This window comes from Canis lupus, chromosome 29 (genome assembly GCF_048164855.1).
Source record: "Canis lupus baileyi chromosome 29, mCanLup2.hap1, whole genome shotgun sequence".
NCBI lineage: Eukaryota > Metazoa > Chordata > Mammalia > Carnivora > Canidae > Canis > Canis lupus.
This window is the reverse complement of record NC_132866.1, coordinates 11,095,157-11,167,245: the sequence shown is the minus strand read 5'-3', so window position 1 is coordinate 11,167,245 and position 72,089 is coordinate 11,095,157. Positions and strand designations below refer to the sequence as shown.

Genomic DNA, 72,089 nt, shown 5'->3' with positions numbered 1-72,089 from the left:
TAAGAAATAGGATTCCATGGGCCAAGAACAACTGTTTAAATTTTTTTTTAAAAAGTGTTGGCAATGATTAATAACCATTACATAGGTCACCAGCAAGAATTTACCTTCTTGATAATTCATATATGTGTCCAACAGACATTTATCAAATTCCCAAGACCAGCCATGTGGAGTTCTGACACAGGGGGCCGTAGTCCCTGTTATGTCCTCAAGGAGCTCAAGGGGCTCACAGTGTAACTGTGCAGAACACAGTGAGAGCACAAAGGTGGAGCACCTAACCCAACAGACCCCAGAGTTTTCCTGGGGTAGGGGACTCATGATCTGAAGGCTGAAGAAATGAAGCAGATTAATGAGCCATGTGGGGTTGGAGAGGGCACTATCCTTCTGAATAGTGAACAGTGGATTCTCTGTCTGCTGAAGGGGGCTCAAGCAATTTTTGTTAAGCTGCAGCCCCAAGTGTGTTAATTAGAAGAGATGTTTAAGTAGGCAAAGTTGATTGTTAGAGGAATTTTAAGTGAAAAGAACAGTGACTATCCCCCACAGCCCCCACAAAGCAAGAAAACCAAATGTGGGAGATGGGCTGGATGCTGACCATAGGGAAAGAGGTGGGACCATGGTGGTGAGCTGGAGAACCTTAAGCGTTTGGTGTTGCGGTGCATAGACTGGAAGGTCAGGGTGGTGACAGGGCAAGTAGGCAAAGTAGAAAGGGCCACACAGGCTTTGGACTCCTTCCATAGGTGACAGGAAGTCACAGAAAGTCTTTACACATAGGAACTTTGGAGTCAGATTTCTGGGCAGTGTTAAGTTTTTGTTTTAATTTTAGAAAATTTGGCTCTCTTTGGGGCGCCTGGGTGGAGTAGTAGGTTAGGCATCTGACTCTTGGTTTTGGCTCAGGTCATGATTTCAGACTCCTGGGATTGAGCCTCATGTTGGGCTCCGTGCTGAGTGTGGAGTCTTCTTGAGGATTCTTTCTCTCCCTCTCCCTCTGCCCCTCACTCCACTCATGCTCTCTCTCTCAAATAAATAAATAAATCTTAAAAAAGGGAAGAAAATTGCTTCTCTTTCATTAGTTTCCTCCTCTCTCTTTTTGTCTTCTACATGGTCAATAAGATAATTGGGTGATGAAAATTAAGTGGTGCTTTCTTTCCCTTGCACTGGAGGAGTGATTACTACTTTGCAAAACATCTTCCCATCTGTCACTTCCTGGGCTCCTCTCAGGAAAAGTGTTTTTAGCTGTGAGGTATTTGGAAACAGGTTTCTGAACTGTAAGTGTGGGAGGCCATCTCTGGGACTGGATTTGTGTGACCACTGGCTGATGGGTAGGCACAAGGTCAATTGTCATTTATTTGATTCTTTGCTTTCCTGGAAGCAGGCCACTTATTATAAGTCTATCGATTCCTTCTCAAGCTTCAATTTTAAAAATTGGCCCCTTTCTGCATATTCCCAAGACATTTGTCAGTGCTGGTTTTCTTTCTCAAAATAACTGCTCCTTTCTGTCGCCTTGACATGATTAGCTTTTGGGGAGACTTCTGCATCCATGGTCCCTCCTCTGTCACCCTCCAGCAACCTCTCCTCCCTTGCAAACACAGATCATACTTAATTGACTGATTAATTGTTTAATGATCCTTTGCTCTTCTCATTTCACATTCCTCTAACAATCCTCTTTGGCTCATTAGACATCATTTTAAATTACTACTCTTTTGGCTGCAAGTAACAAAATCCATTTGAGCTAGTTTCTGCAAACAGAATTCCTTGGGAGAGTGTTGGGGTCTATGACAGAACCCACAAACAGGGACATGACGGAGCCTCAGCATAGATGAGAGCCAGGAACCCAGTCTCTAGAAAATTACTGCCAACAGCTCCTGCAATTTATAACTCCCCCACACCCACTCTGGTAAGGGTGCCCTGCCTTTCTTAGTCTTCATTCCAAATTCCTGGAGTAGAGGCTTTGGGTTTGGGGTCAGGGGATGGGAGAGAGGTCATTCTGCATGAAGGCTTATGGCTACCCAAGGGGCAATTCCTCAAATTGATATTAGGCAGAAACCAGTTAGATGTTGAATTCGACTATATGAAATTACAGCTTGGCTCTGTTTTTAAATGGTGGTTAGAAACTTTTTTCTTTTTTTCGGTTGGCATTTGAGGAGAACCTACTGCCCTTTCTAAGTCTTGTAAAAGTCATTCAATTTATTATATTTATTCTTCTCTTCATTTTCTTTGCATGGATCTCCTTCGTCTTGACCCTTCCAATCAAAACATTTTACAATTCTTTCCTTTGGTGGTTCTTCATCACTTTAAACTTAGGAATATATGCATTTGTGTGTGTGTGTTTGTGTGTGTGCAAACCTGGTGTTTAGGTGTGTCTGTGCATGTGTGACAAAGGGTGGGCAGAGGGCTATTGATTAGAGGGGAGAGAGGAGAGATTTTTGCATTAGAGCTCAAAGAAAGCCTGGATTGAGGAGGAAGGCAAGGCTCATGCCTTGCATATCTGCCTCCATTTCAGGTTCCAAGACTTGGCATCAGCCCTGTAGAGAAAAGCCTGGATTGAGGAGGAAGGCAAGGCTCATGCCTTGCATATCTGCCTCCATTTCAGGTTCCAAGACTTGGCATCAGCTCTGTAGAGAACGTGGCTGCTAGCAGACGTTGTAGGAACTGGTGAGGTTCAGGGGTTGGAGGTTGCACTTCAATGTGTGGTACAGTGAGGGGGGCATTCTTCCCTCTTCTGCATGGAACAATGTTTCTCGGATATTGTGTAGACACCAGGGATCTTTAGCCGACTTGGCTCCTGGAAGGAGCTGAGAGCACCAGACAGATGCTCATTTATGGCCTGGATCATCTTAGTTGATGTAATTCCAGAGAGTGGGAAAGCACACTTATTCAGGAAGCATCTTGTCAGCATTGAGTGCACACTTGATGTTTGCGGCCATAAAAATTTGAAGCAAGTCCAGTCATTCCAGCCACATGAGTCTTTCCAGAAGTGTTCTGTTATATGCTTGCTTTAAACGGGATTGGGGTTTTGCTAGGTGAGTACAGTGGGAGGAAAGAGTAACTAAGGAGTTAAGGGTATTTGGAAGAGAGTGTTTCTGATACTGGACTGTGGGATATAGATAGATCAGAAAGTGAGGGTAGGATGAGTTCTGGACAATGAAAACATGGTGGGCTCAATGACTGTATGGGATCTTTACTGGAGACAGAGTGCTAGAGAAGGTGAAGAGAAACATGAAAGGGAATGGTGAAACAGTCAAAGACAATATGACTTTGAAATTTTTGATATGGCACTGTTACTGGTGATGATTCCAGTTGTGAAGCTGTGGTGTGGTAGAGGAAAAAGATGATCGAAACCAAGATTATGAAACCAAGGGATGGTCAGAGTGTGGAGTGGGGCATCCAAGTGAACGTTGAAATCACTGGGAATAATTGTAACAGTGGCAGGAAGGGGAAGGCAGCAAGACAGATGCCAAAAGTCATCAGTGCGTGGGCAGGAGTGACCAGTGAGCGAAAAACCATAAGGAATGGTAAAGTCTGTTGATGGGTGCTCTTTTCCCAAGAACTTCAGCACCTCCAGGCTGTGTGGAATGTGAAGTGCAGAAGCAAAAGCTGCAGCTAAGGCTGTCTCCTTACGGTCATATTGAATGATCATTGTACAGCATCATCATCTGTACTAATGGCACCCTCTGAACTTTCTCAAATGGTGGCCTTGACTTCAGGAAAGGGATATGATTAGAGGCTATCTGACTCCCAGAGAAACAGGCAGGAAATGTTCTGAGAAGAGGTTGAGGGTTTTGGGGGTGTGTGTTGGTAATGGACTTGAGTAGAAGGGGCTCTGGAGGGCAGTGAGGTGAGAAATGGGGGTGTAGGGCCAATGGATGGAATAGAGTATTGAAGCTCACCTGGAGCACAGTAGAAACAGACCTCCCCGTAGAGAAGCTGCTCTATTACAAACCAACAGCTGCAACTCATAGATCCAACCTAATGGGTTTGACTTGGTGTTCAAGTTGGAGGCCACTATATGTCTTCTTTGCTCCTGGCATCATAGGACAGCTCTTCCAACACATTATCCTGGGGACTTCTCTCTTGGGTTGAGTCTCAGTAGTCCTCGGGGGTGACCTTAAGAACCTCAAAAATAAACCATGGGAATGCTCCCAAATCTGTATTTTAGGTCAGGCCTCCCAAATGCACCCCATATCACTGTTTTGTGTAACGTGGTAGCAAACTGCCAAAATATTAATTTTATTTGTGTAGATTCCCTATCTGGTTCCAGAGAAGATATTAAACCCTCTATAGTAATATATTTATTTTAGCAAGATACAAAAAAAAAAAAAAAAGAATGAGTAAGGAAATTGGGGTCAAAAGAAAATAAGAATATGGAAAATCCGATAAAGCCCTAAGTAAGGTTAGCACATAAAGTGCCCGAGGTATGATCCCAAATGTGTGGCTATGAGCTTCTTAGACTCCAAAGCACAGAAATAAACAAAATTCATAGCATGAAAGAGATTCAGAACTAACCAGTGGTTCAGAGAAGTACAGCTATCTTGCTACTGAGAGCTGAGAAATTTCTCCTGTGGGTCTTCAATAGGAAGCCCAGTGTGATGTAGCAAATAATATCCTCAAAACCATTCAGAGAGAATATATAATAATATATAGTAATGAGCTTCCTAGGTTGTTTCTCATAGCACCTTTCAACGTAGGTCAACAGTGTGGTGAAAAATTATAGCTTAGTAAAAACTTTTGTATGGGAAGCAAAAATGGTTCAGTTATTCTTTCTAAGGGTCTAGCTGACTCAAAAGGTTGCATTTAAAATTAAAGAAGAGAATGGACAGCATGTTCTCCAGGCAGTCCTCCATCAAGACTATTTCTTGCAGCTAAGTGAGTGCTGCTAAGTATAGGCTGGCAGTGAGTTTGATGTTATCCTCTGACAAAGAGCAGGGTGGGGGAAGGGTGGGCATCCTTTAAAGCAAACTGGTGAGTCTGTGCCTGAACTAGGGGCTGGCCTGCCTGCCCATGGAGGGGAGTTGTAGGAGTATACATGAGAAGGGCCAAAATTTTCCTCAGAAAGCGATTCTAGGTCTTTTCTAGTAACACGGATAATGGGTAATCAAAGCTCCAAAGTTTTATGCCAGTCTTGGCTGGGAAAACATTGAAAGTAGGTTCATTCATTGGGTGCGTTGTCGAGATCCTTCATTGTACTGGTACTGAGCGAGAGACAAACTTCATGCCTTCATGGGGCTTACTTTCTGGTGGGCCGAAGATGGAGAGTAAGCATGTAAATGAATAAATAAAAGGATACTGCAAGTTGTGCTAAGGGCTAGTATCCGGGACGAAGAGGAGATAACACAAGGCGGGAGGTCTCTACACTAAAGGAGGCGAGGAGGGGACATTTAGGCTATGACTCCTTGCCAATGTCCAGGAGGAGATTTCAGGAAGCAATGGGAGAAGTTCTGAGATGAGGCTGGGAGGTACAGGGGCCTGCTTGGGGAGACCTCCATGGGCTTCAACACAATCTTAGTTGTCACTAACTTTAAGCATTGCATCTTGTTTTTAATCTCCTTGAAAATGTCTTGGTTGCAAAGTACACCTTTGGGGAACTCAATGGCTGACTTCACGTTCAAGCTGGTTAGCATAACAGTTGTAGTTAGAGGTTAGAGGCAGCATAGTGAAGTTTATGGCATGTGAATTCTATCTTTTTTTTTTTAAAGATTTTATTTATTTATTCATGAGAAACACACAGAGAGAGGCAGAGACACAGGCAGAGAGAGAAGCAGGCTCCACGCAGGGAGCCCGATGTGGGACTCCATCCTAGGATCCTGGGATCACGCCCTGAGCCAAAGGCAGACGCTCAACCACTAAGCCATCCAGGCGTCCCTGAACTGTATCTTAATCAAAAGAAATTATAGGTCAAAGGCCAAATCTTAGTGATCAAAGTGGCATATATCCAGTTGGTGCTCAGTACATTATTTTTTTTTAAATTTATTTATTTATGATAGTCACAGAGAGAGGGAGAGAGAGAGAGAGACACAGGCAGAGGAAGAAGCAGGCTCCATGCTGGGAGCCTGATGTAGGATTCGATCCCGGGTCTCCAGGATCCCGCCCTGGGCCAAAGGCAGGCACCAAACCGCTGCACCACCCAGGGATCCCCTCAGTACATTATTTTGATGATTATAAAGAAATGGTTGAAAAAAGCCTATGAAAAAATGATAGTTCTGACTTTATAAGAGTCGTCAATATTCAGGTTTTCCAGTAATTCTTCCCTAGCTCAGCCAGTTGGCTAGCTCAGCTCTTCCCTGTTGGTGAGGTGTCCTGTGCATGTAGGGAATGCTGTCTTTTGGTTCATTAATGGGAGTTGTTCTGAGGGTTTTCGGCCTTCCACATGATGTGTCGAGTCATTAAGAGGAAAAAACTCGAAAAAAGAGAAAAAGGATGGAAGGGAGCAGAACCCGCTCCTGTATTACCCTCCTGGAAAGTTCTATTTTGTTGAAGGGAAATTCTTGCCAATCCTGATTGTTGAGGTTGTGAGAAAGTAACTGATACAGCATCAAGTTGTAATAATCCAAAGCTGTCATTATTTTACAAGGGGTTACCTGACAGGAGCATGCTCTAGGGCAGGAAAGGTTATTTCCCTTCTACCCTTCAGAGCTCTTGGCTGAGACCCAAGATGTGCAGGTAAAAAAACCCACCAAATTTAATTATGCACATATAGGACCATATAGGAGCCCCCCCCCCCCCCCCCCCCCCCCCCGCGGCAAAGAGAGGAGACTCCACAGGCTGCCATACAGTTGAGGCTGGGCTCTGGAAAGGGATGGGGGGTGGGGCTTCAAGGCAGCGGGAAGTCAAGTCACAGGAAAGTGAGAGAAGGAAATGGTAAACAAAGTTTGCAGGTAAATCTCTTAGGTGAGCAAGTCATCTCTAGGAGTAGCTCTCTGGTACAGGCCACCCCTTTCTTATGTCAATTTTCCTCACAAAAGGGTAACTTCTATTCCGTTTTCAGAGCTTCTCCTGTGTCTGCAGTTTCTTCAAATAATCAACTGAAAATAATCCTTATGCCAGAGGGATATTTTGGGGTGGTGTAATCTGCTGCCCTTTGAGGCTAAAGGAAGCAGGAAGGAGAAGAGAGACTTTCTTTTAAGGTTTCTATAGAGTAGACTCAGTCCTTCCAGGGCAGGTTTTCCTGGGTGGGGCACCCTTCCCCTCCACCTCCCTAGCCTCTTCACTCCCATCCCTGATTTGCAAGAGGAAGGGAGTGATTGTAATATTTTTCTCTTAGAGGGACCCCTACTCTTTGTATGCAGTTGGTTTCAGGAGTCCCTCCAGTTTCTCCAAACCAGATTAAAACAAGTTCTCTCTTTCCTTGTTGGTAGTATTGTTTTATTTAGCAAACACATCCTTCCCTATAATACACAGGGAAGCTTTAGCCCAAAGTGGTTCATGATCACGGAAGCCCCAGGAGAGTGTGTTCATGATAATGATGGGCTGGGTGGCCGGGTCTCTTTGGCCTGCGCCTTCTCTACTATGTTCAATCTCCTCCTTGTGGGACAGATAAAACCCCATTGTTCACCAAACAGCTGATATGTAAAGTGATATTCTTCAATTTCAGGTATTTCCCTCATATCTTTCCTTTTAACTTACTTTATTTTAAATTCTAGAACAGAAGACAAAAGTGGTTTAGCTAGTGTTGTCCCTTCCAGATGGACAAAAGGATGTTCTTTGACTTTTTTTTGGAAAAAGTAACTTTAAATATTATATAAATAGTACATGTTTTGTTGTAAAATATTCTATCAATACTTAAGTTGATATAGTTATAGAGTAAATTGTTTTCCTTTCTCCCCAAATTCCATTCCTTTCCCAGGGCTAAGGAATGTCAACAGTCCATGGCTGTGCTTTTTATTCCCTTTTCATTTATAGTCACTCATATCCATATGATACATACACACATATAGAATTTTATTGTTTTTTTTGTCTTCTAATTTTTTATTATTCTGCACTTTTATTTATACATTTTTATTTTGAAACAATCACAGATTTATAGGAAGTTGCAGAGACAGTGCAGAAAGATCCTGAAACCATTAACTCAGTTTCCCCTGAAAGGAAATAGGGTATGCCACCCCAAAGTATTGACATATTGATTATTGCAAATTAAAGTTACTTGAGAAACCGCTGGTGCAAGGTCACTCGGATCCTCCTTTGTCTCCCTGAAATCAGGAGATAAATCTCTCCTGTGAAAGGGACCTTCCCTGTGCCAGGAGAGTTAGAAGGCATCCTTATCACCAGAGACAGAGAATTTAGGGCTGAGAAGTGTGTATAAACACACTCTTATTTCTTCACTAATTTACTATTCCAAGCCCAAACCCCTTTGTCTTACTGATTCTTCACAAATTTATGGTTTCTTTTTCTAAAACATATAAAAACTTCCTGCTTTGGCCACTTCTTTGAGTCTTATATTTTTATAGGGCTTCCATACATATGCAGATTTCCCCCCAGGAATCTGTCTTATATCAATTTAATTATTAGACCAGCCAAAGTACCCAGAAGGGAAGAAGGAACATTTTTTCTGCTCCTCCACCCCCAATGTCAACACCAGGCAACCGACATTAGTACAATGTACTTCTATGCCATTTGATGACACGTGTAGTTTTGTGTGACCACCACCACCGCAGTCAAGATACAGAACTGCTCCTTTTGCCCCAAAGATCTCCCTTGTGCTATGCTTTTATAGTCATGCCTCCTCCTCTCCCCCTCCCCCTCCCAGCCTCAACCTTGCTACTGTTTTTTAAAAACATGAATTGGTATAAACTACACTTAGTGAAGTATAGTTTGCTTCCTCCCCTCCACCAACAGTGAGGCCAGGAAAGTTTTCCACATTAGCGTGGAGATTGGCTGGGAATGCCTACCCTGCGCATATTGCTCTGGGTGGGGTGATCATAATCACTGAAGGACCTGAAGTTTCCTTTTTTTCTTCCTCCTATGTTTTGGCTGTTATCGACAAAGGCTGAATTAAATATCTTTGTGCATGGATCTTTGTGCACTTAATGCCAGTATGTGGATGGGATCAAGTCCTAGGAGCGAAAATTCTATGCCAAAGGAAGTGTGCATTTTATTGATAGATACTGTCAAACCGCACTCCAAAAAAGCTGTATCAGGGCACACTCCCAGCAATGCTTCCTGAGGGGGAAGTCCTGCTTTATGGAGTTAATTAAAGGTTGGTGGCAAGTTTTATTTCCTATTTTTATTAATTTTCTCTTTTAGAGTAGAGCGGGATTTCAGACAGTGTAGATTCACTGTGCAGTAACCTAGCTTTTCCACAAATGCATTAGTTTTCTGTGGCTGCCACAACCTAGTGCTATGAACTTGTGGCTTAGAACAACAGAACTCTATCGAATCGCAGACCAGAAGCCTGGCACTAGGATGACGGTGGGGCCGGCCCCCTCTGAAGGCTCTAAGGAAGGTCTGGTCCAAGCCTCTCTCCTAACTTCCCGTAGTTCCTTGGCTTGTGACAGCAGAGCTGCTGTCCTCACATGGCTTTCCCTCCGTGTGGGCCCGTGTCCAAATTTTTCTTTTTAGCAAGGACATCAGTCATGTTGCAGTAGGGGCCCCCTCCACAACTGGTGTGACCTCACCAGTACTAATTACATCTGCAAAGACCCTATTTCCAAACAAGGTCATGTTCTCAGGTCCTGGGGACCAGGATTTCCACCTACCCATATTTGGAGTGCGGATGCAGTTCCATCCATAACAGCACCGGGCACACATGAGAACACGTCACTCTCAAACACACAACAGAACATTTTGTTTGCTCCCTCCGGCCGGGAGACCCGTCTCACTCCCTGTGTCTAATTGTGGGTCCCACTCTTGACTCAGCCGCCCAGGGACAGACCTATGCTTTCACTTCCTAGATGCTACAGTGACACCTAGCACATCTAGAAAGAATCCGATCAAACTGAGATGACTGCAAGAGGCCTGTGCTCAGACTGGGCACAACCAGGTCAGGAATCCCCTGACTGGATTTTACCTGCCCAGGAGGGCCCATCTGGTCCAAGTGTGCAAACACAACTCAGAAGCGTGCTTTGGCTGAGGTCTTTGTGACAGCGCCTAAAGTCTAAGCTGAGACTAACAAACCCTGAAATAGCAATAGTTTGAAATAGCAATGTTAACAAAGCACTATTATGCGCTAGGCATTGACCCAAGGCACAAACTCACTGAATCCTCACCATATACCTACAAAATAGGTTTTATTAATGACTCCAATAGACAAGGAACACTGGGGAGGAAAAAAAAATCTTTTTCCTTTCTCCATCTTAGGTTCCACGGGGTCCTTGTAAATTAGACTAATAGATTGACAAGAGAAAAACAGTTTATTAATGCATGTAGCACACATCAAGAGGGAGAAAGCTCAGTGATGAACAACTCGAAAGGGATCATTAGGACTTGGGCTGATACAGCATCTTAGCAAAGAAAAAATACGTAGAGAAGTAACAAGACAAAGGAAAAGCCTTGTAGGCTTCTGAGGGCAGCAAACTGTGGAAGGTAAATAGTTGGAGGAAACAAATAGAAGATGAGGTTATTTGTGCAGGTCAATCTTGGCACCAAGTTTCTGTCTTTTTCATGGCCATAAAACTTCCCTGAGAGATGGAGATTTATGACAGTCTTCATTGCTCAGAAGTTTCTGGCTTTAGTCAGATAAGGGAAGCTCTGGAAAGGCTTCTTTCTGTAGCTGCTATTTCTCATTTCCCTGTAGCTCAAAAGAATCCTTATGCCAAAGTGGCATATTTCAGGGTGGTGTGTTCTGTGCTCGCACAGCTTCTCTGCTTGGTCCCAACTTGGAAGCTGGTGGCCGTTGGCCAAGTCCTGACCCATCTGGGAAGGCTGCTGTGGGGGTTGTGGGTCAGAGTTCTCCCAGACATGGCCTGGTCCTCCTATATTCCATTCGTATATTCTGTCTCTGTAGTGCTATCAAGAGTGGGGTCTGATGGTATGTTAGTTGTTCTCCCTGCTGCGGAGTTAAGGCAACAACCCTTAGCTTGTGTGGGTAAGGAAATAATTTGAGTCTAATTCAGAGTCTCACTGAACATAGTTCCATCTGTTGGCATTTGCTTTGCCTCAGGGCCCTGATCACTATGGAGTGGTTGAAGCTCGGATCCCTTGCTCTCTGTAGCAGGTGTGGCTCCCTTCCAGTCCTCTCTGTAAGAGAATCTTTTCCGTGGCTGTGTGATGCTGGAGCTCTCTGTCTCTCCCATCTAAGTACTCTGGGGCTACAGGTAGCCTCCTTCTTTCCATGAAGGAAAACGTTCTCCCAGATGTTGTACTGGAAGGGCAGCTTTTGGACCCTTTGGGAGGTTCTCCTGCTGTTTTAATGACATTCACGGTTGCCTAAACTCTGGGGTCTATGCAGGGGCTTTGCTGTTATATCACACCATGCTGACCGTTGTATGGTCTTTATTTGAACTTCTTTTTTTTCTTTTTTTAAAGATTTTATTTATTTATTCATGAGAGAGAGAGAGAGAGAGAGAGAGAGAGAGGCAGAGACACAGGCAGAGGGAGAAGCAGGCCCCATGCAGGGAGCCTGACGTGGGAGTCCATCACGGGACTCCAGGATCACGCCCTGAGCCGAAGGCAGGTGCTAAACTGCTGAGCCACCCAGGGATCCCCTTTATTTGAACTTCTGTTGGAGATTTTTGTTTTTCTTCTGCCTTTGCCCCTTGGTGTGATATAAAGTAAGTCTCCCCAGTGTTATGTTGACCCCCGGTGTATTGGATAAGCACAGGGCCAGGTGTGGGAGCGGAAGACCAGGAGCATAAACAGGCCCTCTGGTTGTTGTCTCCTCTCAGGATGTAAGACATGAACACAGCTGATAGATTTGAGGTTTTCAGAGCTGGAAACTATTTAAAAATGATTCTGCTTGATGAATGAATGGTAAGTATATATCAAAGAATGTTTTAATTCGGCATTTATTGAAGGCTCCCTGGCTCTGGGGTAAGAGTGGTGGGTATGGAGCTGGCAAGATAGGACAGGAGCCTGCAGGACCTTAGCCTTTGCTTCAGGAAAGAGACCAAAACACCAGGTCTGTCTGGTCTCAGGTCTGCTGTGAGGAAGAGGGCCAACGTTCTGAAAGGCAGTTTGCTGAAAAACTGTTAGGGTGGCCAATTAACTTCAGTCCAGTTGCCTCAAGAAAACATGGTGGGGCAGGGTTGGGGAGGTTCTCAGACACCAGTAACAATGTAGAGTTTTATTTGAGCCCTCTGCTTCTGAAAAGTAGTGCTGATTGAGAAATCTTCTAGTCTTTTGCATTCTGACAAAGGGCTAACTGTAGATGATCACTCCACTCTCAAGGTAAGAACCCCTTCCACCCTTCCTCATGCCTCCCATAAGAATGGAAGGTGATTCCCTTGCCTACTCGCCTCTAGAAAATGCCAGGCCTCCTTTCTTTTCTTTGAGAAATTCCTCATTAACAGACAGCTTCCTTATAACAATAGCTTGAATAAAATCATTGCCGTAAGTGTTATGGGAAATCTGTCTTTCACACTAGATGGACATCAGCAGGGCCTGACCGGGAAGTCAGATGGTCATCAAGGAGCCTCAGGCAGCACATCATCTGGAACATCTGTGAGCAGGTGCCCTGTGCAATTGAAGAACTTGGCCAGAGGATGACAGGCATCCAGACCAGAGAAGGATATTAACTGGTAGGACTTTTGCTTTTCAAGACCAGGCAGTGCTCCCAGAAAAACCAAGAGCTGAGCTTTTATTTATTTAATTATTTTTATTTTTAAAGATTTATTTATTTATTTATTCATGATAGACATAGAGAGAGAGAGAGAGGGAGAGAGAGAGAGAGAGAGAAAGGCAGAGACACAGGCAGAGGGAGAAGCAGGCTCCATGCAGGGAGCCCGACATGGGACTTGATCCCAGGTCTCCAAGACCACACCCTGGGCCAAAGGCAGGTGCTAAACTGCTGAGCCACCCAGGGATCCCCTATTTATTTATTTATATTGGAGTTCAATTTGCCAACATATAGCATAACACCCAGTGAAGAGCTGAGCTTTCTAATGCGCAGTACCCACAGGCATGGATAAGCCAAGCATCTGGCTAGAAAGTGATTATAAGCAGGTTGGTTTGAAGTTAGATGTAGATAGACCATTGACATGACTCATTGAATATAACGTTCAGCTTTGTACCTGGTGCCAAGTAGAGACAGATTTAACAACTTACTAATTGCTTTTTAGTTGGGAGAAAACATGAGCAGAGATACATATTTTTTTCTTCTAGCAAGCACAGAGTTCTCCAGACAATAGAGATGATTTTATTCAGGCTATTGCAATAGGGAGAATGCCCAATGAACAGGGGAATATCTTAAAGAAAAGAGAGAAAAATTGGGGTTTTATAAAATAAAGGAATCATTGAAGGAGGATGGAGGTGGACCAATAGCTTGGAATATCCTAGAGAAAGGTTGTCCTTTTCCCTTAGTCCTTTCTCAGAGCACAAAGGACAAAGGGCAGGGAATTTCTCAACCATCACTCCTTCCTGGAAACACAGGGTTCAGGTAAGGTTTGATGTTATCACTTCTAATGTACATTCTTTGAAATGAAAAACTGATTACTGTCTCCTTTTCTGGTACTTCCAATTCCAAGTGTCTGGGCATCCTTCAGAATGGTGTAAACATTTCTACAGGGCTGCTGTAATGTATTTTTTAAAAAGTAGAATTATGTTGTTCCCTAGAAACTGTTCCGGCATCTGCATTATCTGCCCACAAATGAATCCTTTGTCTCCAAATACGTGGTGATTAAACCTTTCCCCCACATATAATGATTCCCTTATAAAAACTACCTTCATAATTAGCATTTCTTGAGAATGGAATGAAAGTAATTATGGCTAAATTGACAAATCTTTTCTCCATAATGTTTTTAACTAGAGTTTACATCTCTAAATTCTTAGGTACACAAATCCAAATGCCTTTCTAATTAAGGGCATTTAAATTCTCCTTGTCTCCTTAGATGAGTCACCATCTATTCAGTTTGAACCTCTGGGGCATTCACAAAGAAGTCAAATTAGCAAAGGTATAGGATGACAATGACTAACACAGCAAGGCCTGGGAGTCAGCTCAGAAAGCTCTAGTCTACCTCTCTTTGATGGGGATGATTTTAGCTTGGATAATTTAGCATTTTGTTCACGTCCATGCTGGGAATCACTGTGTCCTCATATGGCACTGATAAGACAGCTGAACGTCCATAGGTCCACCTTTCTGAAATTGAGGAATAGGCTCACTGCCTCTTATAATTGAAAAGAGGCACGAGGCCAGAAGACAATGTCCACAGGGATTTGGATCTCGTAAATGTCTTTGCTTCACATTTCTCAGATAGGCATGTGGGGATTGGACTGAGCTCACTGGCCATAATGTCCCAAGGCCTTGACTCTCCTTCAGACCTCTACTCTTGTGACTAAAGAAGGAAATGAGAATGAATAATGCATGATGTAGCAAAGCTTGGAACTCAGGAGAGAGAGAGTCCAGAGAATGAAATCCTGTTTATATTTAAAACAGAGCAACTGTTTAATGAATGGTTTAATGTGTTCAGCTGCTCTCGGTCAGATGCTTAAGATGAAGAAATGCAAGTTCTGGCCCTAACATTTTTGTGCTGTGCTGACTACGGGTCAGGCACTATGCCAAGTACTTTATATCTAGTAGCTTTTTTCCATTTTTGTGTCAACACTATGGAGTGGATAACTATTATCAATCCCATGTTCATACGAGGACACCAAGGCTCAGAGAGATTAAGCCACTTGTCCAAGGCCATGCAGTGAGTAAGGGCATAGCTGGGATTGGAACCTAGGTCCCTCCTACACTAAATTCCATGGTGAATGGCCTGCTGACCAGTATCTACTGTTGGGCTGGGAAGTTAAGACACAGTAATATGAACAAGTAATTAATAGTTCACAGAATACATGACAAATGCTCCAGAAATGGAGACATGGTCTTGGCCAAAGTAGTGGTAGCAGAAAACATTCTATAGAGGAGTATCTGTACTAGGCTTAATAATAGGAGCAGAGGCAATTGTCCTCTTGGAAGGCAGGAGATGGGAGAAGGATACTCTAAGCCAGTGGTTTTCATACTTAAACATGCTCGGAATCACCTGTGTTATCAAAACACAGATTGCTGGACCCCAATGCCAGAGATTCCGATCCAGTAAGTCTTGGAGAAGGACTTCGAATTTGCATTTCTGATCAGTTCTTAGGTGATGCTGATGCTCCTGGTTCCAGGGACCACACTTTGAGAACCACTGCTCTAAGCAAAGACAAGACGGTATAGAATTATAGAGTACATTTGGAAACCAATGATTTGGCCAATTGGGTTGCAGTGGAAGGTTTGTGCAAGCCAGGGAATTAATGGAGATGAGGCTGAAAAGTAGTTGAGAGCCACAAACATTCCTGTCACTTTTTAAATGAAGAGTTTCATAATTGAAAAAAAAAATCAAGATACCTTGTATAATCATATGGGGGAAATTTTGTTAGTATGCATTATGGGAAAAACTTGTTCTTCCCTGGGGTAGATTGTGTGATTGATCCCCAACTCTCGCCCCACCCAGTATTCACACTCTCTGTCATGTGACCCTGGATTTCTTCCATAAAGATAGAACACGTATACCTGTCCCTTGATTTTGAGTTTAGCTATGTGCTTTGGTTTGGCCATTAGAATGAGACAGAAGTGACAGTGCCAGGTCTGAGCCTTGGCCAGGTGATATTGTGGTTTTCCATTTGACCTTAAGCCTTGGCCATCACCATGAGAAGACCGTGGGCCATTAGTTCAAGGAACACGAGAGACATGTGGAGCAGAGCTATCCCAGCTGAGTGCTGACTGTAATAGTCATCTCCCCACCCCACTGATGCATGAACAAGCAATAACTAATTTTTATTTAAGCCACTGAGTTTTGGGATAGTTTGTTTACTCAGCAATAATTTACTGATACTTCTTTAAAACATGTATATGATTTTGAATGTATGTTTTTTTAGGCAACCTAATCAAAGCACCAAATGCATTTTTCATTTTTCTTTTTTTTTTTATTTTTCATTTTTCTTTGTATTAAACAACCCTAAGGGAAACTTGTTATACTTGCAAAGTTGGTGATCATTTTCTGCAAAATGCCATGTACATCACATGGACAGTTCCTTTATTAAGAGGATCTGCTGCAACTTCTGGGCTTTTTTCACATCTTCCTCTGTGGTTTCCTTGATTTTCAGGCTCAGGCTGAGCCTCCTCACTTGGCTGAAACTTATTATTCTTGAAGGGTCTAATGAACAGTCCATTATGTTGTCAGCTCATTGATTAAGAGTGTCTTCAGTGTGAGAGAAGATCATTGTTATGGAAATTTCCCTGCTCCTGTCTATTTTTCCTAATAAACTTGATACAAATGAGAACCTGAGCTTGAGGAGAGAGAAGAGTGGGCGGTTCAACCAAATAGTGGTTCAGGCCTAAGAGTGGTTTAGCATTTATAAAACATTGCGTTTTATTTTTTGATAAATATTATTAAGTGGGTTTATCACTTACATTCTCGATTTGTATCCTATTGCTACTTTCAGAGATCAGAGAGTTAGATCTGGTAGGAGTTCAGTCTGTTCCCTACTAGAGACAGCACATGGCTCTTTGGGGCTACTGGGCAACACTTTCATTTTCAAATAGAGACCTTGATCCATTCTCTGTTCTTGCTACCAAGTTTCTAAAATCTGATTTTTTAAAAAAGATTTTATTTATTCATGAGAGACATAGAGGGAGGAAGGGAGAGAGAGAGAGAGAGAGAGAGAGAGAGATAGGCAGAAGTAGGCTCCATGCAGGAAACCTGATGTGGGACTTGATCCTGGGACTCCTGGATCACGCCCTTAGCCAAAGGCAGACAGACGCTCAACCGCTGAGCCACCCAGGCGTCCCAAATCTGATCTTTCATGAGAGCATAAAGTTCCTGACTAGCATCTTGGTTAATTATGTGGGCTCTGAGTACCTCAGTGAAGCTGAACCTATACAGCTGTGAAACCCATGGACTTCTCATTACTTTAATGAGTGCCATGTCCAAGTGTCCAACCATACAATCATCTCCTTTGTGGATTCTTCTCAGACTTTCTTCAATCCTGTTTCAAAAAGGTGTACACGTCTCCCTCCTATAGAGGATGTCAGGAACACATAACTATTTTCTGCATGGGTACTTCTCAAATTTCAGTGGCAGGCACTGAGGGGGCACTTGACGGGATGAGCACTGGGTGTTATTCTGTAAGATGGCAAATTGAACACCAATAAAAAATAAATTTATTATAAAAAATAAGAATCACCTAGAGAGCTTGGTCAATCACAAATTCCTGGCTTTACCCGACAGATTCTGATTCAGTTGGTTGGCATGGGCCTAACAATTTGTATTTCTTTTTTTTTATTTTTTTATTATTTTTAAAAAATTTTTTATTTATTTATGATAAAAATAAGTCACAGAGAGAGAGAGAGAGAGAGGCAGAGACACAGGCAGAGGGAGAAGCAGGCTCCATGCACCGGGAGCCCGATGTGGGATTCAATCCCAGGTCTCCAGGATCGCACCCTGGGCCAAAGGCAGGCGCCAAACTGCTGCGCTACCCAGGGATCCCAACAATTTGTATTTCTAATGAGCTTCCAGGTGTTGCTAATGCTGCTGGTCTGCAGACCTCATTTGACCTGCCTTTTGAATTCTTATCCCAGATTCCTTCTCACTCCATTCTTCAAGATGTTTCCTTCCCATTTCACAGGATTTGTCATCATCAAATCCATTTCTGATGGAGGAAGCTCTAACTTGGGCAGCCCGGGTGGCTCAGCGGTTTAGCGCTGCCTTTGGCTCAGGGTGTGATCCCGGACACCTGGGATCGAGTCCCACGTTGGGCTCCCTTTACGGAGCCTGCTTCTCCCTCTGCCTGTGTCTCTGCCTCTGTCTCTCTGTGTGTCTCTCATGAATAAATAAATAATTAAAAAAAAAAAAAAAGGAAGCTCTAACTCCACTGGCTTTTAAACTCCAACAGACTCTTACTCCATTCTCTCTAAGCAAGCATCTATGGGACAAGGACCTCAATGATTAGCATTTTTTTCTCTGTACAAGGCACATGCCAAATAATAGAAATATTGTGAAATTTATGATATTTCTGCTCTCATGGGTTTGAAAATCTAAATGTTCAGTAATACAATTGTTCAGTAAGGGATTAACCTTCCCCAAAGAAAAGTTTGGCTCTTGCCTGGTACCTGGGAGGTAATCTCTAAACTGTTGGAATATCTAGCCTGGTAAGGAGGTCTCTGTTGACTTGGGGACCTTGGGTCATACTGGATAGTCTATTCTAACAATATGATTTGTGGGAGGAAGATGGGGCTTGGGCCGCATGGTATATGCTTGACATTTGGAGGAGCTGGAGTCTAAGGTCAGCCACACAGGTGGTTAGCTGTGCCAACATGACAAAACCCCGATAAAAACTTGGACACTAAGACTAGGGTGAGCTTCCCTTGTTGCCAACACTTTGTGTTGCCATGCATTGTTGCTGGGAGAAGTAAGTGCTGCCCACATTAGTTCATTGGGAGAGGACAATTGAAAGCTCATGTGGTGTTTCTCCTGGACTCTCTCCTGAGTCTTTTTTATTGGCTGATTTTGATCTGAATCCTTTTACTGTAATAAATTGTAACTGTAAATATAATGGCTTTTCTGACTTCTGTGAATACTTCTAATGAAATATTAAACATGTGGGTGGTCTTGGGAACCTCCCAAACTGTGATAATAAATATATGTAAAATGAATAACCAAAGATAACACATGCCAATTGTTGACGAGTAGAGGAAGTGATAAGTTTCACAGGTCCTCAGTGGAGGAAGCAAACCTTTGGTGGAAAAGACCAAGGGAGGCTCCTGGAGGGAACTAGAGTTAGCTCTTGAAGGATGGGTGACATTGAAAAAATAGAAAACCCCTAAAGCATTTATTTTCTTAAAAATGTTTTGATATGGGGGATCCCTGGGTGGCTCAGTGGTTTAGTGCCTGCCTTTGGCCCATGGCATGATCCTGGAGTCCTGGGATCGAGTTCCACATCAGGCTCCCTGCATGGAGCCTGTTTCTCCCTCTGCCTATGTCTCTGCCTCTCTCTCTCTCTGTGTCTCTCATGAATAAATGGATAAAATCTTAAAAAAAAATAAAAAAAAGTTTTGATAATATAGAAAAGCATGGAGAAAATAATAGAAATCTCCAATAACTCTAATTCTAAAAACCATCAGCAACTTAATATGTTATTGAATTTTCTTTTGGTCTTCTTTCTATGTGTATGTTCTAAAATTTTTAATATGAAAATTCTCAAATGTATAAAAAAATAACGGGAAGAGCATCATGAGCCCCTTATATCTATTACCCAATTATAGTGGCCAATCTCATTTCCTTTATATCCACTTTCATTATACCTATCCCCTAAATGATTTGGAAACAAGCCAAAGACATTATATAATTTCATTGGTATACATGTATGAATCTCTCAGAGATAAGGATTCTCCTTTTTATTTTTTATTTTTTTATTTTTTTAAAGATTTTATTTGTTTATTCATGAGAGACAGAGAGAGAGATAGAGAGAGAGAGAGAGAGAGAGGCAGAGACACAGGCAGAAGGAGAAGCAGGCTCCTTGCAGGGAGTCTGACGTGGGACTCAATCCTGGGTCTCCAGGATCACGCCCTAGGCTGAAGGTGGCGCTAAATAGCTGGACCACCCAGGCTGCCCAGGATTCCCCTTTTTAAATGTACCACAATACCATCATGCCCACGCCCCAAACCAACAATAATGCCTAAACATCACAAAATACCCAGATAATGTTAATATTTTCCACCTTGTTCTATAAATTCTTTTCTTCTTAAATTGTTTGAATCAGAATCCAAAGAGCCACGCCTTTCAAGTTACTGTGTCTCTTAAATCTCTTTTAACAAATGAACTTTCCTAGGTGAGAGACTGAATATCTGCATAGACAATGGCTTAATGATATACATATATTGTTATAAAAAATTTATATAACTTTAACCCACAGCATACAGTAACCTGTCCAGGAAGCTATCAGACTTGTAGGAAGCTAGCCTCCTAGCTCTAATGACAATCCAGTAAGTGAAACAACAAAAGCACCCATTTTAAGTGTACAGTCTGTTTAGCCATGTTAACTACCATCCCAATCAAGATAGAGAACATTTTCATCACTCTTGAAAGTTCCCTTGTGCCTTTTTGAAATCAAATCTACCCTCTCTCAACAGCTCTAGGCGAGCATTGATTATTAGCCTTCTGTCACTATGGATCTAAATGCAGTTCTTTAATAAATCTCCCCGATCATGGCTCCTGGCCAATTCCTGCACTTAGTTTTGCTCTTTTTCCATTCTGGAATTCTTTAGGGCTTTTGGGATGAGCCTGACCTGACTCAGAGCCCTTAGGGTGGAATAGTCTCAGTTCTGGTTTTTCTACAACTTGAATGCCATCTTCTATCACCCTGGGATTAAAAAAAAATATATATATAGCCCTTTGATGGCCTTTCTTGTTTTCCTGTGCTATCATGGTTTTTTTTAAGATTTAAAAAAATTATTTATTTATTCATGAGAGAGAGAGAGAGGCAGAGACACAGACTCCATGCCAGGAGCCCGAGACGCAGGACTCGATCCCAGGACCCCAGGACCACGCCCTGGACCAAAGGCAGGCGCCAAACCACTGAGCCACTCAGGGATCCCCATAAGATTTTATTTTTATTTATTCATGAAAGACAGAGAAAGAGAGGCAGAGACATGGGAAGAGGTAGAAGCAGGCTCCCTCAAGGAGCCTGATATGGAACTCAATCCCAGACCCTGGGATCATACCCTGAGCTGAAGGCAGTCACTCAACCGCTGAGCCACCCAGGTGTCCCACTATCATGGTTTTTGCTGTTAAAATTAAAAAAAAAAAACCTATAACCAGTGGAGATATTAATAAGAAATAGATTTTATTTCTTTCAGTCATTACCTCTAGCCATACCTTGTCTATTTCTTCTTTCCTTTCCTGTAATAAAATCTTAGGCAAATTCCTTAACTACTTTCACCTTAGTCTTGTTCCAACTAGAACTTTATAGTTGGTTTAAACATCTTGTGGCTTCAGAGACCTGCAGTGTCGTGGGGATGGAGGCTTAATTTGATTACGAAGTACACTTTTCTTTTTTCCCCCTTGTCTCTGGTTCTTCCTGAACTGGGAGCAGGCAGGAGGGACAGTCTCCCTGTAGAAAGTGTGTGGTTTTCTTCAGGGGCAGTGATTTTCTGGAGAGAATGACAGCTGATCTCCCTTCAGTCTCTTTTGCTGGTCTAGCTGTACTGCTATGGGATGGTGTGTGTGCGCATGTGTGTGTGTTTTGGCTAAATCATGTATTTTGCAGAAGACATGAAATTGAAGACATGAAATTCCTCGCAGGAAATTTGGGATGTTTTTGACATCAACATGAGGAAAAGGAGGCTAACTCAACAGATGTGTAACACATGTGTTTAAAGACCTCATCTTTTGAACTGTTGAATAGAGAAAAAGAGAGGCATTTTCCTAGCACAGGTTGAGAATAATCTCACATTTGCATCACAGCTAATCTCTTCCTAGATGTATTATTCTTTCCAGAGTTACTAGTAAATTGTCTTTACCTATTTACCATATCTGAGACCCTGAGTGATCTTCACCTTTCTAGTCTCTAAGAACTGCCTGCGTAGAGACATAGCACGCTCCATTCTCTTTTCTCAGGCTGTTATTAAATGCAATACTGAAAGGCTATCTGTGGTTTATGAACCAGGGATGGATTTCTTTTCTCTCAAAAATGAATTATCATGAGACTTTGCTGATGTTGGAAACAGATTTAATAAAGGAGCGTCTTCATATGGTTGAAGGTGGTTTAAATTCAGAACATTTTCCATTATAATTCGAATTGTATAAATTCTGACCCTTCGAGGAATTTACAAGATGAGATGCTCTGTAATCTGCTGCCAGGCATCATGGCTACTAGGTTTTATTGTTTCAGAAATGGCATAATGACTATTGAAAAACACTAATTACATACAGTTTGATGTGATAGAGGAACATAATACATTTGTTCTGCCCTGTAGACCTTTGTTTCACAAAGATAATCTAAGGTACATAAGAAAACAATAATATATTGTTCATGGCATTTGCAGATTATTATTATTTTTTAATCTAAGGGCATTTTGAATAATTTTTTTGCATTTCAAATCCTCTAATGAAAGTAGCAAAATATAGTGAGAAGAGCAATGGACTGGAATTGGATTTCAGTTTTTACCCAGCTTCTTATAGGCTTTATGAACATGGTCAGTTTGCCCAAACTCCTTGGGTAACAGTTTCCTTTTCAGAGAATAAGAGAGTTGAACTAGATAATTTCTAAGGTATTTTGAAACTGCAGAATCCACTGATTCTATGTTGTATAAAAAAAAAAAATCAAGAAACCATTAAGTAAATTATTTGTATCATCCTGTTGATTATTAAATAACGAGCCTTGTTTTGTTAATTATATCCTTTAGCATTTTATGTTTTTACTTTTTTATTTTTTTAAAAGATTTTATTTATTTATTTGAGAGAGTGACAGAGCAAGCATGAAGAAGGTGGTGGGGGGGATGGGCAGAGGGAGAGGGAGAAGCAGACTCCCCTCTGAGCAGGGAGCTGATGCGGCGCTTGATCCCAGGACCCTGGGATCATGACTTGAGCCGAAGGCAGATGCTCAACCACCTGAGCCACCCAGGTGCCCCCATTTTATGTTTTTAATATTTTGAGAACAATCTACTTTTCCATTATATTTTCAGGTCTATTATTGCTTTGGAAAAAGAAAGCTTTGATTTTTGTGTATTTAGCTTGTATCCAGCTATTTTACTGAATGCTTTTTGTCCTAACAGATTTTTAGTTGAGATGCTTGGATTTCTGGAGATGAAATCTATGAATAATAATTTTAAGACCTCAAGAACAATGTTGAGGAATATTCATGATATCAGGTATCCTTCCTGGTTTTTAACTTGAGTAGTATGTATGTCTTTGCTTAATATGATGTTTATTATTGGTATATAAATACTCTATCAAATTTGGATGTTTTCCTATTTCAATTTTACTTAGGATTTTTATATATGGTTTTCTGGCATCTATCAAAATAGGCAGGCTTTTTTTTTCTTTAATCTACTGATATAATGAATTACATTAATAGATTTTTCCAATGTTAAACCATCCCAGAATTTTAAAATCATCATAAAATTCCTGTAATAAACCAAACTTGGTTATTGTGCTTCAAAAACACACTTTCAAATTTAATTTGTTAATATATTATATAAGATTTTGTCATTTATATCATACTGCAAGTAATATAGGTCTATAATTTTTTTGTACTTAAAGAAAATAGTTTGAATCAGAATTATGCTTAACTCTCAAATGATTTGGAAAGATTTTTCATCTTCCTTTATGCTCTGTTATAATTTGAACAGCATAGGAATTAGCTGTTCTTTGAAGGATGGATAGAATTCATGGGCAAAACCATCAGGGCCTGGTTCCTATTGCAGTGGTAGATGTTTGACAATTTTTCTAGTAATTCTATGGTTATTGTTAATTTATTCTACCTTTTCTTGAACCTATTTTGGTAATTTATATCTTCCTAACGTCATTCATTTCATCTTGGTATTCAAATTTACTGGCATATGCTGTTTTTTTTATTAATTATTTTAATTACCCCTATATTTGTAGTCTCATTCCTGATATTTATTACTTTCCTGCTTGTTTTATCATTTATTTTTAAAAATTAATTGAAAAATTGATGTATAATTGATAAAGATTACATTAGTTTCAAGAGTACAACATAATGATTCAATATTTGTATATACTGTGAAATGATCACCATAATACATCTTGTTAACATCCATTACTATATGTATTCCCCCTATTTCTTGAATTGTTTTGCTAGGGGTTTATCTTTTTCATTCAGTGTTTCAAAGAACCTACTCTTGGTTTTTCTTATACATCTTTAGATTTTTAAAAATAAGGGGTTAATTATTGGTTCACTAAATGGAAGATATTCCAGAAAAGTCATTTGTTACCTTGTCTGGAGTCCCCATGTTGACCCTCCTAAGTAGAGTTTAGAGGAAAGTGAGGATGGGGCTAGGAATAGGGAAATCAATCCTAGTTGAACTGTGAACTGCTTGGAAGGTGGACTTAGTGATTTTATACCATGTAATACTGATTAATATATAATCTACAACTCAATATGGGGGAGAGATAGTGTTTGGCAGCTTGAAGGCAGTGCATGTTATGTTGAAAGTTAAAGCTTTAGAAAGACTTGCCTTTGTTTGTTTTAAAGATTTTATTTGGGAACCCTGGGTGGCGCAGCGGTTTAGCGCCTGCCTTTGGCCCAGGGCGCGATCCTGGAGACCCGGGATCAAATCCCATGTCGGGCTCCCGGTGCATGGAGCCTGCTTCTCCCTCTGCCTGTGTCTCTGCCTCTCTCTCTCTCTCTCTCTGTGTGACTATCATAAATAAATAAAAATTAAAAAAATAAAGATTTTATTTATTTATTCATGAGAGACATGGAGAGAAAGAGAGGCAGAGACACAGGCAGAGGGAGAAACAGGCTCCCTACTGGGAGCCGGATGTGGGACTCTATCCTGGGAGTTTAGGATCACGGCCTGAGCTGAATGCAGTGGCTCAACCACTGAGCCACCCAGGTGTCCCAAGACCTGTGTTTGAATCCTAGTTCTGCCACTTACAAATGGGGTTACTTTGGGCAATTCTCTTGGCTACTATGTCTCATCTGCTTGTGTGTTTAGGGAGAACACATATCTAACCCTGGTGGGTGGTAATAGCAATGGTAGTTGTTATTAATCTAGTATGTGGTCAAATCATAGAGTCTCAGTTTCTCATTCTAAAAAGGTGAGGTTTTATCCTTTGGAAGCTACTCAGCAGGAAGATCTAGAAACACTTTTCTTCTAGCAGCACAAGCTGTTTTCTCATCCTTTGCCAGAGTAGGGCAGGCTCTGATAGCCAGATGTGGAGATGCCAGTCTTTCTCTGCACCATCCCAACTAGCTCAAAGAATTAGACTACCTCTGCTAGATAACCTTTCTCCCACACTTTCAATGATAATATCTGGGCAGTGAGGCTGTAAAGCAGGAAAAGGTGGTGTATATATATATATATCTATATATCACTGATATATACTTCTCTCACTTGGGTTATAAATTTAGGATTTTTGAAGTTTGACATGTAATTTAAAGAGTCCGTTATGGTCTCTTTGGAATGGCAAAGTAGAACACAAGGCCTGTGGGCCCCTTAAAACAGAAGGATGAGATGAGGTAGCAGCCAAGGTTTGTTTCCTGAAAGTTTTCCCACCCTTCCCTTCCTTCCCATTCTGACACAAATGGTTCCTGTGCTGTGCCGGAAGGGAGACAAATCCGGAGATGTCTGGGAAATATGCTATAATGTTGGCGCTTATACATCTTTGTGAAATCTTAGCTCCTATTCCATGCAACATGCTACATACCCAAAAGTCTCTTCCTGTTTCTCCTACTGTTATTTTTATCCCTTGGGGATTTGGGGGCCCATGGCTATTGGGAGTGGAGGGGTGGTAAAGTCCTATGGCCATAGCAGTTTGTACACTTCCCTGCAATTTATGAAGCCCAACTCCAACATTGTCTCACTGGCTTCTTAGCACAACCTCATGAGCTCAACAGAGCAGATAGGGCTGTTATCTCCACTTTGTAAGTGAGGAAATGGAGACCCAGGGAGGCTAAACACTTTGCCCAAGGTCACACCTAGAAGGCCTGAAGCAGATAGTAGTTTCTACTGCTAAGTCCAGGGCTGCTTCCACCTACAGGGCAATCTGTCCTCTGCAAAGACCAAATCTCAGATCAGAGATCTTGCACTTGAAAGTTCTCATCACTTCCTGCCTGAGGGGCCTCAGCTTGGCTCAACTTCCCTCAGTGTAGGAGAGGAAGAGGTGGGCAGAGGGGATGGAGAGGAAGAGAGGAAGGAGAAGCAGGGGAGAAACAGGGTATATACTCTTACTTCTCAAATGTTAGACAATTCCTCCTCAGCTTGGCCTCTTTAGCTACCCAAACCTTTCCCAGTGATGTGATCCTTTAGTGCGCCTGATTCCTGATTGTTTCTCAAAAGTCCCCCTGTGGTTTAGCTCTTTACATCCTCTCCTGGCAGAACAGACAATATAAATGTAAACTGTCATCATCATTGCATTGGACCCAGGGGAAAGAGATGACATTTCCTTGTGAGACTGAAGGGGAGCAGAAGCAGATGTGGGGAAGGGTTGTTTTGCAAACCAAATGTTGTAGATTGTTTTTTAACAGTCTTAGGAGAGACAAAATGTTTACTGAGAGGAAATGGATAATGTTCCTTGGGTTGTTCAGTCTCTACTAGGAAGGAATAGGTGTACCTAGCCCCAATCCAATTCCATGCTCCCCACGCCTCTCCTCACTGCCCCAGACACCTTATGCTGGCTTTGCACTGCAGCAAGAGCCATAAAGTTGACAGCTCTTTCAAAAAAAGGTGGCAATAACTGGCTCATTTTCATAAAATGGGCAAACATTTGGCAATAATGGAGGGGGGGAGGTACATTTTTGGTTGTCAATGTGGGGAGGTACACCATTGGCATTGGAAGGATCGAGGCCAGAGATGCTGCTAATCATCCTACAATGCAAGGGCAGCCCCTACAACAAAGAATTATATGGCCTGTAATGTCAAGAGTGCTGAGGAAGAGAAGCTCTAGCCTAAAGTGAGGCCCAACATGCAATAGTCATACTGGAATTGTTGGTCCAATGGTTGGGTGCTGATATGTTCACAAGTTTAAAGTAAGGCAACTCCAGATACCATATTTTGGGGTTAATTTTTATAATTTTTGGGGCCTTATTTTAATTAATTAATTTATAGATTTTATTTATTTGAGAGAGAGATAGCAAGCATGAGTGGAGGATGGTAAGGGGTGGGGGAGCAGAAGAGGGAGAAGCAGACTCTCTGCTGAGCAGGGATCCTGTTGCAGGACTTGATCCAAGGACCCTGGCATCATTACCTGAGCCAAAGGCAGATGCTTAACCAACTTGAGCCACTCAGGTGCCCCTAGCCTTATTATTACATTTTTTAATCCATACATGAGATATTATATTCCTACTGCAAATGATTCAAACAATACCAGAGTGAAGAGGGCAAAACGTGACTGTTCTGTTTCCTTTCCTCTCTTGCTTTTCCCTGTCCCTCAATGACCTTCTCCTCTCTCCTTTCTGGAGATCATGTTCTAGGTACCTTTAGGGTACATACACTTCTTTTTTTCTTACGTAAATGGGATTACTAAATGCTACTCTTCTTCAACTTACTTTTTGCACTTAACATCTTAGCAAATAAACTTCTGGGCTATTCAAAGTTTCTCAATGAGAAAATAGTCTCATATTGTCAAAGTAATAGCAACAGCAACACTTTATGGCTCTTACTGTATGCTGGCAAAATTCTAAAGGCTTTGCACACAACTCATTTAATCCTCAGAAACACTGTGAGTTAGGTACTATTTTATTCCCATTTTATAAATTAGGGAACTAGGCACTCAGTCTGGCTGAGTTCTTGTCTTTGACCTTGCTCTGTCTGTCCAGAAAGGGATTATTTGAGGATTGGGGAAACTTAGATGACATCCATGGATGTGATATTGTAAAATAATAAAAAAAATTAGATTTGTTTTTTGTATCTGATTTCTGGCAAGAGCTTCTAAAAACTTTTGCATGTTCCTGAATGAGAGGAGTGAAAGGAACATCTTTTGTTATAATATTTGGGCTTAGTCCTCAGATCTTGACAGAGAACTAAGAGCTTGGAATCTTAGAGTGAAAGAGTGTTTTTTGGTGTGCTAATGAGATGACTGGTGGTTGGGGCCCCTCCGTGGCCTTAGGATGCAGGCTGGTCTCCAGAAAGACCAAGATATGATTAGAAAGTTAGAACTTTCATCCCCATTCCCTGCCTCCCAGGAGAGAGACTGGAGATTTAATTAATCAGTAATGGCCAATGATTTAATCAATTATGCCCATGTAATGGAGACTCCATAAAGCCTCTGAACATCAGGATTTGGGAGCTTCTGGTTTGATGAACACACTGAGTTTCCGGGAGGGTGGTATACCTGGAGAGAGCATGGAAGTCTTATTCTCCAAATCCCTGTCCATCACCCCCTTCATGTCTTGTTCTATCCATCTCTTCTAATTGGCCGTTTGTGAGTTATATCCTTTATAATCAGCCAGTAATCATAAGTAAAGGCGCTTCATGAGTTCTGAGTTATTCTAGCAAATTATTGAACTTGAGAAAGGGATCATGAGAACCCCTTGACTTTATAGCTGGTACAGTCCCAGTAACTGGTTGGACTTGCAACTGACATCTGAAGTGGGAGCAGTCTTGTAGGGCTGAGGCTTGTAATGTGTCGGGTCTGCCTTTAGTGTCAGAATTGAACTGAATTGTAGGATACTCAGTTGGTGTCTGGAGAGTTGAATTGGTTGGTATGAGGAAAAAAACACACATTTGGTGTCAGAAGTGTTGTGAGTGAAAAAAAACAAAAACAAAAACAAAACAGCTCAGAACAGATATTCATTGAACACCAGGCACATGTTCAGCACTGCCAGGCATCCCTGCCTGCCAGGAAATCCTGGTCTTAGAGTAATAACACACAAGTAGACAGATGACAGCAGCTTACAGCAGTTCGGAGTGATAAGTGTAGCAATAGGAACAAACTTTGGGAGACAACAGGCATCATTTAATTTATGCCTCAGCTCCAGGAGAGAAATTCAGAACCATTCTTAAATTAAAAATAGTCTCTCCTTATTAGTTAGTTTTTGTGTCTCTGACATTTTTAAGCAAGCTTAATCATAATTTGCTTTACAATCTTGCTCTCAAGTTTTATAATAGGAGATGTCAGTAATCAAAATAACTCTTCAGGCTTTGTAAAACGGAAGAGTTTGGAATGCCACTATCTAAACTTTTCATATCCAGAGCATCACATTAGACATACGTCTTATTATTTCCTGACTTTCAAATGTGTTTTGCTAAATATGACACTTCCTTTCTTCACTACTCTATAGAGTAATTTTTCTCTTTTACCAATGGTGACTTTTCAACAGCTTGATTACAAAACATAAGGGCACCCACTAGGACTCGATTATCCAATTCAAAAAGCTGCCCATTATTAAATGGAGGAACATGGACAGATGACCACAGATGTCTTTGGTATTAGTGAGAGAGCAGCTCTGGTTATTCAGATTCCTTGAGAAAGTTTTGGATGCATTTCTATCACTTCAGTTATAGGAAAGTTTCAACATCCTCTATGCCATTTGAAGTGCTTTTATGGCTGTAGGGCTTACAGGCTGGTTCCTGAGAGGCCTTCCTAGGCAACTGGACTTTGGGGAATTTGCTCTTAGCCTTTGGCAGGCTGGCTGTGGAAGACTGACCACTGGTCTCTGCTGAAGGCTAGTGTATTGATTTGTCATATGGAACAGAACTACAATAAGGATGAATACCTGTGGCTTCTGGCTTGTGCCTCCTGTAAGGGGACATTTACAGAGTGCATTAGGCAGGATCCAGGTTCAATTAAGTGAGATAGAGATCCAGATTTCATAGAAGTCCAAATGTGACAGAAGTTTCTGTTACATAAAAGTCTAAGCCCAGAGAAGATCCTTTCCTTCTATTTATTTTACATTTCTTGGTTGTGGCCTCATCTGCAAAGTCCAAGAATGCCCCCTACCATGTCTGCTTCCCAGGCAGTAGGAAGGGAGAAGGGGGAAAGGAATACATTTGCCCTGGGAGCTGGATGCAGAGGACATATATAACTCTTCTTACTCTTCCCATTGACGAGAATTAAGTCATGTGGGCAAGCCTGACTGCAAGGGCACCTGGGAAATGTAGTCTTTTTTTCCAGGTGGCCATATATCCAGTGGGATGTTTTATTAAGAAAAACAAGTATTAGGAAAGTAACTAGTAGTATCTTCCATATCTGGAAAAGCTAAGTTATGACAAGGACATTGTTTACTGAGCACAGAATTGAAGAAAGGGGGAGAGGTGGGTGTTTAACAATGGTAGAACGTTAGTCATCAACCCCGTGCAACAGGCAGGTATCAGCCTTGTGACCAGATGACACAAGTGTGTGGACCATGATGCTCTTCACCCATAGGGAGTACGTGGCGCTTACTGCCCTCTCTCTCTGCCATTCATTTTTGTGTGTTTTAGTCTGCTCAGCAGAGAGCCAACAATTCCTGCCCTATTATGTGGGAGGCTGAGATCTGATTTTTTTGGTGGACTGACAAGTACTTTTCACTATAAGCTCCACAAAGCCAATGATTATCTCTTATTTGCCGCTATCATGGGTTGATGTCTGGCATATCCCAATTTAATAAAGTTTTGAAAATGACCTTTCTTCTCTAAACCCAGCTTTATTGAAGTGTAATTGATTAATAAAAGTGGTGTATATTTAAGATGTACAACTTGGTATTTTTATATACATATATACATTGTCAAATAATCATCGCGATCAAGCTAATTAACATATCCCTGACCTCACCTAATTACCTTTCTGTGTGTGTGTGTGTGTGTGTGTGTGTGTGTGTGGTGAGACATTTAAGATGTTCCCTCTTAGCAAATTTCAAGTATACAACACAGCACTGCTAACTAGAGTCACATTACTGTACATTAAATCTCTGGAGCTTATTTATCTTCCATAACTGAACATCTGCCCATTTCTTCCATTCCCTGGCAACCACCATTCTGTTCTCTGCTTCTATAAGTTTGACTATTTTAGATTCCACATATAAGTGAGATCATGCAGTGTTTGTTATTCTGGGTCTAGCTCCTTTCACTCGGCATAATGTCCTCCAGGTTCATCCATATTGTTGCAGATGGCTAGATTTCCTTCTTTTTTAAAAGGCAGGATAATATTCCATTGTATAATATACATACTGTATGTGTACATATTATATATATTATGAAATATATCATATATAATATATATAATATACATTTGTGTAATTGATGTAATTTGTGTAATACATAATTATATAATATATATAGCATATAACATGTATACAATATAGGATATATATATATGCAATGGAATATATTTTATTTTGGAATATTATATATATATAAAATAACCATTTGCTTGTTGGAATATTGTGTGTGTGTGTATATATATATATAAATATATATACATATATATATATATAAAATAAGCAAATAACCATTCATTTTCTGATCTCTTCATTCCTTCATTCCTCAGGAGTGCTGAGCCCATTCACTGTATGGCAGATATATTTCTGCTTGTCCCAGACTTTACTTGCCCTGGAAGATAATCTCTCTCTAAGGCAACATTTAAATATCTCTGATCAAATTTTATAGTGCAATCTGAATGTTTGGGAAATTTTGACATCTCACACCATCATTTACTTGCCTTGAAATAATTTGAGGTGCAATTTGCTACTGCACTTAATCTCTTGTAATTCTTCTTGATTCTCCGTGTATCAGAAAGTAAAACTGCTGTTTAAGAAACCAGACTTAACAAGAAAATACTCCTCGAATTTTTGACATGTGAGACCTTTATTGAGGGGGCTGAATTGTCTGACAGTGTCCACAGAGCTCTGGGATTTGGGAACCTGAGCTTTTTCTAATATATTTATAGGTATAAACTATAAAGGCCTCAGGTTTTCTTCCTCAAATGCATGTATCCTGCCTCAAATGCAACTTTGCAACATTATTGGGTAAGCCTCGAGCTTGTTTGAAATGAAATCTTGATGAGATTTTCAGGAAAAGATTGTGATTTGAGCTTGTAGGAACAATGCCTGGTGTGAGGCCCACAGGCCACATCCCAATGTGGGACAGGGTGAAAATAATTACCCCAATTTACATAGTCAGCTACACAGATGGAACTCACATCCTAGTATTTTTTTCTCGATTATTCTTTTTTTTAAAAGATGCAATAGATATTTTATTTTTCTTATTCTTTTTTTAATGAATTATCTGTGTGATTTTATTTATTTTCTTTTTTCTTAATTGGAGTTCAATTTGCCAACATATAGCATAACACCCAGTGCTCATCCGGCCAAATGCCCCCCTCAGTGCCCATCACCCAGTCACCCCATACCCCCTCCCACCTCCCTTTCCACTAACCCTTGCTCATTTCCCTCGATTATTCTTATTGAAAGATAATTCTCTATTTCCTACAGTGGTTCTCAGAGAAGGAAACTGAATATGGGGGCGGGGGAGAAGTGAGTAGGAAGGGAAGGGGCTCTCCAGTGGAAACTCTGAGAAATGTTAGCTAGATGGCTCTTAGATAAGAGCTGGGAGGATGTGGCTTTAATGAATGAGAATGAAGATTGAGTTTCTTGGTACTTAGGTGACTGGAGACATTTTTCATTTATACTCCTAATCATTGAGTGCTTATTGAATGCAAGGTGCTAATTAAATTTTGATTAAAAAGTTGCAAGTCTCCACTTTCCAGGAGTTTACAAGATAGAGAGAGTACAGATGACAGACCCAGAAGACTTATTTTCTACAAGCTCATTGCATTTTCTCAGTTTTCTCTTAAAGTTCCATTTGGTTGCTTCAGATCTTGATTGCTCTTAGTTCAGAGCTGGATTTAGCTGAATGTAGGAAGTAGGGGAGAGGCAAAGTCTGTTAAGTCACTTCTTATAAATGTTAAGACTGAAGTGAGCCATTACAGTGAAGTCTCCACTTGTGTCTCCAGCGAGCCAGTGGAAGCCTTCAATGCTCCTGAATCTGTCATGATTGCAGTATTCATGGAGCTCTTTCTCTGTGCCAGGTGCCAAGTGGGGTTATGTGGGTTATACCATTTAGTCCCCACGACAGCCTTGGGGAGGAGTATAATTTTTGGACATATTTTTATAGATTGGGAAACTAAGGGTCAGAGTGGTTGAGCGAATTTATGTAGCTAGGAAGTAGCTGGGTCAGATTTCAGCCTGCAGAGTCTGATTTCCAAGATGGTGTGCTCAAATGCTTTACTGGACAGCTCAGCTGTTTCACGCAAATTAGCGGATCTGACCCACAGTCACATTACCTATTAAATTATCTGAATTATTTCACCCTACAAGCTTGCAGGTGAACAATTGCATTTTATCCTGGAATGTTAGAACCTCTGGCAATTAGAGGTGGGTGGCTCAGTGGTTGAAGGTCTGCCTTTGGCTCAGGTCAGGATCCCAGGGTCCTGGGATCTGGTCCTGCATCAGGCTTCCCGTGGGGAACCTGCTTCTCCCTTTGCCCATGTCTCTACCTCTCTCTGTGTCTCTCATGAATAAATAAGTAAAATCTTAAAAAAAAAAAAAACAACCTCTGGCAATTGAAGGGGAGCTAGCTTTTATGTAAGGGAGATAGAAAGGTTTGTTCAGAGTGAAGTGTGGGCTGCTGCTAGATATGAATAAAATAGAAACTTTCTTGGAAATCTTCAGGGCTGGGCAGGGAAAGCCACTTAGGACTATCCAGGTGAGGCTAAAAGAATTGAGGAGTCTAAGTGTTTTCAGGTGAGATTTGTACAAAGCCACACAGAGCAAAAGGACACAAATTCCCCAAATAGCTCAGAGGTACATTGGGTGTGATTCAGGACTTAACCACCTGTCTGGCCACTGGGGGGCTCAGCTGGAAACAGACTCTCTGGTAGGTCCTTCACTTTTCTGGCTGCAGGTTGTCCTCCCCGAGGCCAGAGAGAGCCATACATTGGACTGTTGTTTACCTCCCAGTGCGGAAGAGAGACTGGATGGGGAAGTGACAGTGGAGCCAAACTTAGGGAAAAGATAGGAGTCTTTGGTGTCCTCAAGGCTTTTGTGTGCAGAAACATAAGTTCTTCCTCCATCATTTACATTTAATTCACACATCTTACTATTTTAAGTCTAGCACATTCCAGTAATCATACTTAACTCTATTCCTGAGATTGAAAGTTATGTACCCACGATAGATATTAGCAGGTCACTTCACACAATTTGGGAGCTGCCTTCTCAGCTAACTTGAGTTAGAACAATGGCCAGGCCTTGTTCTGGACCCTGCTGGTAACTTGTCAGGCCTCAGTGAATGTGAGTTTTGGGATGTGCTGTCAGACTTCACACCTTCAAGGGGGATGTGGTCATTTAGCTTGTGTCCCTGGATTCAAGTTGTGTGTGGTGCATTTCTTCATTCTTCTGTATACATACAATCCTACCTTATTTGATGGCCTGATTGGATTTTGCATTACACTGGCTCTTATGAAAAATAAATGTCTTTTCCATCTAACTCTAAAGACTTTTGACCTTGATGGAGTGTTGCATTTCTTTTTCTTTTCTTTTTTCTTGCATTTCTTTTTCATATAATTCCCACGATCATCCAGCTCTCGCAGATTTTAAAATGATCTTTGACTGGCTTTGTCCATTTGATAACCACCTCCACCCTACTGATATCAGAGAAAGGCAGGGCATAAGGGTCACACTTTTGGACTTGAGTGAGGTGATTTCACAAGTTTAAGTGAAAGCATAGGCACAGCTCCATGGTCAGACACCAGAAGACCCCAGGTCAATGTCGGGAAGGGTATAGAAACATCTAAGCAGCTCCACTGAGGGTTGTTTTTGACAGAAATAGCATTTGAACGAATGGGGATCCATAAAAGAGGAAAGGAAAGGCACACGATTGAGTATAATATTATCAAAACAGCGTCATTCTCAACATTAGAGTTGAGAATGATTTGAGACTCGAAACAAAAATGCCTAGGACAAAATGATGTTTTGCCTTGTTTTGAAACAAAAATGCCAAAGGCTTTCTAGTGCCTTACCCTGCAGGAGGGACAGAGCTGGCTTGTATTGTTAATTGTATGTTACTCTCTAGAGGGCGCTCAAGGATGATCTCTGCTCCGTGGACCACATCCCGGTGTGAGCCTAAAGTAAAAGAGAACCCTTAGGAGCACAGGAGGCTGCTATTCTAGGAAGAAGAGATTTAGATGGGAGGACTAAAGGATTTCAGGTAAAAGGATACACTTCTCCCTTTTGTGAGGCATTCTCCTTGTCCAGTCTTCCTTCATTCTCTTTGATCCAATGCTGCTGAGACATTGAGGACACTGCTCTGAAGTTGGTGCATTGCTCACCCAGGTCAGCAGGAAGGAGGCTGGCCCCAGTTAGTGACAGAGCATGTGCCATTGTCCTTGTGCCTCCTGTACACATTCCCCAAGAGGCTGCAGGGGAGCTGGGGTACAGAAGGGAGCTTGAAGGACTTGGAAATTGGGAACCTACCATTTCTATTTAGAGGAAACAACTAACTGCTCTGGAAGATGCATATAGTGAACATAACTGACACAGAGAATGTCGAATGGCTGCATTCTTATTCTGCTTCTCTTCTCTCTTAAGGGAGAGCTCCTCAAGAAGAATGCTAGGATACATACTGATTAAAAGAAAATTGAAGTGAAGAGCCTGAGTTTCTCTAAATGATTTCAAGTATCTTGAGACAAAGGAAAATGTTTTCCCCAGGGAATCTCCAAGTGGGGTCACCCAACCACTGGGGGTGGATTTGAGGAATGGTGGAAGGTGGGAGTGGTGTTAGAAGTTTGGAGGTTTGCAAAAAACAGTTTTGATTTTTGAAAAGGGAAAGACTCCCCCCCCCCCGCCCCCTCTGCCATGAATTATAGAATGGTGAGCTTGACAACTGAAACCAGTCAAGGGTCTAGAATAAATTATTAAGGGAGTTACTTGTGACCACTTAGAATTGAAAGTGATCAATACAGTTAGTGTGGGTTTGCTAAGGATAAGTCAAATCTGATCTTATTTCCTTTATTCTAACAGAGTTAGTAGACTCAAATGTCAATTACCTAGTTAGAGCTTTAACAAGGCATCTGACAGGGACATAATAATTTCTGGACAGAACAGAGCATTGAAGTATGGGTTAATATAATTAGGTGGGTTCACAACAAAATCACTACTCAAAAGGGTATTGATTCATTGACTTGGTCTCGCTGTAGAAAGTTTCTAATGGTAGCTACAGGACATCACCTAACATTTAAAAATGCTGTATTTGGTATTTTCATTTTAAAGCCCAAATGCTAGAATGCACAAATAGCCGAAGGAGGGAAAATAATTTGGATAAAATACTTTTGGAAAGATCACATAGATTATGAAGACCAGAGTGTGTATTGCTATATTTTATATGTAGAGTAGGCTGTGGAAACAAATAGACCTAAAATGTTATAATGGCTCATACATAATAGAAATTAATTTCTTGTTCACATAACAAACAGTCTGAGGTGGACATCTGTGGTTGGCTGATGACTTTCTGTGGGGACATGGGCTCCTTTCATCTTGTGGTTCCTTCCATCCCCAAGGGCCTTGTTAACATCTACCTCTGGATGTGCACCCAGAAAGAGGAGAGCATGATTTTTTAAAAATGTTTATTTTTGCTATGGAAGATTTCAAACATATATAAAAGGAGAGAGATACTAAAGTTCATCCCAAATACTCATCATTCAGATTCAACAATGATCAATTTAGGCCCATTCTTGCTTTGTCTCTATCCCTCCAATGACTTCCTTCTTCTTCTTCCCAATTAGATTATTTTGAAGCCAACCCCTGTCATCATATCATTTGATATGTAAGTAGATATCTCTAAAGGAGAGGGACACTATTTTTAAAAAGCCTAAGGACAACATCAGTATTACTCCTGGCAGGCTGAGAAGAGTTTCTTAATATTATCGAATATCTCTTCAGGGTTCAAATTTCCTTGATTCATATTTTCTCTCTCCTTCTCAACAGCTTATTTGAATCAAGGAGATACACATTGCAGATGGTCGATATGTCTCTTAGGTGTCTCTTAATCTATAGGCCCCCGTGCCCCATATTGCCCATTGCAATTTGTGTGTTGTTAGGCTGCTTGTCCTATAGAGTTTCAATGGTCTGGATTTTGCTGATTGCACCTCCCTGGCATAGTTAACATGTTCCTCTGCATTTCCTTTAAACTTATCATTATAGCTAGACTCTTGTCCAGATTCAGGTTGATTTGGGGGGCAAGTTTGCTTTGTAGATGATAGTGTGTATCGCTGTAAGCTCATTATTTCATTAAGAATTTGTAAAGTGGTAATATTCTAACTCTCGCTTCTTCCTCATTTGTTAGAGTTCCTCTATAAAGACAGACATTTATCATTAACTTTTTGGTTATTCTGATGTCATACCTATTTCTAAAATCCCTTGAGCTGCGTTCCCCACAAGTTGGCTATGACTAAGTCACATGGTCACACCAACTTGCCAGGGAGGCTGGGGAGCGTAATCTAGCTGAGTGGCTGGGAAAGAGAGGCAATAGATTTTGACCAACAGCTGGCACCTCTGCCACAGTTACATAAACGAAGTGAAGTTTGCCAGTGATACATTTAAAGTCCATGAATCCAGCTGCCCTGTTTAGCATGGGAGGGACATGGCTCAGCAGCAGCATGAATGGAAAGGACTCAGAGGAGCTGGCTGTGAGCTCTGTGAGGAAACACTGGCTGTAGCTGCCAAAAGTGCCAATAAAACCCTGCAGGGCTCCAAGGGCAGCAGTCTATGGCACTTGGGGCGACAGACCACGTGGTTGCTGAAAAGGCCATCAGGATGGTGGGGGATTCAAAGCCACATCTTGGGGGTGGAGGGAATGGCTGGCAGAGCTGTGGTTTTTAATCCAAAGACTCCGATGGGACTTGAGAGGATTCTGAAGGCTATTTTCTGGAAAAGGGATTACACTGGATCTGAGTGGACTGAGGGAAGAACCAGGAGGGGAATAATGATATAGAGGCAGATGATGGTTGAACATGGGGTGGTTTTATTTTATTTGCTATGACTTCTTTTAGTAGCCATAACTATGTTTTGGAGGAATGAGCTGCCTTGGAGACACTGTGGCTCCTTGTTCCTGGAAGGGTCTGGGAAGGGATTTGGGCACCACATGACAGAGATGGGCATGGGGGGCTCAAGAGGAGACGGGCAGCTGTGCTGGTCCCTCTGTCCCCAAAAGCTTGAAGATCAGAGGATCTATGGGAAATTTTGTATTTGTGTGAATTGAGTGGAATTTCATGTAGAGAAGAGGCCATGCAGTCTAGGGGCTAAAGTATATGTTTAATTGTTCTGTTTTAGGTGATTTGTTGCTTATAAAAAGCAATTCCTTTTTAACTTTTGACTAAGCTTCTACATAGAAAAATGTAAAAAAAAATTGGAAGGGATTCAAAATATACTTGACAGTAGTTTATTTCTGAGTGTGCTCTCAATGGCCATTTCCTTGTTCATTCCCTGTCCATGGAACATGCCTAAGGGCCAGCTCCGTACTAGGTTCTGGGCACAAAGGTAAGTAACAGGTGGGATTGATTACTTGAGGCTTTTGGTCAGAGGGGGTGGCAGGTGTGCACAGGAGTAAAGATGCTTCCACATGGAGGAGTGTGTGCACACGGCTAGGGAGTGGGAGGAAGGATGAATCAGGTGGGTGGGGATGTGTGCGGGAGCTTCATGGAATCATAAGAGGGAGATATCCTAATGAACGTCTGAAGGCTGAGGACAGGTCAATCAGATGAGCAGAGGAAGGTCATTCCCCAGGAGTCCCTTCTCTGGGGACAACTTGAAGAAAGGGACTGAGGATGTGTGTGTGCGTGTGGCATTTTGGGGATGTGGTGACATGGGAGCATGATTAGGACAGCCTCCCATGGTGAGGCTGCTGGTGAGACTAGAGCTGGGGCAGGGGGGAGCTGGTCCTGAAGGCTTGGGGGAACCATGCTAAAGACTCAGGCTGCTTCCTGAAAACCTCTGACTCGATCCTTGGGGCTTGCATAGAAACCCTGGAGAGCCCTGAGCTGAGGCTGAGAACCCTCCATTCTGGGCTCTGCTCTGCAGTAATCAGCTTTCTGATCACACACAACCCACTTCCCTGTGCTCAGCTTTGGTTTGTGCATCTCCAGGATCGGGGTAGGGTGGGGGGAGATGAATTAGGAGAAACAGGATGGCTGGCTTGGAGTCAGACACCCTGGATTCAAATCCGATCTCTGACTTGTTTAGCTATTACTTAACGTGGGTGCCATTTCATTGGTATAGTAAGAATAGTAATGCCCAGGGGGCAGCCAAGCAAGCAGGGAACTGTGCCTCCCTCTACCTGTTACTGGACCAATTTCCCTTTCGCTGCTTTAAATATTAGGGTTCCAGTAACACGTGAAAAGTAAATTGCCAATATAACTCAGAAAACCATTGTACTAGATAATATCTAGGTTTCCTGAGGTTTTACAATTCTGTGATTTAAGATTATAAAGAGAAGTCACCTTTGATTCTTTAGTTCCCATTTATGAATTCCTGTCTGCTTCTGTTTCCTTCCCTGCTATTGGCCAACTCTCCTGGCTCTTACTGCCTCATTCCCCAGAATAGCTCCCTTTAAAAATATTTCTTTACCCTATAACTACAAGTACCATGAGAACCTTTGTCAGCCTCCTGATTAAATCACAATGATGTTAATTCCCACAAAGATGTTAAGGTCTGATAACAGCTGGATGTTTGTTTTTTTGAACTCTTAGAGGAGGTCTGGAGATGTAATACCTTCTGCCTAAAGGTATGAGTCCCTAATGGTGGATTTTCAGGCTCAGACTTGGGTAATGAGGGGGGTTTGAGGGAAGAGTAGTCTTTCAAATTTCAGCCTGTTAGCAGCCACTGCCTCAGTTGTAATTTGTCATTTTTTTTTCACCCAGGGTCCCCCATGTGCAGAGTTGAGAAGGGTCTGTGCATGATCCAGGTGTCAGCGTTTACTGTAGGGGAAGCTCTGAGTCTCAGTTAATTAAGTATCTGTTTCCAAATCCTAACTGTGGAGGGAAGTGTCAACTAATGGAATGTCCAGGAAAGTACCACTTTCCTCAGCAGACTACAGCATCAGGTCCAATGATAATTCTGGTTGTACCTACAGGGATACCTTTCTCTCGGAGACCTGAGCCAAGGATGCAGGTACAAGTGATTTATTTGTAAAGGAGGTGCTCCTGGGAGGAGGGAGTGGGGGAAGCAGACAAGGAAAGGAGAAGGAGCCCATCAAAGGTCCGATGTCAGCCTCATCCCAAAGGGTGCTCTAGTGTGTAAATTGCACCTCAGAGTTTATCCCTTCTGGAGGAAAGGGAGCTGGACCCCTGCTCCGGTCGCCCATTGTTGAGGGCCATCCTGAGGGCCGTCCTTACCCAGATAGTTCCATTCTCCATGTGAGTGAGGTGGCTCCAGTAGCTGGAGGGGAACCCACCGAGCAGACTGTCACTGTGGCTCTCGGTGGCAGAGTACACAGAAGTTGGAGTGCAGGTGCACAGCACCAGAAAGGGGGTCCAGGCCATCTGGGTGGGCACCCCATGTCCACTGTGAAGTTCTTCACTCTGTTCCCAACAGTGCAGCTGCACTGGGCTCATTCAATGTGGTTGAAGCCCTACGTGACATTTAGGTAGTGGATGGTAAGTCATCACATGCACACTTCTGGGGATGCTCAGAGATGTCAATGAGATGGTGAACAAAAGTGGAGTGTGAGCTTTACAAAGCCTGAGAAAGAAGACTGGCTCGGTCAGCTCTGGGCTGATAATTCTACTGAGTCCAAAAGAATCTCCTGGGAAAAATGTGCACTTTTCCTGTGCGGGCTCTCTCCTCCCAGCTTTGGTTGTGAACTTGAGGGTGAACAGGGACCAGCGTTGTGGGGGTCCTGGTACTGGACAATCTCTGGGGTTGAAAAGGGAATCGTGTTTAGTTCTTTGTGGCTCTGTGCCTCCTGGCAGTCAGCTTGTTTCTCTTTCATGAGCATCTATGTTCTTCAACCGCTGTCCACATTCCTCCACTTCCTCGGTAAGACTAAGAAATCAGTCTTCGATGTGATCTCTGAAACCAACCATGTGTGTCATGTAGTTCTGGACCTGTGAGGCAATATAGGGTGAGGGGCTGGCTTATCCTCTGTTTGCTGTGTGTTGTGCTAAAAGAAATAGGGTGCTGTTGCTATTGCTGTCTGGATTAGCCGTAGCGTTTCAGATTTACAAAGATCAAATTATTTTGTGTGGTTTGGGAAATGATAAACAAAGCAGTGACTCTCTCTGGAGTTTCTGGAATTATTCTTCAGGTCCTTGTGGTTTCCCCAAGACCCATTCTCTTCACAGCCATGGTTGAGTATAGTTTCCACGAGGGAATTTGTTTTTGAAGATAAACTTGCAGGTGTTTTTGTCTAACAGCTAAAAAAACTTTCTGGGGAAAACTCAAATTTAAGGGGCACCTGGGTGGCTCAGCCGGTTAAGACTCTGACTCTTGATTTCACCACAGGTCATGGTTTCGGGGTTGTGGGATTGAGCCCCAGTGTTGGCTCTCTGCCCTGCGCAAGGAGATTGTTGGAGATTCTCTTTCTTCCTCTCCCTCTTCCCCTCCCCCGCTCACACCCTCTCTTTCTCCCTCTCTAAATAAATAAAAAATAAAATGAAACACGACTTTAAAAGTAAAAGCAAAGCAACTAAAAATCAGGGTACGGCACAACACAATTAAACAGGATGAATAGCTGCGTCTTCTCTCACATACAAAGCCTGCACGCAGGAAGTCCAGGGCCGGTGTGGTGCTTCCACTGAGCTGCCTGAGACCCAGGTTGCTCCTGACTCACTCCCCTGGGGACGATAAGGCGTGGACCTCACTTCCATGCGTGTCCATGCGTGTCCATGTGTGTCGGCGCCCGAGCTCCAGCCTCCACAGCTGGCAGGTGGCTGAGCTTGGACCTGAACGCAGCACGTCTTCCTGAACCCGAAGCCAGGGCTGCTTGCGGCAGCGTAGCTCGGTTTCTGCTGTTGCACACGTCGATGGGGAAGGCCACCACGGTCACCGAAGTGGTTCTCCACCCACAGAAGAAACCAGGTGCACCCCGAAATCAAAAGCACAGGTAAGGCTTTTTTAAAAATAACAAATTTATTTCTTATTGGTGTTCAATTTGCCAACCTACAGCATAACACCCAGTGCTCATCCCGCCAAGTGCCCCCGTCAATGCCCGCCACCCAGTCACCCCCACCCCCCGCCCTCCTCCCCTTCCACCACCCCCAGTTCGTTTCCCAGAGTTAGGAGTCCTCATGTTCTGTCTCCCTTTCTGATATTTCCCACCCATTTCTTCTCCCTTCCCTTCTATCCCCTTTCACTATTATTTATATTCCCCAAATGAATGAGAACATACACTGTTTGTCCTTCTCCGACTGACTTCACTCAGCGTAATACCCTCCAGGACAGATACGGCTTTATCGTGGCTCCAGCTCCAGCTGAAGAAACGCCCACCAATAAAGGTATCTGGAGGCTCCCCAAGGCCTTCGGAGAGCCCTACTTCTAGTGAGAAGGTTTCCTCCTTCTGATTGGTTGGAAGGGCCCCATCTGGATTGCTTGGAAGGGCCCCATCCTGATTGGTTGGAAGGGCCCCATCCTGATTGGTTGGAAGGGTCTCATCTGGATTGGTTGGAAGGGCCCATCGGATTGGTTGGAAGGGCCCCATCCTGATTGGTTGGAAGGGCCCCATCCTGATTGGTTGGAAGGGTCTCATCTGGATTGGTTGGAAGGGCCCATCGGATTGGTTGGAAGGGCCCCATCCTGATTGCTTGGAAGGGCCCCGTCCTGATTGGCTAGAAAGGCCCCACCTGGATTGTTTGGAAGGGCCCCATCCGGATTGGTTGGAAGGGTCTCATCCGGATTGGTTGGAAGGGCCCCGGATTGATTGGAAGGGCCCCATCCTGATTGATTGGCAGGGCCCCATCCTGATTGGCTAGAAGGGCCCCATCTGGATTGGTTGGAAGGCCCCATCGGATTGATGGGCAGGGCCCCATCCTGATTGGTTGGCGGGCCCCATCCTTTGGTTGGCAGAGCCCCATCCGGATTGGTCGACATCGGCAGGTGACTCCAGCAGCTCCCCGATGTGCCCAGTGTTTCGCGTCCCGCTTGCCGGTGGCGTCAGCTCCTGGTTCTACTCCGGGGAGCAGGTTGGTGCAGCCGCCGACAGAAGGCGTCCCAGGGGCCACCGTTTGTGGCGGGGGCTGGTTCCCTCGGCCGGGTCTCACGGGGACCTCGAGAGCCGGGGCCCTGCGCCCCCTGGGCCCCGCGGCTGTGCTGCCCGACGCCCCAACGGCCTGGAGCAGAGCCCGGCCGCCGCCTCCCCACCTCCGCCGCCTCCGCCGCCTCGGTCCTTCGCGGCCCCCGCGTGGCCGGGGCTTGGTCGTGGGCCGCGCTGGTCCCCGCGCGCTCGTCGCGGCAGCAGTCCCGGCAGCAGGCGCCCCGGGCGCGGGTCTCGGCGGCCTTGGGCCCTGCTGCGTCCCGCTGGGTCCCGGCCCCGCGAGGGGAGCGGGCGGCCTAGCTGGGCCCCCGAGTGCGAGTCGCCGCCCCTTTCACGGGTGAACGTGCTCACCTGGATTGGTCCCCGTCCCCCCGCCCCCCAGCATGGTGCTGTGCTTAAGTGCTGATTTTGCATAAAAAGCCTCAAACAAGCCTAGTGATCCTGTCCATGCATCTATCGCCGCGGCCTCGGGGAGCACGTGAGCTCCCGCAGCTGGGGCGGGCGGCGGGGAGCAGGCGGGCTCTCGGGCAGGCCTATTTTTATTATGAAATCATGCGGGATAAGGAAAATTTAAACCAGCCTATCTCAAAAATTAATTTAGCACGGGGTATCTTTCTTTCCAGTCTTTTTTTTTTTCTTTATGCACAGGATTAAGAACAAATCTCAGGCATCTTGTACACACAATTTTAGATCATTCCATGCCTTATTACGATTGCAGAGTATTGTCTGTATCACAGTTTCCCCATGCTCTTACGTTATTGTTATGACCATTTAAAATGGTGCCAACATCTGATTAGATACAATAATTTATTTTATTAATTGCCCATATTGGACACGTGGATTGTTCTTATACGTTTGGGCTTATTTCTCCAAGAGAAATTCCCAGAGGTGGGATTTAGAAGGATCTCTGATATCTGTTGCCGGATTGTGTTGCAAAAACGACTGAGCTTACTTAGGATTCTCCTGGCAGGATAAGGTGCTGGTTTCACCCCACCTGCCCCAGACCAGCCTGGCAGGTGCTGGAAAGTTCAAGGACAGGGCTGGGGCGGGGGGAGTCACGCCCAGAGAGAAGGTAAAAGCTGTTCTCCACTTCTGGGGAGGGTGTCCTGGGAAGGCAGGAAACTCATGTTGAAAAAGGGGAAATTGGGGTATGGGTATAATAAAGAGACAACATGTATTGATTTTGTTAGAGGAAAGACTGTTTTTCTATTCTCTCTGTAGAAAAATAAAGTCCTTGTCTCATGGAAAGGTGAGCAAAGACAATGGAGTCAGCAATGGAGGAAATTAGGATTATAGATTTACGAGGGGCAGTCGGTTAATAGAAACTGTGGATTCAGAAATGGTTCTGGATGTTTTCCAGCGTTTAAACATTCATAGTTTATCATTTATTTTCTCATTCTGAATATCCAGTTCTGCACCTAATTTTTTGTGTTTGCATTTTTTTAAAAGTTGGGGGTACAAAACATGCAACTTGAAATCTACCCTCCTAACAAATTTTTAAGTGTCTAGGACAGTGTTGTTAATTATGTGCAATGTTGTACAGTGTATTTGCATTTAAAAAATACCTTTTTTTTTTGAAGAGGGTCCCACAGACTGTACATTTCAGGGCCCACAAACCTGAATCTGCCCCTGTCCCCAGACCTTCTCCTACTGTGGTACATTCAAAACGACTTGCTTATCTCTATTTTCTTTTATTTCTTTTTTTTAAATATTTTATCTATTTATTAGAGAGAGACAGAGATAGTGAGAGAGAGCATGAGTGGGGAGGAGAGGGTGAAGCAGGCTCCCTGCCAAGCAGAGGCCCAATGAGGGACTCCATCCCAGGACCCTGGGATCATGACCTGAGCTGAAGGCAGACACTTAACTGACTGAGCCACTCAGGTGCCCCCTCTATTTTCTTTTCTTCTTTCTCTGCCTCTCTTTTTAAAGATTTATTTATTTATTTTAAAGAGAGAGGGGGAGGGGCAGAGGGAGAGAGAGAGAACCTCAAATAGACTCCCTGCTGAGTGTGGAGCGGGATGCCTGGAGTTTAATCCCAGGACTGTGAGATCATGACCTGAGCGGAAATCAAGAGTCAGATGCTTAACTGAGCCACCCAGGCGCCCCACTCTTCTTTTTAAAATAACTGTTTTATTGATATAATTCACTTATGATAAAGTTCACTCTTTAAAAATATGTACTTCAGTGGTTCTTGGCGTATTCAGAGCTGTACAATGATCACACTAATTGCAGGGCATTTTCATTACACCCAAAAGGAAACCCTGTACCTGTTAGCTGTCTCTCCCCATCTTCCTCTCCCCTCAGTCCTTGGAAACCACTAATTTCCTTACTGTCTCTGTGGATTTACCTATTTTGGACAGTTTATCTGAATACAATCATAGAGCATGTGGTTCTCTGTGACTGGCTTCTTTCACTTAGCATAGAATTGTCAAGGCTCATTATGCTGTGGCAGAGGTCAGGAAGGTCATACTTCCTTCTTTTTTAAATTATAGAATAAGAATCTGTTGTATGGAGAGACCACATTTTGTTTGCCATTCATCAGTTGGTGGATATTTGGGTTCTTTCCACCTTTTGGCTCTTAGGAATAATATAGTTATAAACATTTATGTGTGAGCGTTAGTGTGGACCTCTGCTTTCATTTCTCTAGCATGGATATCTTGGAGTGCCATTGCTGTTTATGTGGTAAGTGTGTATTTAATATTTTTTTTGAGTGTGTGTATTTAATATTTTGAGGAACTGCTGGACTATTTTCCAAAGTGGCTGCTCCGTTTGACCACTTCACTTGTTCTTGTCAGCATTTGTTATGCTTTGTCTTTTTGAATTTAGCCATCTCAGTGGGAATAAAGTGGTTATCTTCCTCCATATTTCATTGGTGCTTAATGTATGTACTTCTAGCAGTTTAATTTTAACGACATTAACACATGAAGGGGCTTCCATTATACCTCGATTGTAGGGACAAGAACATACATTCACTAATTGTTCTGAATTCATATGACATAAATGAAAAATATAAGTGAATTTAAACATGTTTAAACCCTCTTTGAGTCCTTGGCTCTATTTGTTAAAACTCAAATTATATTTCTGGTTTATTTTTATAGTTTAAAAATATCCAGGCAATATGTAGACTCCTTTTTTTAAAATTTCACTACAGGACAGTCATTTTGAGTAGGGAACATTCCAACAACCACCATCCAGATTTCCAGCCCAATGCATCTTATTTTCATCAGTACCAATTTCACAGGATTGTCATAAGAATTGAGATTATCTGTATCAGATAAACAACATAGTAAGTCTTCACTAAATATTAGCTAAAAAAGACTCCAGATTGGATGTGCTGGTTGTAGGAAAAGTGGCCTCATACCAGGTCAGTTCCAAATCTTTTGTAACCAGATTATATTAACAACATTGAGATAGGAAGTATTTCCATAGACTCCCTCCCTTGGCAGGCTTGTTGCATTGGCTGGGATCTAAACATACCTAAGTAATATGAGTCCTTCATTTCTCAGACCAACTAAGTCCTCCAGATTGGAAAGTCCACAGCCATAAAATCTCTACTTGTTGCCTGGGGTCCCAATCACCTGCTAGATATTTCTTGAGGTAGAAGAATTTATGGATTTTTCTTAAGGAGTACTTTCTGCAGCCTAAGTCTGGGAACACTGCCTGTGTCTCCTAATTCTTGCTTTCTGAGGACGGTCAGCCATATTCTCTATAACTGAAACGCCCCTCCAAACTTTCCTGCAAAGGCAATTGGCCAACCCTCACCTTTAATGATACTCAAACTGTAAACATCTAACAATACCCATGTCAGAACGTGTATTACAATGAGGACAAACTAAAAAATTTTGTTGGTAGTTTTTTGAAAGTGCATGTACATACTTTTATTGCAAAAAAATCCTTGTTTTGGGATCAAATGTATAACCTTTCAAATTAAGCTTGTAAATGCTTCTAAACCAGTCATTATTTGTTGATCACATTCCATGGGCAGAGCCCTGTGCTGGCTTTACCAAGTAGGGTTAGAGAGATACACTTGTATAAAAACAATGGAACCTTGTAATTTTCACTGGCAGAAAATTATGTGTAAAAAATAATGGCCAGGCAGAAAAATATAAATGAAAGTGATTCAAATATTTACCCAACCTCTTGAGGAATGTCAAAAGGGAGAGGATAGTCTTGGTGTGGAGTAAAAGTTCTGAAAAATCCTTTTTTTTAAAAAAATATTTGATTTATTTATGATAGGCACACAGTGAGAGAGAGAGGCCGAGACACAGGCAGAGGGAGAAGCAGGCTCCATGCACCAGAAGCCCGACGTGGGATTCGATTCCGGGTCTCCAGGATCATGCCCTGGGCCAAAGGCAGGTGCTAAACTGCTGCACCACCCAGGGATCCCTGAAAACTCCTTTTGAGATATCTCTTTTACTCGTAATCTTTCTCTATATACCAGATGGTGACTCCTGAGAACCCTCTCTGTCCTTCCTCTCTCTGTACCTCCCTAAACCTTTCCTGCAAGTGCAGTGCATGCATTTTCCCCCCTTGTCCCAAGGTTTCCACAATGGGAGTCCTAAGAATCTCTCTCTCTCAGTGTTCTCTTCCTCTTCTTCACTTACCCTTTTACCTGGTCCTTCTCATAGATGCTAGTCTCCAAAGAGGACTCCAAGGGACCATGCCCTTGTGTGGCCCCTTCTTCTTGAATCAGATCTGGCTCTGTTACTGACTTATAATCAATAAAAATATTGCTGATTGCTTTTGAGGCTAGGTCAGACAAACCTTTGCAACTTCCACCTTGGTTTCTTGGAAATCTTGTTCTGAGGGGAGACAGCTACAGAGGGTTAAATAGTATTCTTCAAAAATTCATATCCACCCAGAACTTACTTAGAAATGGGGTCTATGCAGATGTAATTTGTTAAAAATAGATGACATCTTCTGGACTTAGTTAGGGTTGGCCTTCAATCTATTGAGTGTCCTTAGGAGGGGAGAGGGCACGGAGAGACCCAGAACAGAAAACTGCATGAAGACATAGGGAGAGACTGGAGTGGTGCAGCTGTGTGTTAGGGAGTGTGCAGGTTGCTGGCATCCTTCAGAATCTAGGAAGAGGCAAGAGAGTCTTCTTTCTGAGAGCCTCCAAAAGGAACCCTGCTAACACCTGGGTTTTAGACTCTTGGCCCCCTGAACTCTGGGAAGTAAACTTCTGTTGTCTTAAGCCATCCAGTTTGTGGTAATTAGTTTTGGTGGCCCTAGGAAACTAGGACATCACCTCACCCCCTAAGACCACAGTGTCCTGAAGAAGTGCGGGGTGGCTAAGTGGAGAGAGTGGTGCCCAGCTGGTCAGCCACCCACTATGTGACCTAAGGAGTCCTCTTGAACACATGTTCCAGTTGAACCTTCTGACCCCAGCCCCAGCCAACATCTGATCACAACTGTATAAGAGACTCAAGTGAGAACAGCCTTGTTAAACCCAATAAATGCACAGAACCATGAGAAGGAACACTAATAAATAGATAGAAAAATAGATAAATAAGATTCTAAGCCACTCAGTTCTGTGGTGGTTTGTTATATAGCCAAGGTCTTGATGGAGGACCTTCCCACTGATCATTGCCTCCTGAAAATGAGGCTCATCCCTCCTCATCTTTCTTGGGAGAATTGGCTGCTACCCTGCTGCCACCTTGGAATTTGGATGAGTAACATTCTCTGCCACTTCCCATGTATGTAATAGACGGGTTCCTCTCTTCAGCAGGCTTACAACCTGATTGTAGGGCCAGCCTTAATTTAATAACAGTGTTCAGAAGTCTAAGCATCATGACAACAAAATCAAAATTGATGTGCAAGACATGTATGGAGAAGATGTGTGGTAAAGATGAGGAAGAGGTCTCTCTGGGAACGTGCTCTGAATTTTGGAGGAAGTGATAGGTATGAATAAGAGGAGCTGGGAAGGCATTTTGGAATAGGGGCACACGTAGGTACTATTTTATACATTCCTTGGTTTGAGAACAGACATAGAGAAGTCCATTCATAGTGGAAGGCATGGCCACAACCTCTTCGAGAATCCTCTGTATGCAGATTCCTGCTTTGTACCATGTGACCCTATTTCACCTGCTACTCCTCATCAGATTAGGCATTCAAGCCCTGGCCAAAGACCAGTATCTCTGATAAGGGTCCAACCTGAGCTCTTGACCCTCAGGCATCCACAGAAGGCTTTTAACATGCATGTGAACACCCTAAAATCATATGCACAATTTTTTATTTCCCTTCATATGTTTTTCTGGTAGGAATATCTATGTTTTCATCATATTCATAAAAGGGGTGAGCCTTGACCTCAAAAGATAACAACCAGGATTTAGGGAACTAGAATGAGAGATACAACATGCACATAATGTTCTTTCATGAAAATGCACGCACAATCCTGATACTCATTTTGAGAACATACACACAAAGATGCCCAGTAAGCCCTTTAGAGCAGTTGCTTGTGGTGGTGGGAGGGAGTAGGAGTGTAGTTTAGAGATAAAAGAAGGAAAAAAGAACCAGTGTGTTGACCAGTGATGGCCTTTCAAGTAACCTGGCTCCAGAATGTGTCAATAGGGTGCTCCCTGTTGGAAGATGACTGGTCGATCAATGGAATCCTTTCTCCAGGGAAGTGTTTAACAGGAGACCAGGAGAGTGGTGTAAATGGAGGCAATCATAAGGAAAGATGAGCAGGGGAGGGACAGCAGCTGCCTCCTCTGCAGAGAGGGATGGGCTGCCGTAGCTGACCTTGGGTTACTCCAGGGCCCTGAGCCGATGCGGAGGAGAAGCTCTTCATTATGCCTCCTTCAGTGTGGTCCTTGCATCCCAGACCGGGGATGGTAAGAGTGGCTCTGAGAACTTACCATTCGAGGTCACTCCAAGACACTGGCAGCACAAGGGATACTCCAGTGGTGACAAAGCTATGAGCCTGTGAGTATAGGAAGGGTGCTGGGGCCTTGGTTGCAAATGCCCAAGGGTATAGACGTGGCCTGTTTTCCATGTGTCTCCACCTGGCTGCTTCTCTGGGTTGGCACACCACAGGGCAGGGGGCCTGTGCCTGCCCTCTGGCTAGCTGAAGTGCATCAGGCTGAGTGGCCGCAGAAATAATAACCCTTGTCTCAGGCTCGGGTTCCAGCACATCCGCTCGCTGTCGCCAGGCGGGCTGGACAGCTCCTCCAGCTCAGGGGCAATGTTGCAAAACGGGCTCCAGGTCAGAAGTTAGACCATTATGGGGATGCTCTCTCTCCATGGAGGGGCTGGAGCATGCAGCTGGGGCTTCATGCTGGCACTTGTCTGTTTTGGAAAGGGAGGAGACACATTTTTTGCCCACATAAATTATACATTAGGTTAACGACAAAGTACTTGTTTCCAGGCTTGATGGAGCGCCATGGTTCCTGCCTGTGGCGGCCCCCCCGAGACTCGAGCTGCTGTTTAAGCATTCTTAATTAGTGCTGTGCTGGGATGCAGGTCTTTATGAGCTATTCCCCCTTCCCTGGGGCAAGTCCATGTTCCATAACACTCATGATTCTCTACAGTTTTATTTTTGTGAGTTGAGGAGTGGTTCGGCGGGGTGTGGGGAAATCTCAAGGAGAAAATGTTAAGTGAACCGGAGCAAAGCAGTAAATAGGAGGTGGCATTTCACACAGCGGGCTCGGGGTGTGTGAGAAGACACAGCAGTGCAGGACATTGCTGGGGTCAGGCCATAGATCACTGCATCTTAGAACCATCCGAATGGGGACAGAGGGTGAGAGGTTTGCCGGTTTCTTGTCCCTTGTCCTTGCTGGTCAAAGTCAGTTCTGCAGGGCCTTAACATCTCCTGGGCTATGTTTTCTGGACCTCCAGGGGGGTTTTGGGGGACACAGAGCTTCTGTGGGTCAGATCTGGCCAGTGTGCGGACTGGGGCAGACTTTGGGGCTCCTGACGGAAGGCAGCCAAGGTGGTGGTGGCAGTAGCTGTGGCTGACAATGGTATAGGCCTGTGGAAGATGGCTCTGGGAAAGCAGGAGGTGAGGGGCTGGTGGGAGAGGGAGATGGGAAAGTCTGGAGGGGTGCATAAACACATCTTGTACTTGGAATCAGTTCTGGTACCCATCCTCTTGTCAAGCTCAAGAAAGGGATTGTGTGCTTGCTAGAATTAAAACCATGTGAATTTTGGGCACAGGGTAATGGTTGCGGTGTTTGGTGGCATTGGGATGGGGCAGGCCTTGGTGAGTCTGGGTCTAGGACATGAAAAACCCTCTTTAACTTGACCTTTTTAGTATCCCATGCCCCAGGGAGAAGGAAGCTCTTGCTAGATGGAGCTTTTTATAAAGAGTGTTCAACTCAGGGAGCAGTTGGATTAGCCAAGTAGGGATTGGTTCCTTTCTCTGGGACAAAGTCCATAGAAATGGAAGCTAGAGGAAGAAGAGGGTTGATTTATTTTCCCAGTGAGCAGTGGGTCGCATTGTATTCATCAGCAATGAGTGATATACATAGCAATGTAAAATGTAGTCTTTTTTTCTTTTAAAGACTTTTTTTAGAGCAGTTTTTGATTCACAGCAAAATGAGCAGAAAGTAAAGAGATTTTCCATATACCCACCACCCCCAAATATACCCAGCCCTTCCCATTATTAACATCCTCCACTGAGTGTAAGTGTGTTGTGATGTACAGACACATCATCATCACACAAACTGACATTAAGTTTCACTCTTGGTGTTGTACACCCTATGGGTTTAGCAAATGTATAATGACATGGCTCCATTACTATAGTATCATACAGAGTATGTACCCTGCCCTAAAAATCCTCTGTGCTGTGCCTATTCAACCCTCCCCCTCCACTCACCCCTGCAACCACTGATCTTTTTACTGTCTCCTTAGTTTTGGGTTTTCCAGAATGTCACAGAGTTGGAATCATACAGCATGTAGCTCCCTCGGACTGGCTTTTTTTTTTTTTCCACTTAGTTATATGCACTTAACTTTCCTCTGTGTCTTTTCTTGGCTTGATTGCTCACGTCTTTTTAGTGCTGACATTCCATCATCTGGATGCACCACAGGGAGTTGGTTTATCCATCGCCCACTAAAGGGCACCATGGTTGGTTCCAAGTGAGGTTGTTTCTTCTCTTCATGCTCACAGTTTCCTTGATGTTAAATGTGGCTTTGAACAGACCATCTTTATGTTTATTTCCAGCTCCCATATGTCTTTCTCTGCAATGCCCAAGCCAAAGATGGGACCCAGGCTGACCTTGCATTGACTCCATGCCAATGGACAAATGTTGACAATGGGACAAACAACAACATGAGCATTTTCAGTGCAATCTGAACCACTTGGATGATTGTTGCCACTTTCTAAATGTAATAAGGGAGCCCCAATGCCTAGGGAGCTTCATTTCTCTAGTGGGAAGTTGTTTGTTAAAAATAAAAGTCAAACAAAAAAACAAGTGAAGGGGTAAAATAACCCCAAACCAATGTATTTTGCTAGATGACACATAATCCAGAAACAATTTGAATGGATTTAAAGACTCTTTGGAGATGGTTTATAGTATTTGTGATCCCTGTCACCAGCACTTGTAAAATTATAAAATTTAGCAAGGAATGGAATAGGTTTGCCTGTTTAGCAAATAATAAATCAAATAACTCCCAAACTGAGCCAACAGCCAAGAAAGAGAGGGAGCAAGGGAAACAAGGGATAATGAAATAGACTCCAGGCAAGTGCACGGCAGGGAAGTCAATAGTTTCTTGCAGGAGCCTTTGTTCTTCAATAAGAGGTAGGGGTTGGGGGCCAGCGAGCAGCAGCCACCCCATTACCCCTTGCAGGGGCTGACAATGATAAGAAAAATGGCTAGCATTCCTTACACACATGTCCTGGGCCGGGTGCTGGTTGAGCACCCAATGGGTTAACCTCCCTGAAGTTTCCAGATGATCTCCTCCCAAAGTTTCAACCTCCAGCAGCCTTGCTGTGTGCCATGCAGTGTAGCACTCCTGGGGTGTTCTCTTGCTGTGTCACCTGTCAGGTGTGTTTTCTTGGTGAAATTGTGAATGACTTGAGGGAAGAATGTGTCTTTCTCATCTGTGGTGTCCTTGGCTCCCCGCACAGGGTCAGGTCCCAAACACGTGCTCAGAATGGACTTGGTGGAGTAGCTTGCCAACTCCAATTATCTAATAACCTGACATTTATGAAGGGACATGTGCTGGGTATACTTTATAAGGCTGACCCCATCTTGGCCCCACAATAGTCCCAGGAGGTGGGCAATTTTGTCTCCACTTTCCCCATAAGGGGCTGTGGTTAGGGGGTGTGCTGCCTGCCTAAGGTCAGCCAGAAATAGGTCAAGGTGGGTGTTGGACTCCGGTGGTCCTGACTCCTCAGTTTATGCTCTTCACTGTGAGGATCCATGCTTTTGCTTGGGGAAGCCACTGAAAGGAGAGCAGAGATCTTTTTTTGCAGTTAATGAAAGACTGGTGTGTCTATGCAGGGACTGTTCCCAGGCCCCAAAATGTAACCCTACACACTCTTCCACTTTTGCTGAAAATCTATTACCTAAGATGGTTAGGAATGATCTGGAGTGGAGGTGACATCAAGGCAGAAGGACAACACCATGGCAAACAGAACTAAAAGAAAGTCACAGAGGTGCTCTGTCCTTTTGCTTTAACACAAGTGGGGCAAGAGCATCCTAAAGTGTGTGTACACGTATGTGTTTCTATACAGTGCATAGAACAGAAGTCTGTGGATTCTAGAAATAACCCAAATGATAAATGGTCTCTGTCGACACATATTGTAAGCAATGATGCCAAATTATTTGGACAAGTTTGCTAACAGATGTGATCTGTTTAGCTAAACAGATATTAATTTTCCAGCTCTTTGACCTGCTGATAAATTATATCCTGTTGGAGATACACCACAAGTTACAGTAAAAACCGATGTTGCATGTGATTGTCAAAACATAAATTCGAATGAGATGAAGATGATGTACTTTGGTTAGAAAATATCCACAATGCTTTTTGATATTACAGGTTTCAAAAACCCTAAATTTAAACGTATAATATATACTATATTATATACTATGTTGTAATAAAACTATATTTTATTACACACAGTAATAAAGGCATTTATTATACTTAAAAAATTACATCTTAATCCCAATGAGTTTTTCAGTATTTTTGAGCCACTTATCATTTCTGGGACAGGTTTTGGAATTTGTGACCTGCCTTTTGGAATGGTACTTTTCTCTAGTACTTCTGCAGAATCTCTTGACACCGTGTACCTGGCTTGAGATGTTATTAGTCTACAAAATAAAGTTCCCTGGGGTGGTCTAAAATGCGTGGTACTTTTGTGTGATGTCTGGTCATGATTTGAAGTTCCTAGCAATTGGAACATTGCTGCCAATCTCAGCTGACGCTTTTTTCTATGAAAAGCAGATTTGTCCACCTCAACACTGTTGACACATCAGAGCAGACCATTTTGTGCTGTGTGTGACCGTCCTGTGCACTGTAGGATATTTAGCGTCATCGTTGGCCTGTACCCACTAGATGCCAGTAGCAGTCCCCCATGAGACAAATGGAGTATCTCTAAATATTGCCAGATGTCCTTGGGAGCAAAATGCATCCCTGCTAATTGAGAACCACTGAGACAATGCTTCAGAAAATCAGATGTCTGCACACCTGTACGTGTTGCTCTGGCTTTATAGACAGGGGCAGACTATTTTACATGCATTTTCTTCTTGCAGCAGCTATTAACATAAATATTCTTATTTGTAATTCTGGCAACAGCCTGGCAGGGAAGATTAATGGGGGGAAAACAGCAAAAAAAATCCTCCTGTGATATGGCGGTGCACTGAATTACATGCAATTTAGGTGCCAATGAAGGGGGCGATGATAAACAGAATAACCTTCAGTTACATGATGTGTACTTTGAGGATGCTTACTTCCTGTTTTATAGTGTCCCTCACCGTAGCTTATCCTTCTGGATCAGTTAATTGCATGTTTCTTTTTATCCTTCACTGATATCACCCAGTGTTGACTCCCTAGCATTTCATTTTTTTATTCTTGCAATCAATAAAGCTTTGCTACCCATTTGTCATTAAAAGTGTCAGTTTGTTTTTCATTCTGTATAACTGGCTGACTTCCTGCTTGGATGGTTAGAAAAATCTATTTAACTTTGATGGAGCTAAGATGATATTGCTATTGATCAGTATCTTTTGCATGGCAACTCTTGTTCAAGAAAAATAGAATTTTAACTTGTGTATGTGAGCAGTAATGTTAAGGACAGATACACTATATATTTTATTATCTGGCTGAGAATAATCTCTTCAACTAGACCCAGAACATACTTTTTGGTTTACATGATAATATGCATTCTGTGAATGTAAGATTTTTATAGTTTGAAAGAACTACTCCAACCCCTTCACTTTGTAAATGAAAAAAATATTAAGGTCAAATAAGCAAAAAAAAAAAAAAAAAAAAGTGATGTGCAGACCATACAGACAGTTCTGAACTGGGACTAGAACTCCTTGTGGAAGATTGCAATAAGGCCTCTAATTTGGGAGTTGGCAAACTATGACCCTCAGGGCAAATCTGGGCCACTGTCTGGTTTTATTTTATTTTATTTTATTATTTATTTTTACTGTCTGGTTTTATATTTAAAGTTTTGTTGTAGGGGTAGTGGAAAGGGAGGTGGGCGGCAGGATGGGGTGACTGGGTGACGGGCACTGACGGGGACACTTGACAGGATGAGCACTAGGTGTTATGCTATATGTTGTCAAATCGAACTCTAATAAAAAATAAGTTTTATTGTAACACAGTCACACTTATCAGTTTTCTTATTATCTGTGGTGGCTTTCATTCTATAGTCACAGAGTTGTGGCAGAAACAGTGTGGACCAAGAGGTAAAATATATTTAGCCTGTGGTTTTCACAGAAAAAATTTGCATATACCTAAACGAATTCTTCAGTCCTTTGATGTGCAATATTACAGTGCTCCCCTCGCCACCCCCCACCCCATTCCTAACTCTGGGTTCGGCCACATGACTTGTTTTGGGCCTACTTGTTCTTATGACTCCACTGTTGCAATGAAAAATGCCTGAACCTGCATGCTCAGCAAGTGGAGTAGAGTCAAGTCATCTAAGTTTTCCCAACCAAGGCCAAGCTTGATCAGCTGTCAGTGAGGCAGACCCCAGACGAGTGAGCAAGGTCAGCCAAGATCAGCAGAGCTGCCACCCAATAAGCAAAATGTCCCTATTATTCATGCAGAATCACTTGGCATATAAAATGGATACTACTCATTGAGAATTAATTAGTTAAGGACTTGGATTTTAGAGATAAGTAAACCTAGGTTTAGGTTCTGACTTGGCCACTTGTTAGCTGCAGGACCACTGCCTCTCACATCATGTTGCCTCTCACATCTCTATTTTTGCACTGGTTGTAGTAAGGGCTGGCTTTCTTGACATCCAGTGTTCTTTGCTTCTGGACAAGCAGGAAGATTGTATTTCTCTGTCTTTTTCAAGATGGGTATAGTTGTGTGTCTTGCTGTGGCCAACAGACCATGGGGGAAAATACTGTGTGTCACTCTGGGTAGAAGGATTAATTGCTGGTGCCTGCTCTCCACCTGATTCTTCCCCTAATGTGGCATCTGTGCAAGATTGGGTTGATGTGGAGGTCAACGCTGAGCTACCACCTGGTGGGAAGTTTCCTTGGGGAGTCATCTGGGCTCACAGCGGACTTTGCATGAGTGAGAACTTACCTTTTGTTGAGTTAAGTCATTGGAGTTTGGGGGTGCTTGTTACCACAGTTGAGCAAATAACTTTTTGAGAATTTTAATTATTTTCTGATTTAGAAATTACTATAAATGGAAACAGTTGTGGTGGAGAGAATGGCATCACTGTGAGTTAATCAATAGTTGTTTATTGGAGACTGACTGTGTACCAAGGAGTAATGGGGAAAACTGTGCAACTCCTGGGGTCAAATCCAGGAATTGCCACTAAATAAGCCACATGACCTGTGGGAGTCACTTCATGCTTTTGATTCTCAATTTCTAGTAAGAGAGGGATAAACCTGTGCCCTTTTCTGTGGGGTAATATTATGATGAAGTATCTAGAGTCTGGGATGAACTACTGGGACTGTTCTCTTCTAGGCAGACAAGATGAAACACTCTGGAACTTGGGTGGTGAGGCTGGGACATATACTAGCTTACTTGTGCCATGAAATCTGAATTGTGGTTGGAGAGAGCCTAAGTTACTTCCACGAAAGGCTAAGAAGGTGTACAAAGACTCTAGGCAGATGTGAAGGCAATGAGGCCAGGGAAGGGGCAGTAGGGACAGTCACTGTCCCTACTACCCCTGAGGTGATACCAGTGGGCACCTCAGGAACCATGAGAGGCAGGGTAGAAGCCAAGTGCTGGCCTTGGAGTCAAAGAGGCTTGGGTTTGAATCCTGGTTCTGCTTTGACATACTTGCTATATGACCATGGGCAACTTATTTAACTTCTCTGAACTTCAGTGTTCTCATTTGTGAAACAGGGATAATAATTTTTTTAGTTGTTTTTTTTTTAAAAGATTTTATTTATTTATTCATGAGAGACACACAGAGAGAGGCAGAGACACAGGCAGAGGGAGAAGCAGGCTCCATGCAGGGAGCCCGATGTGGGACTCGATCCCGGGTCTCCAGGATCAGGCCCTAGACTGAAGGCGGCGCTAAACTGCTGAGCCACCCAATTTTCTCACTTGTGAAACAGGATTGGTGCGAAGAGAAAATGAGAGAATAGTTGTAAAGTACACATGGTAAGTAATTATTGGGTGCTGTTCTTACTTTATTGTTGGTGTTCCTCTACAAATTTGGGGGATATACAGGCATGCCCAATTCAAGTGGTATCCAGCCAGTACATACCTATCCAGTAAACACAGCTCAGGTTTCTTAAAATGGTGAGGAGGTGGGGTGCAGTGTGCCACTAGGCTGTTGCTTGGCAGATGTGATGGTGGGGCTGCTTGGCCAGTATTTAGACCTTAGGGGATAATATTTTGGAAATAGCCAAGTTATAATAAGTTCCTAGCCTGATGATGCTGAACAGAACTGAGCCCTGTGGGGGCCATGAAAACCAAACAACCTAATTCAATCCTGTCTGCCTATCTCTGTAAAGGATATGTGAATGCCTAGTCATGATCTCCTGTATCCCCTTGCCCAGAGGAATTCAGTGTGCACTTGAAATCTCTCAGTGGCTGAAAAATTTTAACTTCTTTGAGAAGAGGAACAAAAAAGAATAAAAACTTCTTAATTATTCTCTCCTAGTTGCATAAAGATAAGAATCCTGCAGATTAAGTTATGTGGCAGTTTCCATTTCTAGTTGGGCAATGTTAGCAATATGGAGACCATGAAAAATAATAATTATATTTTAGACACGATGTACATGTTCCAAGCGAATGCCTCTGGTCCCTTCTTTTAATTGTTGAGTGCCTCTGGGGTTTTAGCTTATTGGAAGGATCAGGAAGCAATATTCTAAGCGGGCCGACTTCCAGAAAGAGAGGATGAAAGTTTTTTTCCCCTTGCATTTCCCTGGCAAGTACCATGTGGGATGCACATAGATAAAACGGCGGACAGATCTGAACAAGGAGGAGCAGATGAACTGTTGAGAGCCTGCTGGCAGGCAGAACAGAGCTAAAGGCTCTGAAAATGATTCTCTACCCAAGAGCTACCAGTGGGCATTTATTTGAGGGCCCCTTTTGAGTTAACAACTACATTCTGGGCAGCAACATTATCTATCACTTGGTTAAAGATGTTGTAATTAGATTGGCTTGAAACCAACAGTTAGTATGTCCTGTTATCAGGAGGAAAAAAAGAACTGTCCATAACAAGAGAAAGACAACCCCATGAATTGAGTTTCTCAGCAGTCTTCCTTGCTATGGTTCTTGTCCATGCCCGAGAGCCTAGGTGTTAAGACTCAAAGCCTCTTAGTGATTATTAAGCTAATATGATGGGAATGTATTCACTTTGGAAATCTTTGAGTCCAGAAGTATTCCTCTCCATTGCAAAGCTGGTAATGCATTCAGAGTAGATACTAAAATACTTGCATGCTTAAAACATAAAAGCAGATGTGGCTCTGGTTGCATACTGGATTCATAAGCAGAACTCCTACTGTCGGCCTCAAAAGGACTCGTTTTCAAATCTAGGAATTCAGATAACTATCTTAAAGAATATTCCAAAAAAGTAAGTGATATTATCAAACATGCCTCACGTTTCGAGATATGACTTCCAAGGGCAACTTTTATTTTTGTCCTTTAATTTTGCATCTCTCCTTTGTCTGCCTTTTCAGTTGTTCTGGGGCATGTGATCCATTTGACATATTTTCCTTAGTTTAATTTTTAGATGTAAGCGTTTTGCTTAGGGGACCCCAAGAATGGTCTTGGACTATAACTTTCTTCTGTTCTGGCTTCAGAAAATTCAGAAAGTATTGAGCACTGCTGTGAAGCCTAATGATGTAATTAAATTGCTTTTATTTTTTTTTTTATTTTATTTTTTTTTTAAATATTTTTTTCTTTATTTATTTATGATAGTCACACACAGAGAGAGAGAGAGAGAGGCAGAGACATAGGCAGAGGGAGAAGCAGGCTCCATGCACCGGGAGCCCGACGTGGGATTCGATCCCGGGTCTCCAGGATCGCGCCCTGGGCCAAAGGCAGGCGCCAAACCGCTGCGCCACCCAGGGATCCCTTAAATTGCTTTTAAACTTCAAGACTAAAGCAGCTAGATAAGCATGAAATCACCAGCCAGCTTCTTGCCCCTTGTAACTCAGCGGAAATGTGTGCACACAGAGTCACTGGGAATGAAAAGTAGTTGACTTTCATACTGCCCGGTTTTTACCCACCTGTGGCTGAGTATGTGTGTGTGCATGCATGTGTATGTGTGCCCACATGGCCGTGTGTGTCTGCATGTTTTCAAGCAAAGTTTTGTTCCATTAAGACAGATGTTCTTTGAATCTCTTTGTTTCCAAGTAAAACAGTTATGATTTTTACAGAAATTATCCTTGGCTTCCACATTCTATCATTCTCTACATAAGATCACAGAAAATGAATTGAAAGTAGGAAAAACCAAAGTAATTTGCAATTCTGTGCTTGATTAATTGGCTTTTGGAATTGGAGTGCGGTCCTATGGGCAGGGAAATGAGGTTTGTATTCTGAGGAGCCTCGAGACCCAAACTCGAAGCCAGTTTTTCGGAAAGACATTCAGGCACAGTCCTTGGGAGATGGGAAAGGCCATTGCTCCTATCATTCTGGCTCAGGATGGCCTCCCGGTGGTTTCCAGACCCAGGGGGCCCAGGCGCCATGTGGCATTTGGAAGAAAATCAATGCACACATTGCAGAACTATGAATGTTGGTTTAAAGTCTGTGATTAATACTTTACCTAAGAGGCTTCTAGGTGTAAGACTAAACCTAAGAAGCGAATGTGCCAGAGATATTTGCATTTCTGAAATGTGTGTGAGAAGTGGCAGGTTCTGAGTGATTGCTTTCCTAAACAGCATTGCTTTCCTAAACACTATGTGTATATGTCATAGACATATGTCTATGTCTTCTGTCTATGTCTTCTGTCTCAATATACTTAATCAGGTTCCAGCTCTTCCTTTGGAAGCTGTAACACTTCCTATCATGATCCCAAAGTAACCCTTGGTGAAGGGTTTCTTTCCCAAGCTTGGCTTTTGGTGGCCTTAGGAAAGCTGCCCGCTGGCCTGGTGGAAGAGACCATTTGTCATCAAACGGAAGCAGATTTCTGGGATTTCAGAGCTGGCATCATTGTCGTTGGTTCAATTTTGTGACTGTGTCTGGCTCTTCCATCTTCTGAGCCTCCTCAAAAAAAGTGCCTTATGCCATTGACCCCTTTTAAACCTTCAGATTAACCGAAGTTACGTGGGGGTTGCTAGCTTGTAACTAGGTCTCCCTTTGACGTGATTTTGAACACTCTAGAGTATCATAAACCCAGGAGTAGAATTGTTGAATTGCAGAGGAGAATTTTATTTATTTGTCCTTGTGATAATTTAGGTTTTCCCCAAGAGTTTGTATTGTAAGCTCTTTCTTTTTAAAAAGTTGTACCTTTGAGTCTTCTTTATTTGAATGTTGTTATGGTGTTCATTATTCTACCCAAATTAGTCTTTAACCTTCTTGAAGGCAGAGATAGTGCCTTTAATTTTTTTAAGTGAGTTAGGCCGCATGTGTTCTGTGGTGGGGGATTGTGTGTGTGTGGGTGGGTTGGAGGGGTGGGAAACAGCATTTATTTCTCCTTCAGGCACGATAGCGCCTCTTGTACCCTGGCGCTCTTGTCCCGATATGGGGAAAATGAGGCTCCTGGCAGTTGCGTGAGGCCAAGGGCAGATGCCCAGGCCCTTCAGGTACCAGTGGCAGGCAGGGACACCAGCCATACACTGCACCATAGGAGGCCAGGTCGTAGGAAGGGCAGGTGACATGTGCCTCTAGCCCTGGTGTCCTGCTGTTCAGCCTACATGCCCCCCAACCCCCACCAGCCCCCTGCAAGGGGTAGGGGCACCCAAGTAGCTATGATGTTGGACAGACCAGTGTTCAAATAGCTTCAACAGGGACTGGCTGGCTCAACCAGAGTACACAGTCATGGTCTTCCTCAGGCTCCTCTCTAAATGATGCTGTGTATTCTTCCTTGTCAACATGCTGCGGGCTCTGGCTGGATCAGGGCTGAAGAAGGCACTTTCCAGGGGTGAGAGAATGAGGTAGATGAACAGGGGACTTGGGGACACTCCCATGTGGCCTGGGCAGCACCCAATGGGATGGGGTCGGGCCTGGAGGCCACACAGCACGGTTGCTTCTCCCTTGTTGCTGGGGAAGCCTGGCTGCATCAGCAGTGGGGAGGACAGAGGGGGGCCAGGGCGGGTCTGGCCTCTTGGCCTAGGGAAGCCTCAACGTCCACCCAACATCCATCGTACTTCATAGAGTTCTAGGTTTGTGACAGATATTCAAGAGGTAATTTTTATTTTTATTTATTTATTTATATATTTTTTAAATAATAAATTTATTTTTTAATGGTGTTCAACTGTAATTTTTAACACTGTATACATGACTTTATATGTTTGTTTAGTTTGCTTGGAGAACTGAAATCAGATGAATTTTCAATCCACTAGTTTACATAGACTGGGGGTTCTTAATGCTGACCACACATAAGGACAAATCTCCGAGTGCTTCTAGAAGAAACTGCTGGTCCTCCTGCACCTGCAGATTCTGCTTTTGTTGGTCAGGGCAGGATTCTACAGCGATTCAACAGTCCATCCTTGGATCCTGTGTGTGGTCAGGGTGAAGGCCACCCACCCGGACCATGGAGATCATTTCTGGTCCATTTTTGGAATAAGCTGGGCCAGCGGTTTTATAACGCGCTAACAATTTTTCTTCTGGAAACATTGCTGAGCATCTTGAGAGACAAGTATTTTGTTAACTGGAGTTCTTTTATAGTGATATTCTGGGTGTTACCTGAAATAGATGCTTGCCCAGGAAGTGATTTTTCAACATGTACTTTAAAAAAGCCATTTTTGGCTGACATTCTGAGCTCAGCACCAACATTTGGAAGAATAGCAGCAAGATCCTGTTGGAAAACTGTGTCTTCTGCGGTTGGGACTAAGGAGCAGGTTTGCACAAGGCTGTTACTTCAGGGCCATGAGGGTTACTGAGGAAAGACCAGTGGAGGGTAGAGTCCATATCTGCCATGTGATAGCTCTTTCTGGGCTTTTCCATTTTCTCACCTTATTGACTTAGCTTCTCCTGTCAGCTGATGCTTGTTATTTTAATGGAATTGCATCTAGAAAGTTTAGTTTTGCTTGAGGTAGTTTTTTTTTTTTTCTGGAAAACTGGCATATTTTCTTTACATCTGTGCCCAAGGCTAGCTGTTAGGATGCCAGTCTTATCAGGTAGGTGTGTAGTGGTGGGACATGTATTAATTAGGCCACGAGTTAGGAGACTTGGCTGTGTGACTTGGGTGTTTTCCTCAACCCTCTGAGCCTTACTTTCTCTTCTGTAAAAGGGAGCCATCACCTGCCCTCCCGATGTTATGGGGCCCTCTGTAGGAGCATAAAAAATAACATGAGAATAATAATAAATGGAAGAGCAGCCCCAAGCTCTCATCTGCTATTACCTGAGAGGAAACACAGACAGAGGTTCCTGCTTCTGAGAATCATGGAAAAATATACTCTCCCCTGCCACCCACAGCACTGATTCATAAAGTCCAGGGCTGCTTCCAGAAAATCAATGGAGTCTCCAGAGATAGGAAAATAATCATATTCTTTGCTGACTAGTTGTTCACGCCTTCTGATTTGGGGATCTGGGTGCCTGCTGGAGCTCAAGCAGGAAAAACCAGCAAAGCCACTGAAAGAGGTGGTCCAGACAGAGGTGGCATGTGGATGGCTGTAGGAGGTTGGTTGATGTGTAGGTAGAGAAGATGTGTGTTTTTAAAGGTGATAATGGGTCTGGGAGGGATTGCCTCCATAGCTCCAGATGCCCCCTCACCTACTGTTCTTCCCGTGGTGGTATCTCAGTGAAAAACAAAACATGAGTTCTCCCTTTTGGCTCCTAACTCCAGCAGCTCAGGCCATTTTCTCTGGAGTAGCCTCAGCCCAGACTGAGGCTCTGCCCAAACCTGGCTCCTGTGCCTTGGTTTCCCAAGATGCTGCCTCTGGGAGAAGGGAAATGTCTGCACCTCTAGAACCCCCTACAGCCTCGCTTGCGAATCTAGGTCCCCAACTTTCCATGAACTCGGGATAATCACAATGTTGGGGCTGGGGACATTATGATGGGGAGTGAGTGCTCAGGACTTTGACTCATGGTTCATAGGTCCACAGGATTTGAGAGTTGGAAACACTGTAGAGGTTTTCCAGCCAGTCCTTTGACTTTTAGGTGAATTCCAGATAGAAAGTGTCCAATTAGAATGAGAACAGAAGAGTTTGGGGTTCCTGGGGGTGGTCCCAAAGGTCTGAGAAGTCAGGGAAGGCTTCAGGGACTGTCATATTTGAGCTGGGTCTTAAAGGCTGAGGAGGATTCATTACAAATAAAAGAGAGTTGGGTATTTAAGGTAGGTGTAGGGAATCCTACAGAAAGAATCAGGCTCCATGAATGTCCTCTTTCCTCCTTCTCTCTCTCCTTCCCTTGATTCATTCATTCATTCCTTCTCTCTCTCTCCCTTCTTCACCCTCTCTCCTTCTTTCCTTATTTCTCTCCACCCCTATCATGTCCTATTTTCCTTCCTTTGTTTTTGGGAAAGGAGTTTGGAATCATGGGGCTGCTGGAATCTGAGTGCCCTTGAGGTAGCTTTGGCTTTGGGGCATGGCCAGGGGTCATGATCAAATCACCCAATTCTCCCGAAGCTTGGGGGATCTCAGACAGGCTTGCTGAGGGGTACAGCAATCTGGCCAGAGGGTAGGGGAGGCCAAGGAGTAGAGATAGGGAGCCAGGATTTTGCTGGCTAAGAGCCACAGTGATTTTCCCTCCGATTTATTGAGGTATGATTGGTAAGACAAAATTGTATGTATTTAAGGGGTACAATATGCTGTTTTGATATATTTATACATTGTGGAATGATCATCACAATCAAGCCAGTTAATGTATCCATCCCTTCATCTAGTTACCTTTTATATTTTGGTGTGTATCATGAGAACACTTGAAATCTAGTCTCACAGCAAATTTCAAATATATAATACTTTCTTATTAACTATAGTCACCATGCTGTATATTAGGTCTCCAGAGCTCATAGTGATTTTTTTTGCAAGCTCATTTCAGAAGGAGGTAATTCTACTGTGACAACAGACTGTTTTAGATTCTGTTTCAGTTGTGTGGTTCTGAGGAAGGCTGTTACCCTGATTTCATCAGAAAGTGGGGAGCAAATTAACAGATGCTACCGATGTGTTTCTTTCTGTGACTTTTAGGATTCTGGGCACTTGGAGAGCTGAGTCCTAGCAGAGCTGGGGGAATGCATATGCACACACTGTGCTGTAGGGGATGGGGTGGTCGATGGTGGCAGGATGGTTGGGGCAAGGCTGGCATCTGCATGAGTCCTGCAGGTGCTGCCTCAACCTGGGCATACTTCTTTCCTTTACGCTGCTTGCCACCTGGGCTTCCCTATGGCATGTCACCCAGGGGCTTGAGGCGCAGGTCACTTAGTATCCTTTTGATGTGGGAACAGAGTACTGCTGCCTTGGGCTGAGTTAAAAGACTCTCGCTGAAGGTTTAAGGGATGAGGGGATTATAGCACAAGACAGAATAAAAAATAACTACAGAGGAAAAGTGGGGACACCTGTGCTCAGCCTGCCAACCCTGTATTTCTCCCTGGCTCCTTATCACAGGTTCTAGGGTCTGCTAGACCTGTCACCAGGAAAAACCAAGTTAGCTCTTTCTTGGGTTCCCCTCTCCACATTTAGCAGAGGTGCTGCTGTTGATGAAGACCCACCAATGAGCTTTTCTAAACCATATGTCTCAAAATGAGTGTTGTCTCTGTCCTGGGATATGAGAATGGTCGCAGTGGTGTGTGTGCTCTTGCACATGTCTACCTTCTGATGAAACTGGGGTATTATGCTTGCACCACTGTTCAATCCTCTGGGTATGACCAATATTGAAGAGGAGCATTAGGTCTACCAGCACTCTGGAAGGTATTTTTGGAGTACTGGATAGTACCCTCAGTGTAGACATTATTAAGATTGTGACGGGATTTCCCAAGGTGTGTGTGTAAAGCACTGGCCCCTCAGATGCTCTTGGAGGTGAATGTGATGAGTCTGAGAACATGGTGCTCATGCTTTCCACCCCCTGGCGATTCACAATGCACATTGGCATTTCAAAAGCTCTGAGAATGAGTGGCTCCACTGTCTGGGAGGACTTGTCAACACTGGGCCTTAACAGATAAAAAGCCAGAGGTTTTAGGGGCTTAACATAAATAGAACAGTTCTCTGTGATCTAAGTCTGTTTTTGAGCTTACAAATGTGACTAGGAGGGTAGGAGAGGTGAATGAAGAGATGTAACCATGACTGAAATTGATCAAAATTCAGATGAAGTCTTTGTTCTTCTTCTTTTATTCTTAGGGTAAGTTTCTCATCAACATTCTTTCCTCTATCTGTAAAACTAGGTGCTTCTTGAGAAGGAAACTTATGTCATAACTTCTGAAAATCTGTAACTTTTGGAAGGGTTACTATGCATTCTTTTCTTTCAGATTTTTCTCTTTCTTACTCTCTTTTGCACACATACATTATATATTCATAAAGTAACAAAGAACATCATAAATGTAGGGAAAAGGGAAGGAAATGGTGGCTTATAAATGAGAAATTCTGCTCAAAACAAAACAAGACAAAACAAAACAAAACAAAACAAAAAACCCCAAAACCCAAAAAACGCAAAAGAACCAAATGCCTGACTAACATGGTCAAGTACTTTAAAAAACTGTTAAGAAGAGAGCCCAACTCTCAGAATTAAGAGGTAGAGATAACCACCCTTTACACTGACAAAGAGCAGAATGTATCATGAATTTCTGGAGGGAACAAATCAAACAACTGAATAAATTAGATGTTACTTTCACTCCACATTTGACCATGGCTTGCAGAGTCTTCAACAAGCTGGTCTCCATCTTGGATACTTTTTAGTGAACTTTTTGTCCAATAGTAAACACTAACTGGGATGACTCTAGAGAATCCCCCCTCAAATGAGCTCTATGTCAATGGAACAATGCTTACCAGATATAAACCTGAGAAATACACTGCAGGGGGCAAGGCAGATATGCTTCCTCTCCTCAAAGAGATTACTGCCCAGGAGGGGCTGAAACAAGGGAATAAAGCACTTCAGTCCAAAGAAAATGATGGCATATGAGGCTTAAGGGAAGTAGCACTCACATTGTGATAGAGGATCAGGGTTGGCTTCCTGCATGAGGGCACTTGGAGATGAGCTTTGAAGGATGTGGAGTTTCAAGAAGTGGTGGTGATGACAGTGGTACCAGCCCAGATGGAGGACAGCATGTGCATGGGAAAGCCCAGGAAGGCATGTTAAGGAAATGTAAACAGAGACTGACCTGTCCATTGCATAATATATTCTAGTGCAAATTTTCTAAGTGGAGAAACCATGCGACATAGGATTGGGAAGGTAGATTGTATCTTTATTTTGAAGGTTCTTAAATCCTGGAAATAGAGGGAGAGTTTATACAGTAGGCAATGGACACTCGAAGGCATTGAAAGGGAGTTTTGCAGCCCTGAATAACCTGGTACACCACTGATGGTTGTTCTGGCTTAACCCTTGGTTGGCCTTCTAGTCATAAGTATAACCATTCAGGGATGGCTTAGAGAGAATGGCAAGAAGACCAGTTAAGAAAAGTAGACCAGGCATCACAAAAGACTGAAACAGGGCAAGGGCAGTGGGAATAGAACAGCTATAAAAGCATGCTGGCGGAGGAGTCTCAAGGGGAAGGCTAAGCCCAGTGGCCCTTGGGTTTTGTGTCTGACTGGATAAAAAAGCAGGACCCATCTATTTGCTGTCTACAAGAGACTCATTTTAGACAGAAGGACACCTACAGCCTGAAAATAAAAGGTTGGAGAACCATTTACCATTCGAATGGTCCTCAAAAGAAAGCAGGGGTAGCCATCCTTATATCAGATAAACTAAAATTTACCCCAAAGACTGTAGTGAGAGATGAAGAGGGACACTATATCATACTTAAAGGATCTATTCAACAAGAGGACTTAACAATCCTCAATATATATGCCCCGAATGTGGGAGCTGCCAAATATATCAATCAATTATTAACCAAAGTGAAGAAATACTTAGATAATAATACACTTATACTTGGTGACTTCAATCTAGCTCTTTCTATACTCGATAGGTCTTCTAAGCACAACATCTCCAAAGAAACGAGAGCTTTAAATGATACACTGGACCAGATGGATTTCACAGATATCTACAGAACTTTACATCCAAACTCAACTGAATACACATTCTTCTCAAGCGCACATGGAACTTTCTCCAGAATAGACCACATATTGGGTCACAAATCGGGTCTGAACTGATACCAAAAGATTGGGATTGTCCCCTGCATATTCTCAGACCATAATGCCTTGAAATTAGAACTAAATCACAACAAGAAGTTTGGAAGGACCTCAAACACGTGGAGGTTAAGGACCATCCTGCTAAAAGATGAAAGGGTCAATCAGGAAATTAAGGAAGAATTAAAAAGATTCATGGAAACTAATGAGAATGAAGATACAACCGTTTAAAATCTTTGGGATGCAGCAAAAGCAGTCCTAAGGGGGAAATACATCGCAATACAAGCATCCATTCAAAAACTGGAAAGAACTCAAATACAAAAGCTAACCTTACACATAAAGGAGCTAGAGAAAAAACAGCAAATAGATCCTACACCCAAGAGAAGAAGGGAGTTAATAAAGATTCGAGCAGAACTCAACGAAATCGAGACCAGAAGAACTGTGGAACAGATCAACAGAACCAGGAGTTGGTTCTTTGAAAGAATTAATAAGATAGATAAACCATTAGCCAGCCTTATTAAAAAGAAGAGAGAGAAGACTCAAATTAATAAAATCATGAATGAGAAAGGAGAGAGATCACTACCAACACCAAGGAAATACAAACGATTTTAAAAACATATTATGAACAGCTATACGCCAATAAATTAGGCAATCTAGAAGAAATGGACGCATTCCTGGAAAGCCACAAACTACCAAAACTGGAACAGGAAGAAATAGAAAACCTGAACAGGCCAATAACCAGGGAGGAAATTGAAGCAGTCATCAAAAACCTCCCAAGACACAAGAGTCCAGGGCCAGATGGCTTCCCAGGGGAATTTTATCAAACGTTTAAAGAAGAAACCATACCTATTCTCCTAAAGCTGTTTGGAAAGATAGAAAGCGATGGAGTACTTCCAAATTCGTTCTATGAGGCCAGCATCACCTTAATTCCAAAACCAGACAAAGACCCCACCAAAAAGGAGAATTACAGACCAATATCCCTGATGAACATGGATGCAAAAATTCTCAACAAGATACTAGCCAATAGGATCCAACAATACATTAAGAAAATTATTCACCATGACCAAGTAGGATTTATCCCTGGGACACAAGGCTGGTTCAACACCCGTAAAACAATCAATGTGATTCATCATATCAGCAAGAGAAAAACCAAGAACCATATGATCCTCTCATTAGATGCAGGGTTTTGTGTCTGAGTATCTGGGAGGAGATAGGGCAGAGATCAGGAAGCTTAGACGTGCTGTTTGAAGGGAAGGCAACGAGCTGGGCTTGCATAGATCAAGTTTAAGGGCTGAGGAAACATTGGGAACAACTGTCACTGGGTTTCTAGGGAAGATCTAAGGCAGTGGGAGTGAACTAGGAGTGAACTGGGAGAGTCCAGTGAGAATGATTAGGTCCATGGTCAGACCTAAGGTAGAAACGCCTTCCTGTAAAAAGCAGGGCAGGGAAATTGAATAATAATGTGAAGGAGAGAAACGGTGCAAAGAGGTAGGAAACCAGCTAGCAGAAGAGGAGAAAATTTCCAGAAGCATGCACACGTGTGTGCACGCATATGTGTAAATTCTTCCAAATGCCGCTGAAAGACTCAGGAGGGTAATGGTGGAAAGTGGGTTTTTGAATTGAAGTTTGGGAGATCTCGGGGGCTGTCTTTGGGGAGCTCAGTTGCAGAGGGTGAGATAGGGAGAAGCCAGATTAAAAGCATTGAGAGAGAGTTGTAAGTCTCCTTTGGAAAGTATTTTTTTCTTATCTTTCCCTTTAAAAATGTCTTCCATTTTACAATATCATTAAAAAAAATCTGAGTAGCATATTGCAATGACAAAACCAGGCAATATAATATCCTAAATGTGAATAAGTGCACTTTAGTAGATTTGGGAGACTGTTTAATGTACTGGAGAATTATTTTTCAGGCATTCCATGCGGTCCAAATTGGGTTAATGTGCCCCTGAAAAGTAAATCAGTTACTCCTCGTTGACTAGTCAGGTTAGACCAACTGTTCCTGAAACCTTAGGACACATTAGCTGCCTAGATACTGTTTTTCATAATGTGTGTTTATTGGATCAGCACTCTATAAATCCTGAATTTTCAGCCAAATAGCTCTTCACAGCAGCAAAAATATACCATAACTTATAAGTGGTCATTAGTTTGATAAAAGATATTGAGTGCCCTGTCTTGTGAAAGCAATTTTTGATGTAAGAGTAGCATCAGTGAACAGCCTTCAATGTCCCATGGCTCACACACCAGAAGACATTTGTGTCTTGTAATTGTCGGCCTGTCAATTAGCAGCAATGCCTTCTTCAAGGAGGCATATTTTGTGGTTAACAGAGTGTACCTTTCTTTCCAGGCCATAGGAAAAAAAATCTAATTATGGGATTCTTGAGCCTCTGGTAAAAAAAAAATCAGAGAGAGACGTATTTTTTCCCCTTCTAATTTTGTTCTGATCTCTATATAAGTGAGATCTTTGAGGTTTTATGAACATATTTGGTATAGTGATAATATTAGGTAACCTTCATTCCTGATCCTCCTCCATTCCAGTCCTCAAGTTTATAAAGCAGCTGCAGTTTTAACTCAGAAATGCAGGGGAAAAAGTTCAAAGAGGCAGGGGAAGATGTGAAGAAATAGGATTGAAATGGTCCCTACATTCTAGCCATTGGACCTGGCAAGGCTGGCAGTGCAGGTGAAGGATGGAAGTTTAGTCTCTAGTTCTTCACACCTCTTCCAAGTGAACCCTCTTCCCCCACCAAGAACTTGGTTCCATATGGTTTCCTCCCCTGGAGTGGATTATCTGGCATAAACTGTTGAATGCCCTCACAGCAGAAGTCCAATCATTGAATGTGTGGTCCTGTATTTATGCTTTTAAAAAAAGAAGGTGTTGTCCTCCAAAGACTGAACTCAGATAAGGGGATTTTAGTCTGTAAAGAAACCCTTTCTTGGGGGTGGGGTACAATTTAGAGGACTCTTCTCTAATGAGAATATGTCAAATCCATCTATGAATATGAGTCCTTTCCTACTTTCTAGCACTTGCTTACATTGGATGTTGGAAGGAGAGAAGAAGGATGTGTGTTTCAGAGAGAAGTTTGTCTTATTAAATGGGGTAGAGTAGAATTAAAGCCATAAAAGAAGACCCACAGTTATAATTTGCTTTCTTTGTCCTGATTTCAACAATGTTGTACAAGTTTGATTAGACTCTTCCTTGAATTCCCATTTAGTTCTTAGGAGAGAATGTCTTAGTGAGATATGCCTAGTGGTTTGCTGGTAAATGTTCAGCAACCCCCTCCCCTTCCCCCCCAAAAAAGTGCTTCTGTCAATTTCTATTATGTAAATACTTCCTCTATGACTGATTTCAACCTACCACTGAGATATCACTGAATGAAGAGATGGGAAAAGCACACATTCATCTCTTAAGAGCCAGTGCAAACTGGTTCTAGTCCACTACTGGGTATATGGCTTCTACTGCAGGTCTCAATGATGGAAGGAATATTTGCAAATATCCTAGAGAGGAATCTCATGGTCCTAGATATTCTCAAAAGATAGAAATGTAGCTTTTTTTGATAAACATGATCTAAATTGCTAAGGGTTGTTGAAAATAAAGCATAAAACATAAGGTTATCAGCATAGCTCAGATATTTTCAATTTTATGATGACCATAAAATACCAAAGAATGATATTTAATCATTAATTTAATTGATTTAATTTTTCACAGGGTTTCACCATCTCCTTAGTCACACCTAACCATTCATATTGCCCGACCATATCTTCCTTCTGCCTTCCATGCCTTTGTACTCAATTTCCCTTTTGCTTGGAATGCCTCTCCTTTCCCTTTCCCCTTGCCACCTAGAAGCCTGTGCTCATCCTTCAAGACCAGCTCAGGTGTTACCTCTTCCTGTAATTCTAGCCTCAGTGGGCCAACTTATTCTTTTTTTCTTGGTATTCCCATCACACCTTCATCTTATTGCATTGTAATAGTTAATCTTTGTCTTTCCCACTGGCCTGTGAACTTCTTGGGGCTGGAGGTTGGGCCCTTCAAGGACCCATGATAAGTAAGGCCTGGCATGATGTCGGCTTTGTCTGCTTCTCCAGCTCGTGCCCTGATCTCCCACACTCTCATCATTCTGGGC

The 72,089-nt window shown here is 42.8% G+C and overlaps 1 long non-coding RNA gene across 1 annotated transcript; it reads left to right on the top strand.

Annotated features, from left to right (window-relative positions):
* Positions 1–39,508: 39,508 nt before the first annotated feature.
* On the top strand, positions 39,509–47,751 carry LOC140620770 (uncharacterized). Its single transcript, XR_012020475.1, has 3 exons — positions 39,509–39,544; positions 39,681–39,930; positions 47,246–47,751. It is a non-coding gene; the product is annotated as an uncharacterized lncRNA (long non-coding RNA).
* The last annotated feature ends 24,338 nt before the right edge of the window (positions 47,752–72,089 follow it).